Below are 72,089 nucleotides of genomic sequence, written 5' to 3'. Positions count from 1 at the left end.
TATATATATTAGTTTAGATATATGTGTTAGTTTAGATATATATATTAGTTTAGTTAGATGTGTTAGTTTAGATAGATGTGTTAGTTTAGATAGATGTGTCAGTTTAGATATATGTGTCAGTTTAGATAGATGTGTCAGTTTAGATAGATGTGTCAGTTTAGATAGATGAGTTAGTTTAGATAAATGTGTTAGTTTAGATATGTGTTAGTTTAGATAGATGTGTCAGTTTAGATAGATGTGTCAGTTTAGATAGATGTGTCAGTTTAGATAGATGTGTCAGTTTAGATATATGTGTCAGTTTAGATAGATGTGTCAGTTTAGATAGATGTGTCAGTTTAGATGTATGTGTTAGTTTAGATAGATGTGTTAGTTTAGATAGATGTGTTAGTATAGATAGATGTGTTAGTTTAGATATATGTGTCAGTTTAGATAGATGTGTCAGTTAAGATATATGTGTCAGTTTAGATATATGTGTCAGTTTAGATAGATGTGTTAGTTTAGATAGATGTGTTAGTTTAGATAGATGTGTCAGTTTAGATATATGTGTCAGTTTAGATATATATATTAGTTTAGATATATGTGTTAGTTTAGATATATTTGTTAGTTTAGTTAGATGTGTTAGTTTAGATAGATGTGTTAGTTTAGATAGATGTGTCAGTTTAGATAGATGTGTCAGTTTAGATAGATGTGTCAGTTTAGATAGATGTGTTAGTTTAGATAGATGTGTCAGTATAGATAGATGTGTTAGTTTAGATATATGTGTTAGTTTAGATAGATGTGTTAGTTTAGATAGATGTGTTAGTTTAGATAGATGTGTCAGTTTAGATAGATGTGTCAGTTTAGATATATGTGTTAGTTTAGATAGATGTGTTAGTTTAGATAGATGTGTTAGTTTGGATAGATGTGTTAGTTTAGATAGATGTGTCAGTTTAGATATATGTGTTAATTTAGATAGATGTGTTAGTTTAGATATATGTGTTAGTTTAGATATATGTGTTAGTTTAGATAGATGTGTTAGTTTAGATATATGTGTTAGTTTAGACAGATGTGTTAGTTTAGATGTATGTGTTAGTTTGGATGTATGTGTTAGTTGTGATAGATGTGTTAGTTTAGATAGATGTGTTAGTTTAGATATACGTGTTAGTTTAGATATATGTGTTAGTTTAGATAGATGTGTTAGTTTAGATATATGTGTTAGTTTAGACAGATGTGTTAGTTTAGGTGTATGTGTTAGTTTGGATGTATGTGTTAGTTGTGATAGATGTGTTAGTTTAGATAGATGTGTTAGTTTAGATATACGTGTTAGTTGAGATAGATGTGTTAGTTTAGATAGATGTGTCAGTTTAGATAGATGTGTTAGTTTAGATAGATGTGTTAGTTTAGATAGATGTGTTAGTTTAGATAGATGTGTTAGTTTAGATAGATGAGTTAGTTTAGATAGATGTGTCAGTTTAGATAGATGTGTTAGTTTAGATAGATGTGTTAGTTTAGATATATGTGTCAGTTTAGATAGATGTGTCAGTTTAGATATATGTGTTAGTTTAGATAGATGAGTTAGTTTAGATAGATGTGTCAGTTTAGATAGATGTGTTAGTTTAGATAGATGTGTTAGTTTAGATAGATGTGTCAGTATAGATAGATGTGTCAGTTTAGATATATGTGTCAGTTTAGATAGATGCGTCAGTTTAGATAGATGTGTCAGTTTAGATAGATGAGTTAGTTTAGATAAATGTGTTAGTTTAGATATGTGTTAGTTTAGATAGATGTGTCAGTTTAGATAGATGTGTCAGTTTAGATAGATGTGTCAGTTTAGATAGATGTGTCAGTTTAGATAGATGTGTCAGTTTAGATAGATGTGTCAGTTTAGATATATGTGTCAGTTTAGATATATGTGTCAGTTTAGATAGATGTGTCAGTTTAGATATATGTGTTAATTTAGATAGATGTGTTAGTTTAGATATATGTGTTAGTTTAGATAGATGTGTTAGTTTAGATAGATGTGTTAGTTTAGACAGATGTGTTAGTTTAGATGTATGTGTTAGTTGTGATAGATGTGTTAGTTTAGATAGATGTGTCAGTTTAGATAGATGTGTCAGTTTAGATATATGTGTTAGTTTAGATATATGTGTTAGTTTAGATATATGTGTTAGTTTAGATAGATGTGTTAGTTTAGATATATGTGTTAGTTTAGACAGATGTGTTAGTTTAGATATATGTGTTAGTTTAGATATATGTGTTAGTTTAGATAGATGAGTTAGTTTAGATAGATGTGTTAGTTTAGATATGTGTTAGTTTAGATAGATGTGTCAGTTTAGATAGATGTGTCAGTTTAGATAGATGTGTTAGTTTAGATATATGTGTTAGTTTAGATAGATGTGTTAGTTTAGATAGATGTGTTAGTTTAGATATATGTGTTAGTTTAGATAGATGTGTCAGTTTAGATATATGTGTTAATTTAGATAGATGTGTTAGTTTAGATATATGTGTTAGTTTAGATATATGTGTTAGTTTAGATGTATGTGTTAGTTTAGATATATGTGTTAGTTTAGACAGATGTGTTAGTTTAGATGTATGTGTTAGTTTGGATGTATGTGTTAGTTGTGATAGATGTGTTAGTTTAGATAGATGTGTTAGTTTAGATATATGTGTTAGTTTAGATATATGTGTTAGTTTAGATATATGTGTTAGTTTAGATAGATGTGTTAGTTTAGATATGTGTTAGTTTAGATAGATGTGTCAGTTTAGATAGATGTGTCAGTTTAGATAGATGTGTCAGTTTAGATATATGTGTCAGTTTAGATAGATGTGTTAGTTTAGATAGATGTGTTAGTTTAGATATATGTGTTAGTTTAGATAGATGTGTCAGTTTAGATATATGTGTTAATTTAGATAGATGTGTTAGTTTAGATATATGTGTTAGTTTAGATATATGTGTTAGTTTAGATAGATGTGTTAGTTTAGATATATGTGTTAGTTTAGACAGATGTGTTAGTTTAGATGTATGTGTTAGTTTGGATGTATGTGTTAGTTGTGATAGATGTGTTAGTTTAGATAGATGTGTTAGTTTAGATATACGTGTTAGTTTAGATATATGTGTTAGTTTAGATAGATGTGTTAGTTTAGATATATGTGTTAGTTTAGACAGATGTGTTAGTTTAGGTGTATGTGTTAGTTTGGATGTATGTGTTAGTTGTGATAGATGTGTTAGTTTAGATAGATGTGTTAGTTTAGATATACGTGTTAGTTTAGATAGATGTGTTAGTTTAGATAGATGTGTCAGTTTAGATAGATGTGTTAGTTTAGATAGATGTGTTAGTTTAGATAGATGTGTTAGTTTAGATAGATGTGTTAGTTTAGATAGATGAGTTAGTTTAGATAGATGTGTCAGTTTAGATAGATGTGTTAGTTTAGATAGATGTGTCAGTTTAGATAGATGTGTCAGTTTAGATAGATGTGTCAGTTTAGATATATGTGTTAGTTTAGATAGATGAGTTAGTTTAGATAGATGTGTCAGTTTAGATAGATGTGTCAGTTTAGATAGATGTGTTAGTTTAGATAGATGTGTCAGTATAGATAGATGTGTCAGTTTAGATATATGTGTCAGTTTAGATAGATGTGTCAGTTTAGATATATGTGTCAGTTTAGATAGATGAGTTAGTTTAGATAAATGTGTTAGTTTAGATATGTGTTAGTTTAGATAGATGTGTCAGTTTAGATAGATGTGTCAGTTTAGATAGATGTGTCAGTTTAGATAGATGTGTCAGTTTAGATAGATGTGTCAGTTTAGATATATGTGTCAGTTTAGATAGATGTGTTAGTTTAGATAGATGTGTCAGTTTAGATAGATGTGTCAGTTTAGATAGATGTGTTAGTTTAGATAGATGTGTTAGTTTAGATATATGTGTCAGTTTAGATAGATGTGTCAGTTAAGATATATGTCAGTTTAGATATATGTGTCAGTTTAGATAGATGTGTTAGTTTAGATAGATGTGTTAGTTTAGATAGATGTGTCAGTTTAGATAGATGTGTCAGTTTAGATATATGTGTCAGTTTAGATATATATATTAGTTTAGATATATGTGTTAGTTTAGATAGATGTGTTAGTTTAGTTAGATGTGTTAGTTTAGATAGATGTGTTAGTTTAGATAGATGTGTCAGTTTAGATAGATGTGTCAGTTTAGATAGATGAGTTAGTTTAGATAGATGTGTTAGTTTAGATAGATGTGTCAGTATAGATAGATGTGTCAGTTTAGATATATGTGTCAGTTTAGATAGATGTGTTAGTTTAGATATATGTGTTAGTTTAGATATATGTGTTAGTTTAGATAGATGAGTTAGTTTAGATAGATGTGTTAGTTTAGATATGTGTTAGTTTAGATAGATGTGTCAGTTTAGATAGATGTGTCAGTTTAGATAGATGTGTTAGTTTAGATATATCTGTTAGTTTAGATAGATGTGTTAGTTTAGATAGATGTGTTAGTTTAGATATATGTGTTAGTTTAGATAGATGTGTTAGTTTAGATATATGTGTTAGTTTAGACAGATGTGTTAGTTTAGATGTATGTGTTAGTTTGGATGTATGTGTTAGTTGTGATAGATGTGTTAGTTTAGATAGATGTGTCAGTTTAGATATATGTGTTAATTTAGATAGATGTGTTAGTTTAGATATATGTGTTAGTTTAGATATATGTGTTAGTTTAGATAGATGAGTTAGTTTAGATAGATGTGTTAGTTTAGATATGTGTTAGTTTAGATAGATGTGTCAGTTTAGATAGATGTGTCAGTTTAGATAGATGTGTTAGTTTAGATATATCTGTTAGTTTAGATAGATGTGTTAGTTTAGATAGATGTGTTAGTTTAGATATATGTGTTAGTTTAGATAGATGTGTTAGTTTAGATATATGTGTTAGTTTAGACAGATGTGTTAGTTTAGATGTATGTGTTAGTTTGGATGTATGTGTTAGTTGTGATAGATGTGTTAGTTTAGATAGATGTGTCAGTTTAGATATATGTGTTAATTTAGATAGATGTGTTAGTTTAGATATATGTGTTAGTTTAGATATATGTGTTAGTTTAGATAGATGTGTTAGTTTAGATATATGTGTTAGTTTAGACAGATGTGTTAGTTTAGATATATGTGTTAGTTTAGATATATGTGTTAGTTTAGATAGATGAGTTAGTTTAGATAGATGTGTTAGTTTAGATATGTGTTAGTTTAGATAGATGTGTCAGTTTAGATAGATGTGTCAGTTTAGATAGATGTGTTAGTTTAGATATATGTGTTAGTTTAGATAGATGTGTTAGTTTAGATAGATGTGTTAGTTTAGATATATGTGTTAGTTTAGATAGATGTGTCAGTTTAGATATATGTGTTAATTTAGATAGATGTGTTAGTTTAGATATATGTGTTAGTTTAGATATATGTGTTAGTTGTGATAGATGTGTTAGTTTAGATAGATGTGTTAGTTTAGATATATGTGTTAGTTTAGATATATGTGTTAGTTTAGATAGATGTGTTAGTTTAGATATATGTGTTAGTTTAGACAGATGTGTTAGTTTAGATATATGTGTTAGTTTAGATATATGTGTTAGTTTAGATAGATGAGTTAGTTTAGATAGATGTGTTAGTTTAGATATGTGTTAGTTTAGATAGATGTGTCAGTTTAGATAGATGTGTCAGTTTAGATAGATGTGTTAGTTTAGATATATGTGTTAGTTTAGATAGATGTGTTAGTTTAGATAGATGTGTTAGTTTAGATATATGTGTTAGTTTAGATAGATGTGTCAGTTTAGATATATGTGTTAATTTAGATAGATGTGTTAGTTTAGATATATGTGTTAGTTTAGATATATGTGTTAGTTTAGATAGATGTGTTAGTTTAGATATATGTGTTAGTTTAGACAGATGTGTTAGTTTAGATGTATGTGTTAGTTTGGATGTATGTGTTAGTTGTGATAGATGTGTTAGTTTAGATAGATGTGTTAGTTTAGATATACGTGTTAGTTTAGATATATGTGTTAGTTTAGATAGATGTGTTAGTTTAGATATATGTGTTAGTTTAGACAGATGTGTTAGTTTAGGTGTATGTGTTAGTTTGGATGTATGTGTTAGTTGTGATAGATGTGTTAGTTTAGATATACGTGTTAGTTTAGATATACGTGTTAGTTTAGATAGATGTGTTAGTTTAGATAGATGTGTCAGTTTAGATAGATGTGTTAGTTTAGATAGATGTGTTAGTTTAGATAGATGTGTTAGTTTAGATAGATGTGTTAGTTTAGATAGATGTGTTAGTTTAGATAGATGAGTTAGTTTAGATAGATGTGTCAGTTTAGATAGATGTGTTAGTTTAGATAGATGTGTCAGTTTAGATAGATGTGTCAGTTTAGATAGATGTGTCAGTTTAGATAGATGTGTCAGTTTAGATAGATGTGTCAGTTTAGATAGATGAGTTAGTTTAGATATATGTGTTAGTTTAGATATATGTGTTAGTTTAGATAGATGTGTTAGTTTAGATATATGTGTTAGTTTAGATAGATGTGTTAGTTTAGATAGATGTGTTAGTTTAGATAGATGTGTTAGTTTAGATAGATGAGTTAGTTTAGATATATGTGTTAGTTTAGATATATGTGTTAGTTTAGATAGATGTGTTAGTTTAGATAGATGTGTCAGTTTAGATAGATGTGTCAGTTTAGATATATGTGTCAGTTTAGATATATGTGTCAGTTTAGATAGATGTGTCAGTTTAGATAGATGTGTTAGTTTAGATAGATGTGTCAGTTTAGATATATGTGTTAGTTTAGATATATATATTAGTTTAGATATATGTGTTAGTTTAGATATATATATATTAGTTTAGTTAGATGTGTTAGTTTAGATAGATGTGTTAGTTTAGATAGATGTGTTAGTTTAGATAGATGTGTCAGTATAGATAGATGTGTCAGTTTAGATAGATGTGTCAGTTTAGATATATGTGTTAGTTTAGATATATGTGTTAGTTTAGATATATGTGTTAGTTTAGATAGATGAGTTAGTTTAGATAGATGTGTTAGTTTAGATATGTGTTAGTTTAGATAGATGTGTTAGTTTAGATAGATGTGTTAGTTTAGATAGATGTGTCAGTATAGATAGATGTGTCAGTTTAGATATATGTGTCAGTTTAGATAGATGTGTTAGTTTAGATATATGTGTTAGTTTAGATATATGTGTTAGTTTAGATAGATGAGTTAGTTTAGATAGATGTGTTAGTTTAGATATGTGTTAGTTTAGATAGATGTGTCAGTTTAGATAGATGTGTCAGTTTAGATAGATGAGTTAGTTTAGATATATGTGTTAGTTTAGATATATGTGTTAGTTTAGATAGATGTGTTAGTTTAGATAGATGTGTCAGTTTAGATATATGTGTCAGTTTAGATATATGTGTCAGTTTAGATAGATGAGTTAGTTTAGATATATGTGTTAGTTTAGATATATGTGTTAGTTTAGATAGATGTGTTAGTTTAGATAGATGTGTTAGTTTAGACTTATGTGTTAATTTAGATAGATGTGTCAGTTTAGATATATGTGTCAGTTTAGATATATGTGTTAGTTTAGATAGATGTGTTAGTTTAGATAGATGTGTTAGTTTAGATAGATGTGTCAGTTTAGATATATGTGTTAGTTTAGATATATATATATTAGTTTAGATATATGTGTTAGTTTAGATATATATATATTAGTTTAGTTAGATGTGTTAGTTTAGATAGATGTGTTAGTTTAGATAGATGTGTCAGTTTAGATAGATGTGTCAGTATAGATAGATGTGTCAGTTTAGATATATGTGTCAGTTTAGATAGATGTGTTAGTTTAGATATATGTGTTAGTTTAGATAGATCTGTTAGTTTAGATAGATGAGTTAGTTTAGATAGATGTGTTAGTTTAGATATGTGTTAGTTTAGATAGATGTGTTAGTTTAGATAGATGTGTTAGTTTAGATAGATGTGTCAGTATAGATAGATGTGTCAGTTTAGATATATGTGTCAGTTTAGATAGATGTGTTAGTTTAGATATATGTGTTAGTTTAGATATATGTGTTAGTTTAGATAGATGAGTTAGTTTAGATAGATGTGTTAGTTTAGATATGTGTTAGTTTAGATAGATGTGTCAGTTTAGATAGATGTGTCAGTTTAGATAGATGTGTTAGTTTAGATATATCTGTTAGTTTAGATAGATGTGTTAGTTTAGATAGATGTGTTAGTTTAGATATATGTGTTAGTTTAGATAGATGTGTCAGTTTAGATATATGTGTTAATTTAGATAGATGTGTTAGTTTAGATATATGTGTTAGTTTAGATATATGTGTTAGTTTAGATAGATGTGTTAGTTTAGATATATGTGTTAGTTTAGACAGATGTGTTAGTTTAGATGTATGTGTTAGTTTGGATGTATGTGTTAGTTGTGATAGATGTGTTAGTTTAGATAGATGTGTCAGTTTAGATAGATGTGTCAGTTTAGATATATGTGTTAGTTTAGATATATGTGTTAGTTTAGATATATGTGTTAGTTTAGATAGATGTGTTAGTTTAGATATATGTGTTAGTTTAGACAGATGTGTTAGTTTAGATATATGTGTTAGTTTAGATATATGTGTTAGTTTAGATAGATGAGTTAGTTTAGATAGATGTGTTAGTTTAGATATGTGTTAGTTTAGAGAGATGTGTCAGTTTAGATAGATGTGTCAGTTTAGATATATGTGTTAGTTTAGATATATGTGTTAGTTTAGATAGATGTGTTAGTTTAGATAGATGTGTTAGTTTAGATATATGTGTTAGTTTAGATATATGTGTTAGTTTAGATAGATGTGTTAGTTTAGATATATGTGTTAGTTTAGACAGATGTGTTAGTTTAGATGTATGTGTTAGTTTGGATGTATGTGTTAGTTGTGATAGATGTGTTAGTTTAGATAGATGTGTTAGTTTAGATATATGTGTTAGTTTAGATATATGTGTTAGTTTAGATAGATGTGTTAGTTTAGATATATGTGTTAGTTTAGACAGATGTGTTAGTTTAGATATATGTGTTAGTTTAGATATATGTGTTAGTTTAGATAGATGAGTTAGTTTAGATAGATGTGTTAGTTTAGATATGTGTTAGTTTAGATAGATGTGTCAGTTTAGATAGATGTGTCAGTTTAGATAGATGTGTTAGTTTAGATATATGTGTTAGTTTAGATAGATGTGTTAGTTTAGATAGATGTGTTAGTTTAGATAGATGTGTCAGTTTAGATATATGTGTTAATTTAGATAGATGTGTTAGTTTAGATATATGTGTTAGTTTAGATATATGTGTTAGTTTAGATAGATGTGTTAGTTTAGATATATGTGTTAGTTTAGATATATGTGTTAGTTTAGATGTATGTGTTAGTTTGGATGTATGTGTTAGTTGTGATAGATGTGTTAGTTTAGATAGATGTGTTAGTTTAGATATACGTGTTAGTTTAGATATATGTGTTAGTTTAGATAGATGTGTTAGTTTAGATATATGTGTTAGTTTAGACAGATTTGTTAGTTTAGGTGTATGTGTTAGTTTGGATGTATGTGTTAGTTGTGATAGATGTGTTAGTTTAGATAGATGTGTTAGTTTAGATATACGTGTTAGTTTAGATATATGTGTTAGTTTAGATAGATGTGTTAGTTTAGATAGATGTGTCAGTTTAGATAGATGTGTCAGTTTAGATAGATGTGTTAGTTTAGATAGATGTGTTAGTTTAGATATATGTGTTAGTTTAGATAGATGTGTCAGTTTAGATATATGTGTCAGTTTAGATAGATGTGTTAGTTTAGATAGATGTGTTAGTTTAGATAGATGTGTTAGTTTAGATAGATGTGTCAGTTTAGATATATGTGTTAGTTTAGATATATATATTAGTTTAGATATATGTGTTAGTTTAGATATATATATATTAGTTTAGTTAGATGTGTCAGTTTAGATATATGTGTCAGTTTAGATATATATATTAGTTTAGATATATGTGTTAGTTTAGATATATGTGTTAGTTTAGTTAGATGTGTTAGTTTAGATAGATGTGTTAGTTTAGATAGATGTGTCAGTTTAGATAGATGTGTCAGTTTAGATAGATGTGTCAGTTTAGATAGATGTGTCAGTTTAGATATATGTGTTAGTTTAGACAGATGTGTTAGTTTAGATGTATGTGTTAGTTTGGATGTATGTGTTAGTTGTGATAGATGTGTTAGTTTAGATAGATGTGTCAGTTTAGATAGATGTGTCAGTTTAGATATATGTGTTAGTTTAGATATATGTGTTAGTTTAGATTTATGTGTTAGTTTAGATAGATGTGTTAGTTTAGATATATGTGTTAGTTTAGACAGATGTGTTAGTTTAGATATATGTGTTAGTTTAGATATATGTGTTAGTTTAGATAGATGAGTTAGTTTAGATAGATGTGTTAGTTTAGATATGTGTTAGTTTAGAGAGATGTGTCAGTTTAGATAGATGTGTCAGTTTAGATAGATGTGTTAGTTTAGATATATGTGTTAGTTTAGATAGATGTGTTAGTTTAGATAGATGTGTTAGTTTAGATATATGTGTTAGTTTAGATATATGTGTTAGTTTAGATAGATGTGTTAGTTTAGATATATGTGTTAGTTTAGACAGATGTGTTAGTTTAGATGTATGTGTTAGTTTGGATGTATGTGTTAGTTGTGATAGATGTGTTAGTTTAGATAGATGTGTTAGTTTAGATATATGTGTTAGTTTAGATATATGTGTTAGTTTAGATAGATGTGTTAGTTTAGATATATGTGTTAGTTTAGACAGATATGTTAGTTTAGATATATGTGTTAGTTTAGATATATGTGTTAGTTTAGATAGATGAGTTAGTTTAGATAGATGTGTTAGTTTAGATATGTGTTAGTTTAGATAGATGTGTCAGTTTAGATAGATGTTTCAGTTTAGATAGATGTGTTAGTTTAGATATATGTGTTAGTTTAGATAGATGTGTTAGTTTAGATAGATGTGTTAGTTTAGATAGATGTGTCAGTTTAGATATATGTGTTAATTTAGATAGATGTGTTAGTTTAGATATATGTGTTAGTTTAGATATATGTGTTAGTTTAGATAGATGTGTTAGTTTAGATATATGTGTTAGTTTAGATATATGTGTTAGTTTAGATGTATGTGTTAGTTTGGATGTATGTGTTAGTTGTGATAGATGTGTTAGTTTAGATAGATGTGTTAGTTTAGATATACGTGTTAGTTTAGATATATGTGTTAGTTTAGATAGATGTGTTAGTTTAGATATATGTGTTAGTTTAGACAGATTTGTTAGTTTAGGTGTATGTGTTAGTTTGGATGTATGTGTTAGTTGTGATATATGTGTTAGTTTAGATAGATGTGTTAGTTTAGATATACGTGTTAGTTTAGATATATGTGTCAGTTTAGATAGATGTGTCAGTTTAGATAGATGTGTTAGTTTAGATAGATGTGTTAGTTTAGATATATGTGTTAGTTTAGATAGATGTGTCAGTTTAGATAGATGTGTCAGTTTAGATAGATGTGTCAGTTTAGATATATGTGTTAGTTTAGACAGATGTGTTAGTTTAGATGTATGTGTTAGTTTGGATGTATGTGTTAGTTGTGATAGATGTGTTAGTTTAGATAGATGTGTCAGTTTAGATAGATGTGTCAGTTTAGATATATGTGTTAGTTTAGATATATGTGTTAGTTTAGATATATGTGTTAGTTTAGATAGATGTGTTAGTTTAGATATATGTGTTAGTTTAGACAGATGTGTTAGTTTAGATATATGTGTTAGTTTAGATATATGTGTTAGTTTAGATAGATGAGTTAGTTTAGATAGATGTGTTAGTTTAGATATGTGTTAGTTTAGAGAGATGTGTCAGTTTAGATAGATGTGTCAGTTTAGATAGATGTGTTAGTTTAGATATATGTGTTAGTTTAGATAGATGTGTTAGTTTAGATAGATGTGTTAGTTTAGATATATGTGTTAGTTTAGATATATGTGTTAGTTTAGATAGATGTGTTAGTTTAGATATATGTGTTAGTTTAGACAGATGTGTTAGTTTAGATGTATGTGTTAGTTTGGATGTATGTGTTAGTTGTGATAGATGTGTTAGTTTAGATAGATGTGTTAGTTTAGATATATGTGTTAGTTTAGATATATGTGTTAGTTTAGATAGATGTGTTAGTTTAGATATATGTGTTAGTTTAGACAGATGTGTTAGTTTAGATATATGTGTTAGTTTAGATATATGTGTTAGTTTAGATAGATGAGTTAGTTTAGATAGATGTGTTAGTTTAGATATGTGTTAGTTTAGATAGATGTGTCAGTTTAGATAGATGTGTCAGTTTAGATAGATGTGTTAGTTTAGATATATGTGTTAGTTTAGATAGATGTGTTAGTTTAGATAGATGTGTTAGTTTAGATAGATGTGTCAGTTTAGATATATGTGTTAATTTAGATAGATGTGTTAGTTTAGATATATGTGTTAGTTTAGATATATGTGTTAGTTTAGATAGATGTGTTAGTTTAGATATATGTGTTAGTTTAGATATATGTGTTAGTTTAGATGTATGTGTTAGTTTGGATGTATGTGTTAGTTGTGATAGATGTGTTAGTTTAGATAGATGTGTTAGTTTAGATATACGTGTTAGTTTAGATATATGTGTTAGTTTAGATAGATGTGTTAGTTTAGATATATGTGTTAGTTTAGACAGATTTGTTAGTTTAGGTGTATGTGTTAGTTTGGATGTATGTGTTAGTTGTGATAGATGTGTTAGTTTAGATAGATGTGTTAGTTTAGATATACGTGTTAGTTTAGATATATGTGTCAGTTTAGATAGATGTGTCAGTTTAGATAGATGTGTTAGTTTAGATAGATGTGTTAGTTTAGATATATGTGTTAGTTTAGATAGATGTGTCAGTTTAGATATATGTGTCAGTTTAGATAGATGTGTTAGTTTAGATAGATGTGTTAGTTTAGATAGATGTGTTAGTTTAGATAGATGTGTCAGTTTAGATATATGTGTTAGTTTAGATATATATATTAGTTTAGATATATGTGTTAGTTTAGATATATATATATTAGTTTAGTTAGATGTGTCAGTTTAGATATATGTGTCAGTTTAGATATATATATTAGTTTAGATATATGTGTTAGTTTAGATATATGTGTTAGTTTAGTTAGATGTGTTAGTTTAGATAGATGTGTTAGTTTAGATAGATATGTCAGTTTAGATAGATGTGTCAGTTTAGATAGATGTGTCAGTTTAGATAGATGTGTCAGTTTAGATAGATGTGTCAGTTTAGATAGATGTGTTAGTTTAGATAGATGTGTCAGTATAGATAGATGTGTCAGTTTAGATATATGTGTCAGTTTAGATAGATGTGTTAGTTTAGATAGATGTGTTAGTTTAGATATATGTGTTAGTTTAGACAGATGTGTTAGTTTAGATGTATGTGTTAGTTTGGATGTATGTGTTAGTTGTGATAGATGTGTTAGTTTAGATAGATGTGTCAGTTTAGATATATGTGTTAATTTAGATAGATGTGTTAGTTTAGATATATGTGTTAGTTTAGATATATGTGTTAGTTTAGATAGATGTGTTAGTTTAGATATATGTGTTAGTTTAGACAGATGTGTTAGTTTAGATATATGTGTTAGTTTAGATATATGTGTTAGTTTAGATAGATGAGTTAGTTTAGATAGATGTGTTAGTTTAGATATGTGTTAGTTTAGATAGATGTGTCAGTTTAGATAGATGTGTCAGTTTAGATAGATGTGTTAGTTTAGATATATGTGTTAGTTTAGATAGATGTGTTAGTTTAGATAGATGTGTTAGTTTAGATATATGTGTTAGTTTAGATAGATGTGTCAGTTTAGATATATGTGTTAATTTAGATAGATGTGTTAGTTTAGATATATGTGTTAGTTTAGATAGATGTGTTAGTTTAGATATATGTGTTAGTTTAGACAGATGTGTTAGTTTAGATGTATGTGTTAGTTTGGATGTATGTGTTAGTTGTGATAGATGTGTTAGTTTAGATAGATGTGTTAGTTTAGATATATGTGTTAGTTTAGATATATGTGTTAGTTTAGATAGATGTGTTAGTTTAGATATATGTGTTAGTTTAGACAGATGTGTTAGTTTAGATATATGTGTTAGTTTAGATATATGTGTTAGTTTAGATAGATGAGTTAGTTTAGATAGATGTGTTAGTTTAGATATGTGTTAGTTTAGATAGATGTGTCAGTTTAGATAGATGTGTCAGTTTAGATAGATGTGTTAGTTTAGATATATGTGTTAGTTTAGATAGATGTGTTAGTTTAGATAGATGTGTTAGTTTAGATATATGTGTTAGTTTAGATAGATGTGTCAGTTTAGATATATGTGTTAATTTAGATAGATGTGTTAGTTTAGATATATGTGTTAGTTTAGATATATGTGTTAGTTTAGATAGATGTGTTAGTTTAGATATATGTGTTAGTTTAGACAGATGTGTTAGTTTAGATGTATGTGTTAGTTTGGATGTATGTGTTAGTTGTGATAGATGTGTTAGTTTAGATAGATGTGTTAGTTTAGATATACGTGTTAGTTTAGATATATGTGTTAGTTTAGATAGATGTGTTAGTTTAGATATATGTGTTAGTTTAGACAGATGTCTTAGTTTAGGTGTATGTGTTAGTTTGGATGTATGTGTTAGTTGTGATAGATGTGTTAGTTTAGATAGATGTGTTAGTTTAGATATACGTGTTAGTTTAGATATATGTGTTAGTTTAGATAGATGTGTTAGTTTAGATATATGTGTTAGTTTAGACAGATGTGTTAGTTTAGGTGTATGTGTTAGTTTGGATGTATGTGTTAGTTTGGATATGTGTGTTAGTTTAGATAGATGTGTTAGTTTGGATGTATGTGTTAGTTTGGATGTATGAGTTAGTTTAGATAGATGTGTTAGTTTAGATATGTGTTAGTTTAGATAGATGTGTCAGTTTAGATAGATGTGTCAGTTTAGATAGATGTGTTAGTTTAGATATATCTGTTAGTTTAGATAGATGTGTTAGTTTAGATAGATGTGTTAGTTTAGATATATGTGTTAGTTTAGATAGATGTGTCAGTTTAGATATATGTGTTAATTTAGATAGATGTGTTAGTTTAGATATATGTGTTAGTTTAGATATATGTGTTAGTTTAGATAGATGTGTTAGTTTAGATATATGTGTTAGTTTAGACAGATGTGTTAGTTTAGATGTATGTGTTAGTTTGGATGTATGTGTTAGTTGTGATAGATGTGTTAGTTTAGATAGATGTGTCAGTTTAGATAGCTGTGTCAGTTTAGATATATGTGTTAGTTTAGATATATGTGTTAGTTTAGATATATGTGTTAGTTTAGATAGATGTGTTAGTTTAGATATATGTGTTAGTTTAGACAGATGTGTTAGTTTAGATATATGTGTTAGTTTAGATATATGTGTTAGTTTAGATAGATGAGTTAGTTTAGATAGATGTGTTAGTTTAGATATGTGTTAGTTTAGATAGATGTGTCAGTTTAGATAGATGTGTCAGTTTAGATAGATGTGTTAGTTTAGATATATGTGTTAGTTTAGATAGATGTGTTAGTTTAGATAGATGTGTTAGTTTAGATATATGTGTTAGTTTAGATAGATGTGTCAGTTTAGATATATGTGTTAATTTAGATAGATGTGTTAGTTTAGATATATGTGTTAGTTTAGATATATGTGTTAGTTTAGATAGATGTGTTAGTTTAGATATATGTGTTAGTTTAGACAGATGTGTTAGTTTAGATGTATGTGTTAGTTTGGATGTATGTGTTAGTTGTGATAGATGTGTTAGTTTAGATAGATGTGTTAGTTTAGATATATGTGTTAGTTTAGATATATGTGTTAGTTTAGATAGATGTGTTAGTTTAGATATATGTGTTAGTTTAGACAGATGTGTTAGTTTAGATATATGTGTTAGTTTAGATATATGTGTTAGTTTAGATAGATGAGTTAGTTTAGATAGATGTGTTAGTTTAGATATGTGTTAGTTTAGATAGATGTGTCAGTTTAGATAGATGTGTCAGTTTAGATAGATGTGTTAGTTTAGATATATGTGTTAGTTTAGATAGATGTGTTAGTTTAGATAGATGTGTTAGTTTAGATATATGTGTTAGTTTAGATAGATGTGTCAGTTTAGATATATGTGTTAATTTAGATAGATGTGTTAGTTTAGATATATGTGTTAGTTTAGATATATGTGTTAGTTTAGATAGATGTGTTAGTTTAGATATATGTGTTAGTTTAGACAGATGTGTTAGTTTAGATGTATGTGTTAGTTTGGATGTATGTGTTAGTTGTGATAGATGTGTTAGTTTAGATATACGTGTTAGTTTAGATATATGTGTTAGTTTAGATAGATGTGTTAGTTTAGATATATGTGTTAGTTTAGACAGATGTGTTAGTTTAGGTGTATGTGTTAGTTTGGATGTATGTGTTAGTTGTGATAGATGTGTTAGTTTAGATAGATGTGTTAGTTTAGATATACGTGTTAGTTTAGATATATGTGTTAGTTTAGATAGATGTGTTAGTTTAGATATATGTGTTAGTTTAGACAGATGTGTTAGTTTAGGTGTATGTGTTAGTTTGGATGTATGTGTTAGTTTGGATATGTGTGTTAGTTTAGATAGATGTGTTAGTTTGGATGTATGTGTTAGTTTGGATGTATGAGTTAGTTTAGATAGATGTGTTAGTTTAGATATGTGTTAGTTTAGATAGATGTGTCAGTTTAGATAGATGTGTCAGTTTAGATAGATGTGTTAGTTTAGATATATCTGTTAGTTTAGATAGATGTGTTAGTTTAGATAGATGTGTTAGTTTAGATATATGTGTTAGTTTAGATAGATGTGTCAGTTTAGATATATGTGTTAATTTAGATAGATGTGTTAGTTTAGATATATGTGTTAGTTTAGATATATGTGTTAGTTTAGATAGATGTGTTAGTTTAGATATATGTGTTAGTTTAGACAGATGTGTTAGTTTAGATGTATGTGTTAGTTTGGATGTATGTGTTAGTTGTGATAGATGTGTTAGTTTAGATAGATGTGTCAGTTTAGATAGATGTGTCAGTTTAGATATATGTGTTAGTTTAGATATATGTGTTAGTTTAGATATATGTGTTAGTTTAGATAGATGTGTTAGTTTAGATATATGTGTTAGTTTAGACAGATGTGTTAGTTTAGATATATGTGTTAGTTTAGATATATGTGTTAGTTTAGATAGATGAGTTAGTTTAGATAGATGTGTTAGTTTAGATATGTGTTAGTTTAGAGAGATGTGTCAGTTTAGATAGATGTGTCAGTTTAGATAGATGTGTTAGTTTAGATATATGTGTTAGTTTAGATAGATGTGTTAGTTTAGATAGATGTGTTAGTTTAGATATATGTGTTAGTTTAGATATATGTGTTAGTTTAGATAGATGTGTTAGTTTAGATATATGTGTTAGTTTAGACAGATGTGTTAGTTTAGATGTATGTGTTAGTTTGGATGTATGTGTTAGTTGTGATAGATGTGTTAGTTTAGATAGATGTGTTAGTTTAGATATATGTGTTAGTTTAGATATATGTGTTAGTTTAGATAGATGTGTTAGTTTAGATATATGTGTTAGTTTAGACAGATGTGTTAGTTTAGATATATGTGTTAGTTTAGATATATGTGTTAGTTTAGATAGATGAGTTAGTTTAGATAGATGTGTTAGTTTAGATATGTGTTAGTTTAGATAGATGTGTCAGTTTAGATAGATGTGTCAGTTTAGATAGATGTGTTAGTTTAGATATATGTGTTAGTTTAGATAGATGTGTTAGTTTAGATAGATGTGTTAGTTTAGATAGATGTGTCAGTTTAGATATATGTGTTAATTTAGATAGATGTGTTAGTTTAGATATATGTGTTAGTTTAGATATATGTGTTAGTTTAGATAGATGTGTTAGTTTAGATATATGTGTTAGTTTAGATATATGTGTTAGTTTAGATGTATGTGTTAGTTTGGATGTATGTGTTAGTTGTGATAGATGTGTTAGTTTAGATAGATGTGTTAGTTTAGATATACGTGTTAGTTTAGATATATGTGTTAGTTTAGATAGATGTGTTAGTTTAGATATATGTGTTAGTTTAGACAGATTTGTTAGTTTAGGTGTATGTGTTAGTTTGGATGTATGTGTTAGTTGTGATAGATGTGTTAGTTTAGATAGATGTGTTAGTTTAGATATACGTGTTAGTTTAGATATATGTGTTAGTTTAGATAGATGTGTTAGTTTAGATAGATGTGTCAGTTTAGATAGATGTGTTAGTTTAGATAGATGTGTTAGTTTAGATAGATGTGTTAGTTTAGATATATGTGTTAGTTTAGATAGATGTGTCAGTTTAGATATATGTGTCAGTTTAGATATATGTGTTAGTTTAGATAGATGTGTTAGTTTAGATAGATGTGTTAGTTTAGATAGATGTGTCAGTTTAGATATATGTGTTAGTTTAGATATATATATTAGTTTAGATATATGTGTTAGTTTAGATATATATATATTAGTTTAGTTAGATGTGTCAGTTTAGATATATGTGTCAGTTTAGATATATATATTAGTTTAGATATATGTGTTAGTTTAGATATATGTGTTAGTTTAGTTAGATGTGTTAGTTTAGATAGATGTGTTAGTTTAGATAGATGTGTCAGTTTAGATAGATGTGTCAGTTTAGATAGATGTGTCAGTTTAGATAGATGTGTCAGTTTAGATAGATGTGTCAGTTTAGATAGATGTGTCAGTATAGATAGATGTGTCAGTTTAGATATATGTGTCAGTTTAGATAGATGTGTTAGTTTAGATAGATGTGTTAGTTTAGATATATGTGTTAGTTTAGACAGATGTGTTAGTTTAGATGTATGTGTTAGTTTGGATGTATGTGTTAGTTGTGATAGATGTGTTAGTTTAGATAGATGTGTCAGTTTAGATATATGTGTTAATTTAGATAGATGTGTTAGTTTAGATATATGTGTTAGTTTAGATATATGTGTTAGTTTAGATAGATGTGTTAGTTTAGATATATGTGTTAGTTTAGACAGATGTGTTAGTTTAGATATATGTGTTAGTTTAGATATATGTGTTAGTTTAGATAGATGAGTTAGTTTAGATAGATGTGTTAGTTTAGATATGTGTTAGTTTAGATAGATGTGTCAGTTTAGATAGATGTGTCAGTTTAGATAGATGTGTTAGTTTAGATATATGTGTTAGTTTAGATAGATGTGTTAGTTTAGATAGATGTGTTAGTTTAGATATATGTGTTAGTTTAGATAGATGTGTCAGTTTAGATATATGTGTTAATTTAGATAGATGTGTTAGTTTAGATATATGTGTTAGTTTAGATATATGTGTTAGTTTAGATAGATGTGTTAGTTTAGATATATGTGTTAGTTTAGACAGATGTGTTAGTTTAGATGTATGTGTTAGTTTGGATGTATGTGTTAGTTTAGACAGATGTGTTAGTTTAGATATATGTGTTAGTTTAGATATATGTGTTAGTTTAGATAGATGAGTTAGTTTAGATAGATGTGTTAGTTTAGATATGTGTTAGTTTAGAGAGATGTGTCAGTTTAGATAGATGTGTCAGTTTAGATAGATGTGTTAGTTTAGATATATGTGTTAGTTTAGATAGATGTGTTAGTTTAGATAGATGTGTTAGTTTAGATATATGTGTTAGTTTAGATATATGTGTTAGTTTAGATAGATGTGTTAGTTTAGATATATGTGTTAGTTTAGACAGATGTGTTAGTTTAGATGTATGTGTTAGTTTGGATGTATGTGTTAGTTGTGATAGATGTGTTAGTTTAGATAGATGTGTTAGTTTAGATATATGTGTTAGTTTAGATATATGTGTTAGTTTAGATAGATGTGTTAGTTTAGATATATGTGTTAGTTTAGACAGATGTGTTAGTTTAGATATATGTGTTAGTTTAGATATATGTGTTAGTTTAGATAGATGAGTTAGTTTAGATAGATGTGTTAGTTTAGATATGTGTTAGTTTAGATAGATGTGTCAGTTTAGATAGATGTGTCAGTTTAGATAGATGTGTTAGTTTAGATATATGTGTTAGTTTAGATAGATGTGTTAGTTTAGATAGATGTGTTAGTTTAGATAGATGTGTCAGTTTAGATATATGTGTTAATTTAGATAGATGTGTTAGTTTAGATATATGTGTTAGTTTAGATATATGTGTTAGTTTAGATAGATGTGTTAGTTTAGATATATGTGTTAGTTTAGATATATGTGTTAGTTTAGATGTATGTGTTAGTTTGGATGTATGTGTTAGTTGTGATAGATGTGTTAGTTTAGATAGATGTGTTAGTTTAGATATACGTGTTAGTTTAGATATATGTGTTAGTTTAGATAGATGTGTTAGTTTAGATATATGTGTTAGTTTAGACAGATTTGTTAGTTTAGGTGTATGTGTTAGTTTGGATGTATGTGTTAGTTGTGATAGATGTGTTAGTTTAGATAGATGTGTTAGTTTAGATATACGTGTTAGTTTAGATATATGTGTTAGTTTAGATAGATGTGTTAGTTTAGATAGATGTGTCAGTTTAGATAGATGTGTTAGTTTAGATAGATGTGTTAGTTTAGATAGATGTGTTAGTTTAGATATATGTGTTAGTTTAGATAGATGTGTCAGTTTAGATATATGTGTCAGTTTAGATATATGTGTTAGTTTAGATAGATGTGTTAGTTTAGATAGATGTGTTAGTTTAGATAGATGTGTCAGTTTAGATATATGTGTTAGTTTAGATATATATATTAGTTTAGATATATGTGTTAGTTTAGATATATATATATTAGTTTAGTTAGATGTGTCAGTTTAGATATATGTGTCAGTTTAGATATATATATTAGTTTAGATATATGTGTTAGTTTAGATATATGTGTTAGTTTAGTTAGATGTGTTAGTTTAGATAGATGTGTTAGTTTAGATAGATGTGTCAGTTTAGATAGATGTGTCAGTTTAGATAGATGTGTCAGTTTAGATAGATGTGTTAGTTTAGATAGATGTGTCAGTATAGATAGATGTGTCAGTTTAGATATATGTGTCAGTTTAGATAGATGTGTTAGTTTAGATAGATGTGTTAGTTTAGATATATGTGTTAGTTTAGACAGATGTGTTAGTTTAGATGTATGTGTTAGTTTGGATGTATGTGTTAGTTGTGATAGATGTGTTAGTTTAGATAGATGTGTCAGTTTAGATATATGTGTTAATTTAGATAGATGTGTTAGTTTAGATATATGTGTTAGTTTAGATATATGTGTTAGTTTAGATAGATGTGTTAGTTTAGATATATGTGTTAGTTTAGACAGATGTGTTAGTTTAGATATATGTGTTAGTTTAGATATATGTGTTAGTTTAGATAGATGAGTTAGTTTAGATAGATGTGTTAGTTTAGATATGTGTTAGTTTAGATAGATGTGTCAGTTTAGATAGATGTGTCAGTTTAGATAGATGTGTTAGTTTAGATATATGTGTTAGTTTAGATAGATGTGTTAGTTTAGATAGATGTGTTAGTTTAGATATATGTGTTAGTTTAGATAGATGTGTCAGTTTAGATATATGTGTTAATTTAGATAGATGTGTTAGTTTAGATATATGTGTTAGTTTAGATATATGTGTTAGTTTAGATAGATGTGTTAGTTTAGATATATGTGTTAGTTTAGACAGATGTGTTAGTTTAGATGTATGTGTTAGTTTGGATGTATGTGTTAGTTGTGATAGATGTGTTAGTTTAGATAGATGTGTTAGTTTAGATATATGTGTTAGTTTAGATATATGTGTTAGTTTAGATAGATGTGTTAGTTTAGATATATGTGTTAGTTTAGACAGATGTGTTAGTTTAGATATATGTGTTAGTTTAGATATATGTGTTAGTTTAGATAGATGAGTTAGTTTAGATAGATGTGTTAGTTTAGATATGTGTTAGTTTAGATAGATGTGTCAGTTTAGATAGATGTGTCAGTTTAGATAGATGTGTTAGTTTAGATATATGTGTTAGTTTAGATAGATGTGTTAGTTTAGATAGATGTGTTAGTTTAGATATATGTGTTAGTTTAGATAGATGTGTCAGTTTAGATATATGTGTTAATTTAGATAGATGTGTTAGTTTAGATATATGTGTTAGTTTAGATATATGTGTTAGTTTAGATAGATGTGTTAGTTTAGATATATGTGTTAGTTTAGACAGATGTGTTAGTTTAGATGTATGTGTTAGTTTGGATGTATGTGTTAGTTGTGATAGATGTGTTAGTTTAGATAGATGTGTTAGTTTAGATATACGTGTTAGTTTAGATATATGTGTTAGTTTAGATAGATGTGTTAGTTTAGATATATGTGTTAGTTTAGACAGATGTGTTAGTTTAGGTGTATGTGTTAGTTTGGATGTATGTGTTAGTTGTGATAGATGTGTTAGTTTAGATAGATGTGTTAGTTTAGATATACGTGTTAGTTTAGATATATGTGTTAGTTTAGATAGATGTGTTAGTTTAGATATATGTGTTAGTTTAGACAGATGTGTTAGTTTAGGTGTATGTGTTAGTTTGGATGTATGTGTTAGTTTGGATATGTGTGTTAGTTTAGATAGATGTGTTAGTTTGGATGTATGTGTTAGTTTGGATGTATGAGTTAGTTTGGATGTATGAGTTTTTGTAGTTTCTGGATATGTGTTTTTGTCTTTGTGTTGCACTGCTGTTGGCTGAGGGAAAGGATGTTTCGTCATTTCATGTATACAAATGAAATGACAAAGTGTTTCTGATTCTGAGAACAGAACAGAACAGAACAGAACAGAACAGAACAGAACAGAATAGAATAAAATAGAGATGTGAGAACTGCTCTTGCTGCTAACACATGGCTGGTTTCAGATTATAAATCTTCATAGTTTGACAAAAACCCATAGCTATACTTGGCATCTGAGAGATTTGTGTTGGGGTACAACCAGGTAAACCCACAGCAATTGCGCCAAGCTCTCTTAGCACTCCATTTCATTCCTACATTAAGGGTATGACAGGTTTTCCCCTGAAAAGTGCAGATTAAACCTTGTGTATCGAATGTTGTATCATCGGTGAAGTGTAATTATAGCAATACTACAGTGGTTTTGTTGCTGGCCTCCATCACACAACCACACAACTCAATCGATAAGCCAGCAGGGGCTATTTGAATAAGAGGAAACCTGCCCATTGGGGAGTGGTCCTGTTTTTAGGCCCTCGGTCAACTGTCAAAGCTGCCCTGACTAATGAGATGTGAAGTGTGTGTTTTTAGCCCTTAGTTCAGCCGGCTTTTCGGAGCCGGAGAGCTTTAACATGACCGCGTCCGATGGCGAGCCTGTCTTACTGTTGTTGCCAGGTCAGCGGTCAGCGTGGCAGGGCCTGCTACCTCTGCAGATCTCTATCGAGGGTCTCTGGTCGCTTTATGCGTTGGAGCGCAGGGGCAGCCCCCATCCGCCTGTCATTCAGAGACCGGCGGCCCGGCTCTGACCGGCTCCCTTTCACACGCCGCTTCATTCACAACCGCCATTCAGCTAACGCAGAGGCCGAGCAGACGGGCATCCTGGGAAATACCGTGGGCGAGCATAAACACACCCCTCTTATGATGTCAACAGAGAATATTGAATGGTTTCAGCCTTTGCCCAGTGGAATCCATTCTAATATGCTATGGATAGAGCCATGTGCCTCATTCTGCTTTATAGATGCAAAGCAACCAAGGGGCCTGCAGGGGAACTCACTCACTCACTGACTCAAACAAATACAAACCAAATTAAATCAACTTGCCTCAGTTCAAACCTGTTCAGTGAGGTTTGAACGAGTTTAAAATCTTTAGAAATCCTGTAACGTTTAACAGTTTCAAGCGTGACATGAAAATGAAGAACTCGGTGTTGAACCCGGTGCCCGCTGAGCCGCGTCACGTGGCTCTTCCTGTTTTATGCCTACTTTGAGCTGCTCGCCCCTCGTCACGCCCGCTAAATACATACACAGCAACTCCAGCAGTACTTTGCTGCTAGCATGTTGATGTGTGTCCTTGTTATAGTGTCAACCCCAAAACGGCCAGTTTGCTGCTGGACAGACACAGCGGTTGTGACTGTGATTACTGTGTTTACTGTGTTTATTGTATTTACTGTGTTTCATGCTGCTCAGTTGCCTGAGATCAAATACTAAAACTGTGATGTTTTTAGTGGTGTGTTTGTATGTATTTGTGTTTGTTGCATATCAGAGTCAGAAACACGTTGTCATTTCATTTCATGTGCGCAGCTGCATGAAATGAAATGGCAAATAAAGACATGGTTTCCCCCAGCCCACAGCAGTGCAACACAAAGACAAAAACACATATCCACAACTACAAGAACTACAAGAACACACATATCAAAAAAAATAAAATAAAATAAAATCACTGTCCAGGAGAACGAACGCCAGCCAGGATGACTGTCGGAACTGCCGGTCTGCATGGGCTAGCAGTTAGCTTAGCCTGCCCCGCTTCCGCATCCTGTCAGACTGCCCTTGGTGTTTCCTCTTGGGCACAGCTCCAGGCAAGGCCATTGTCCCTGGGCCTACAGGACACGGCAGATCAAGCTCCCTCAGCCAATCCAACGCCAGCTCTCCCAGTCAGACACACCTCCCCGCACTCCACACGATGACACTAAAAACACAGTCAAGGCTAGGCGAGACCGATGACAGACCACCCTCGGTGTTATTGGAACTGCCGGTCTGCATGGGCTAGCAGTTAGCTTAACCCGCCCCGCGTCCTGTCAGACCGCCCTCTGTGTTTCCTCACAGCTCCAGGCAGAGTCGTGGTCCCTTGGCCCACAGGACGCAGCAGACCAAGCTCTTCCAGCCGATCCAGCGCCAGCTCTCCCAGCCATCAAACGAAAGACACAAATTTAGATGCAGACGTGGACAAAGACGGTACTGGGTGAGGCCGCCGCAAACGTGAAATTGCGCCGCCATCTTCCCACACCGGAAGGGGAATACATATGTATATTGTAGCGAATTCGGGGGGCAGTCCGGGAAACGCCACAGCCGAGACGCGAACCCGTATCTCCCTCTCCGCCAGCGACAACGTTAACCAGTCGACTAAAGGGTCCGAGCCATTAGTCAAGGACCAACGTGTCTACTTATCCATGCACGTTACAATATATTAGTGTGTGCGTGTGTGTGTATGTGTGTGTGTGTGTGTGTGTGTGTGTGTATATATATGTAGAGCCGAAGGAACGGAGAAGACCGTAGGTTCACACTTTAGCCGTGTAGGCAACTTTCTTTAATCCACGGTAAATCAGAGAGACAACAAAACCACAGCTCAACTGAGCGGAGGCGGCAAGAATAATCAGAAAACTGGCTGGACAACCATAACTTAACCCTGCGTTAACCTGCCAGGGCAACCCTGACTTAACCCTTAGTTCCTGGGGTGAATTCTATCCCCAATACATGTCCACCACATGAGCCCCCCCAGAATTCGCCCTAGTTATCGAAGTCAGGCAGGCGCGGGGGGACGCGGCGGCTCCAGGTAACAGGGACCGGAGTGTCTCTGGGAGGCATTGACGCGGGCCTGTGGAGGTCGGCCTGAGGAGCAGAAGAGGCAGCGCGGGCCTCCACGGGGGGAGGAGGCGGAGCCGGGGGACGACCGCGACGAGGAGGTTGGGCTAACTTCAACGGCTGCGTCAAGTCCAGGTGTGCGGGTTTAACTCGGTCCACTGAAACATGCTCGGCCGTGCCCCCAAAATCCACCACCAGGTGCTTAGTTCCCCGTTCCAGGACGCGGAAGGGGCCGTCATAAGGGGGTTGCAGAGGGGGGCGGTGTGCATCGTGACGGATAAACACGTAGTCCGCTGACTGCAGACCTGGGGGCACCTGGGACACCGGAGCGCCGTGTTGGACGGTAGGGACGGGTGTGAAAGCTCTGACCCCGTCCAGCAAGGAGGCTCGTTGGTCCACAGCTGACCAGGGATGCGTTGCGTTGGGAATGAAATCGCCTGGGACTCGCAGCGGCGTGCCGTACACCAGCTCCGCAGAGGAGGCTTGTAGGTCTTCTTTCGGGGCGGTCCGCAGGCCCAGCATGACCCATGGGAGCTTGTCGACCCAGTTGCAGTCCTTGAGAGTAGCCCGAAGCGCAGCCTTCATGGACCGGTGGAAGCGCTCACATAGGCCGTTCGCCTGAGGGTGGTAGGCGGTAGTGCGGTGAAGCTTGACGCCCAGAGCCTCACCCACAGCATTCCATAGCTCTGAGGTAAACTGTGGCCCGCGGTCAGATGAAAGGTCGGAAGGCGTACCAAAACGTGAGACCCACGACTCAATAAAAGCCCGGGCCACATCAGCAGACGTCGTGGATGCCAGGGGAACAGCTTCAGGCCAGCGCGTAGTCCTGTCCACCACAGTGAAGAGGTAGGTGAACCCATGGGAGGGGGGTAGGGGACCAACCAGGTCGACGTGGACATGGTCAAATCGTCTCTCCGGCACTGCGAAGCGTTCCAGGGGCGCCTTAATGTGGCGGTGTATCTTAGCCCGCTGACAGGCAACACACGGGTCGGCCCACGCTCTCACGTCTCTCTTAAGTCCCTCCCACACAAACTTAGCAGAGGTCAGGCGCACGGATGGCTTACTGCCTGGATGAGAGAGGCCGTGCACAGCTTCAAACACGGGTGTCTCCAGCCTGGGCTGTCCTGTGGAGACGTCACACAGGAGGGTGACACCCGTGTCGCTGAAAGGAACGTCCTGCAGGCGGAGCCCCGTGTCGGAGGTACGGAGACTGAGGATGCTCGGGTCCGTGGCCTGGTCAGCGGCCATCTGTGCATAGTCCAGGCCTAGGTGGATCGCTCCAATCACTGCCCTAGAGAGGCAGTCAGCTACCTGGTTAGACTTACCAGCGACGTGCTGGATGTCGGTAGTGAATTCCGAAATGTAGGAGAGTTGTCGCTGCTGGCGAGCGGACCATGGCTCGGCCGTCTTGGACATGGCAAACGTGAGGGGTTTGTGGTCCACGTACGCAGTAAACTCACGGCCCTCTAGCAGGAACCGGAAATGCCGGACGGCGAGCCAGAGACCGAGGAGTTCTCTGTCAAAAGTACTATACTTGCGCTCTCGGGGTGTAAGCTGGCGACTGAAAAAGGCCAAAGGCTGCCAAGCCCCCCCCCACCCACTGCTCGTGAACCGCACCAACAGCATAGTCCGATGCATCCGTGGTTATGGAAATAGGCGCTGTAGGTGAAGGATGCGCTAGCAGGGTAGCCTGGGAGAGCGCAGCTTTAGTCTCGGTGAACGCACGGTCCCGCTCTGCTGTCCAGTCGACCGCCTGGTTGGGGGACTTGCCTTTCAGCGCCTCGTACAGTGGCCAGATGATAAAGGCGGCTCGGGGAATGAAGCAGTGGTAGAATGTCACCATCCCGATGAACTCCCTGAGCGCACGAGCTGTTTGGGGGCGCGGAAAGGCCGCCACCGCTTCCACCTTTGAGGGCAGGGGGACCGCCCCGTCCCCAGTGATGCGGTGCCCGAGGAAATCAATGGCCATCAGCCCGAACCGGCACTTCGCCGTGTTGACGATCAACCCATGCTGGCTGAGGCGTGTGAAGAGGGCGTGAAAATGGGACAGGTGTTCTTCCTCGGAGGCGCTGGCGATGAGTATGTCGTCCAAATAGACGAAGATGAAAGGAAGGCCACGGAGCACTGAATCCATCAGCCGGTGAAAGGACTGGGCCGCGTTCTTGAGTCCAAATGGCATTCGTAGGAATTCAAATAGGCCGAATGGGGTAGTCACCGCTTTCTTGGGGATGTCCGAGGGGTGCACGGGAACTTGATGATAACCACGGACCAGGTCGACTTTTGAGAAGATGCGTTTGCCAGACAGGTTTGCAGAAAAGTCCTGGATATGCGGGACAGGATAGCGGTCGGGCGTGGTGACGTCATTTAGTCGGCGGTAGTCCCCGCATGGGCGCCAACCTCCATCAGGCTTAGTGACGATGTGGAGTGGGGACGCCCACGGGCTGTCAGAGCAGCGGATGATCCCCATGCATTCCAGGTGCTCGAACTCAGACCTGGCAATGGCGAGTTTGGCGGGGTCGAGACGCCTGGCTCTGGCGTAGACCGGGGGCCCCTTCGTAGCAATGTGATGCTCCACCCCATGCTTAGCGGTGGGTGCAGAGAAGGTAGGCTGGGTGAGGTCAGGGAACTCAGCGAGGAGGCGGTTGAACTTGTCTGCCTCTGAGAGAGAGTTGGCTAGACCTGCATAGGCCGCTTCCCCCCGCGTACATGCGAAGGAGGAGAAGGTTAAGGCGTCGACCAGACGGCTGTTGTGAATGTCCACTAGCAAACCATAAGCGCACAAAAAATCAGCTCCGAGGAGGGGAAGCGTTACATTGGCCATGACGAACTCCCACGTGAAACGTTGTCCACCAAAACACAGTTCTACAGACCGCACGCCGTAGGTGTGGATAGGGCTGCCGTCAGCCGTCGCCAACTGGGGGCCCTGCTCCCCGCCCATGATGTCGACGTCAGTAGCAGGGAGCACGCTTCTCTGTGCTCCCGTGTCGCAGAGAAATCGCCGACCGGAGATGGTGTCGAGGATGAAAAGTAGCCTGCTCGTATCGCCAACACTCATGGCCACTACTGAGTGTTGGCCCTCTCGTTTCCCGTCGGCCTGTAGTTGCAGGGGGAACGGCACCGTTTAGCTTTCGCACCAAATCGAGCGTGATACATACAGAGTCCAGAGGGCTTGTAGCGGTCTGATGCTGTGGCGCCACCGTCGGGCCACGCCCGCGATGTCGGCGGGGGGCCAGTGAAGGTAGGAGCCAGCACCCCGGCATGGGAGGAACGTTGTGTAGCGACGAAGAATCGGTCAGCCTCCTTTGCCAGCTCACGGGGACCAGTGATGGTGGAGTTAGCGAGCGCAGTCTGGACGTGGGGCGGCATGATGCGCAGAAACAGCTCCATAAACAGGAAACATGGCTTTTCTTGACCCAGTAGGTTTAACATCCTGCTCATTAGCTCCGATGGTTTGCCATCTCCCAAACCCTGAATTGCGAAGAGGCGACGTGCTCTCTCCGTTGTTGACAGTTCAAAAGTTTCAAGGAGGAGATTCTTAAGTGCGGCGTATTTACCATCGGCCGGTGGGTTGGTTATGAAACCGCTTATCCTGGAAGCCGTAGCGCACCCCAGCGCTGCCACTACGTAGTAGTACCTGGTCTCGTCTGCTGTTATGTCTCTGAGCGCGAACTGTGCCTCAGCCTGCGCGAACCATGTAGCCGCGGAAGACTCCCAAAACTCCGGCAGTTTAATTGCAACGGCGTCCGTAGCCATAATGTGTGTGGTTTCAGAAAACTTATCCGAAAACCGACGTCGGGGTCACCAGTGTAGAGCCGAAGGAACGGAGAAGACCGTAGGTTCACACTTTAGCCGTGTAGGCAACTTTCTTTAATCCACGGCAAATCAGAGAGACAGCAAAACCACAGCTCGACTGAGCGGAGGCGGCAAGAATAATCAGAAAACTGGCTGGACAACCATAACTTAACCCTGCGTTAACCTGCCAGGGCAACCCTGACTTAACCCTCAGTTCCTGGGGTGAATTCTATCCCCAATACGTGTCCACCACACACACACACACACACACACACACACACACACACACACACACACACACACACACACACACATATATATATATATATATGATATTCCGCTTCTCATTTGTCGAGCACTCGGAACACCATCGACGGTTTCGTGAAAAAACGCTATATACAGATATATATATATATATACATATCCATCCATCCATCATCCAAACCGTTTATCCTTCTCTCAGGGTGGCGGGGATGCTGGAGCTTGTCATTGGCCTATACACAGCATTCTATATACAGCAACACTAAAGGCAAAATCAAAGACAATCACACAGGTAACCATCAAATGTGAATACCAAGGTGATGCACCGTCCCCGCTGCTGTTCTGCATAGGCCAGAACCCCCTCGGTCATATCATCACAAAGAGTGGCTGGATACAGGTTCAGAAGTGGAGTTAGCATCGGCCACCGCCTATACATGGATGACCTCAAGCTGTATGCCAGGAATGAGCGAATCACTGACTCACTGATCCACCTCACCAGGATCTACAGCGACAACATCTCGTTCAGACGTTACCTGCATTTATTAGAAATTATTGTTAAAGTTAAAGCTAATACAAATGAAAACAAAAAGCAGAAGTTATTTGATGAGAAAAAGCAATTCAAATATGCATAAGACTGATGTATAAAACTGTCAAAAAGTGGATCATAACATGTGCAAGACATTTGTGCAAAACTGTTATGTGCCGTGTGATGAACATGTACTTTAAAACTTTAAAGTTGGGGTAGGCATTCTTTTTTCTTTTCTTTTCTTTTTTTTGATATACTTTAAAAAATCAGTGTTATTTGTGAAAAAAATCATCTCCCTCTTTCAGCTGTGAGGAAATTAAATGATCTGAGGGAAAATCAAGCCTCGATGTTTAACCCTGCATCTGCAAAAATCTCACCTGTGCTCCCCTGATTGGTTGAATGCTTTACCGCGGAAGATCACAACCAATCAGGAGAGCTCTCTGCGAAGGGGCGGTACTACTGCCTGTCAATCATTCATGTGCCGCTCCTTTCTACCCCACCCCCACGATGGACCTTTTTGACTAAAACAGCGTTCATCTTAATAAATACTCCACCAATAGGTAAAACAGTGCTTCCCGACATAAGTCTTGGGTAACTTATAAGTCTGCTGAACTTTTATACGCATAGATTAACAGCATACCAGCTCCCTCGCGCCTCTGGGCGCACGCGCTTCCCACGGCCTCACCATCCCACTTTTGTCACCAAAGCAGCGAATTCGGGGAGCAGCCGGGACGCGAACCCGGGTCTCCCGCACCACGGGCGACTACGTTAACCAGTCGACTAAAGGGTCCAACTCTTTAAGCCAATCGGCAAGCGAGTCTACTCATTCGAGCTCGTATTGGGCTAGTCATGAGTCCCTTCGGTCAAGTGACTTTAGCGGTGCCGCCATGTTGGATCAAAACCTAGCTTGTGGATACGTATAGCAGCCGTTTGTGTTCTCGCCGCTTTGCTTTTGCTCGAACCTGCGTTTAAAAGTTCAAAGTTCATGCTTACTTCGTAAAATTATTGTCTGCTGCCATTTGTTATCTAGGGAACAGTTTTGTTTTTGGAACTTGATAACACCTTGCTGGCTCTGACTTACTAAAAGAAGTTTTGCTCTTTGCTTGCTATTGGGGATTCAATCATTTAGGCCTATAATGGCATGTCTAAATAACTATTTTGATTCGCTCGAGCCAAAAGCAAAAATACCGACATGGAGAGAAGATAAGCTTAGTGGATGGCATGGATCCATACGTTGTTCCTAAAAAGAACTGGGCCACAAGCCTGGCTGAATATCCTACAAAAACTTGTGAACTACCTGCTATTTACAAAGAGTGCCTACACTCATGAAGAACTTCAGAACTTCAGGAGTCTAGAGGCCTACAATCCATTTCTGTGAGGATGGGTCAAAGAAATATCGTCATTTAAAGCCTCTGATGGGAACAGCCTTGTTAATTGCAGGGCAAGATAACTTGAGGAAGTGTCTCATTCTTCTGTGCTATGCATTCATTTGAAATGGACCCTGTCCAATAAAGCATTGCTTATTTTGCTTTAATTATTAACAAGGAATGTGCAATTCATTTGATACTTTAGATGCCTACTTTAAATGCTATTCAGTTATAATTTCTTATCTTACTTCTTTCCAGGTACGCCACTCACAAAGAATGAACGAAACAGCCCTCCACCCCTCGATAATTTCAAAAAAGGATGGGCAGATATTAGCTGGACATTGTAATTGCATGGCAGGCCTCGGTGAGTCGTGTACTCGTGTTGCAGCTCTTCTCTTTGCCATAGAGGTGACAGTAAGAATCAGGGATTTGAACACATGCACAGAGAAGAAGGCATACTGGATGCTTCCTCCGTCTTTGGAAAAGGTGCCCTACAGCACGGTGTCTGAAATAGACCTAACTGCCCCTAAACCTAAGAAGAGAAACTTGGGCCTTACAGTTGATCAGAGGGAAGAAATACCCAGCCATCTCCCACTACTTCAGTACCTCCTCCAACACATGACGAAACTACAAAGTTTTACTAAAGTCTCGGTGGACACAAACAGAAACCTGTTATTCTTTCACTGGTTGAGCTGTATTCAGATAGCTACATCCCAGCATCATTGTATGGGTCGAGGCCAAAGGTTTTATCAGAACTAAATGATGGAGAAACATATGCAATGACATACGAACAAGACTGGCCTGAGTGTAACTGATGAGCAAATGAAATGTGTTGACGAACTAACTCGGGAACAGGCAAAAGCTAAGCTTTGGCTACAGTTCAAGGCGGGACATATTTCCTCATCAACATTAAAATCTTGCTGTAGGACAAATATCAAGTGCCCTTCTCCAAGCCTCATCAAGAGAATTTGTTACCCTCACTTACATAGTTTCACTACTGCCTCCATCTTGGTTTTCCTGTTGTTGCGTCCGTTTTTTACCTCTAACGATTCTTTTCAGTGGTGAAACTGCAGGAGGCCTGAATCTGTTGTGTCCCGAGTTTAAAGTAGGCTCCCAGTCTGTGTTCGCCTTGTGGAAAAGAGCAGCTGGTTTCCCTGAGACGAAGTGATCTGAACAAACCCTGGTGTTGGTTTGCTTCCCCGTGGTCAAATCTGATCTGCTAATCCGAGCCAACCAGACAGCTCGTCTCTCTTCTGAAATTAATGTTGCATCTTCACCTTGGTGTGTGGTAACGTTTGGTGAGCTGAAAAAAAAATTTTTTTTTGTCCCTTCCAATTCTGTTTGAACACCCAACGACTGCACAAAAGTTAACCATGGTTGATGAACTCCTCCTTTTGGCCTAAAACGGTAGGCACTAACGCGAAGAGTAGGCTCATGGCCTAAAACGGTAGGCACTAACGCGAAGAATTTGTCCTACGTCTGCCAGAGCCAGGTACTTATCAAGTTTAAAAAAAAACAACAACTGGGGGTCCGCGGTGGTGTAGCGGTCTAAGCATCGGCTTTGTGTCGATGCAGTTGCCCACTGGGGACTGGGGTTCGCGCCCCGGTCTCGTCAGATCCGACTATGGCCGGACTCGATGAAGCAGCAATAATTGGCAACGCTGTCTTCGGGAGGGGGCGGAGTCGGCTTGTGTTCGTCACATGAATGCGTCTCGGTGTGGTGTGGTGTGGTGTGGTGTGGTGTGGTGTGGTGTGGTGTGGTGTGGTGTGGTGTGGCGTCTCGTTCGAGACTGCCGGCCACTGCCGTCGGCGAGCACATGCAGTACGAGGGTGGTGTAAATGACCCAGCTGCAGTCGTCTCAGTGAAAACCAGCAATGTGATGAAAGAAGATGATCTGCCTAGAAATGAATGGAGGTTGGGTAGAGTTTTAGAGACTGTAGTAGATAGAGATGGACTGGTTAGGAGGGTGAAGATCTGTCTAGGGGATAGAAACCTAGGCAAAAAAGGTGAACAGCTCACCAAGCAGACAGTGCTTGAACGGCCAGCTCAAAAACTGGTCTTGTTACTAGATAGTGACTAGTTAGTTACTAACTAACACATGCCTTGCATCTCTTGAGATGCGTTTTTTTTATTTTGTTTTAAAATACTTGACGCTCCTTTCCCACGATACTTATGATTTATGGTCATTTTGAGTTGAGAAATCATTTGTTTTTGCTTATGCTTGATTTTCTATATTCAAAACATTAATGATTTGGCGGGAGTGTAAATGACCCATATAATTTTGTCATAATATTTTTTATTATTATTGATTTGTATGGTGCTCATTATTGATTTGTATTTGGTGCCTAAAGTACAGTCCTGATTGATATATTAACAGCGAATTACACTTCCTTTTGTTATGTGACCTTTATTTTGAAAAACTCTGGTCTCCCATGATGCCGTGCGCTGCTGCGAGAAAACGGCAGAACTAAACTGAAAGTTGGAGATGATGGTCATGTTCGCTATGCACAGAACGAATTCACAACTTATAGTTCATTGATCATCATCATTTATTTAGCACCTAGCTGGAAGGCGAACAGGTATGAGTGCCGATTGACTGTTTAATTCCAATTGCGTTATGTTTTTATTTACAATGTGTTCTTTGTGATTTGGAGATCGCTAATGATAAGCTAATGCTAGCTAGTGCTATGCACCCCGTACTGGTGGCTAGCTATGGGGAAACGTGGTCGCACATATAATTTAATGATTGTTTTATGTATATGCTTTCAGCTCTTACGGTGGTTCTATGGTGTGTCTACGGTGTGACTAGTAAATGCTGCAATAAATAGTCTGATACCGCACCATGGACCCATCAGTCGTTATTGGAGTGCATCGTCTGAATAAAGTCCGGCTGGAATGCTACAGGTGGGTCTTTGAACTAAAATAGGGATCGATGCGTCTGTCCGGCCGGGTCCGAACCACTGCTTTTACACACACACACCGACTCCGCCCCCCTCCCGAAGACAGCGTTGCCAATTATTGCTGCTTCATCGAGTCCGGCCATGGTCGGATCTGACGAGACCGGGGCGCGAACCCCGGTCCCCAGTGGGCAACTGCATCGACACAAAGCCGATGCTTAGACCGCTACACCACCGCGGACCCAATCGGAAATTATTTAAGAAAAAAAAACTGTTCCCTAGATGACAAATGACAGCAGGCAATAATTTTAAGGAATAATTACCTTTGCTTAACTTATAAACGCACTTCCGAGCAAAAACAAGAGAACACACGTTGCATGGACTAAACAAACGGTTGCTACACGTGTCCGCAGCTAGGCGGTGAGCTGATCGGGAAGTCACGTGACCGACGGGACCAATGACTACAAATAACGTTGACTTGACTTGCTCGTAAGTCAGCAGTGGAGCAGGGCGCTGGGAGTCGTCTAGTCGGTTCTTCTCAGGCCATGGCTGCCTTTTCCTGGGAGGCCTGGCTGGTCCAGCTAAGGGTACGGGGGAGGGGGGTGAGATGACGTGCGTGTGTGTGTGTGTGTGTGTTTGTGCGTGCATGTGTGTGTGTTTGTGTGTGTGGGTGTATGGTGGATTGCGTTCAATTAGGGGTCAGTAGAACATGTCAGGAGCAACACGCTGAAACAATTGAGCATTCCTCCGCATCTCAAGTGGGCTTGCAGCCTCTGACCTCCAACAGAGAGGCAGCCTCCGGACACGGCACGGACTGCCAACATATAAACATCCCAAAACTGGACGCATAATTCCTTCAAAAGGACGCGAATGTTTTGATCTGTCTTTCTGATAAGGCTTTTTTTTAATCCTAAAATATAATCGTTTGTGTATTTCGAAATAAAGAGACGTGATTTCAGTTTAATGAAGAGGTCATGGCGGAGCGTGCAAGCACACACGTGCACACACGCGCGCGCGCGTGCGTTTTCTCATCCGCGTGTTTCCCAGCCATCCGCGCGGCAGGGCTGAGAAAGCTGGGCAGCTTTAAAGGGCACGATTGTTTGGATAAACTGAGGTCCGAGTTATATTTAACATATTCTGGCAAAGCGGGGACTCCAGCTCTATTCCGAGTCTCAGGCATCGCTTGTAAAGGAAATAAACCATGCTTTTAAGATGGACGTGCTGAAATGTCCGCATGACTCCCGGGCGGAGTAAGAGCCAAGATGAAGACATATGGATGAGAACGTAATGAAACATGGCCTCGATACTGTGTCGTTTTTTCAAATGTTCCACATGGATGTGAGTTACAGGGATTTTTTACTGTGTCGTTACTGCACTGTCGAAATTGAAAACCTCTCAGAAAAAAAAAACCATTAGAATTTGGGTTCTTAAAACCGACCACGATTATGTAGCCTCGTGCCATAAATTCTGCAAGCTAGCATTTGCTGTCTTGCATTTTGACAGTGGCTCCCCACATGTAACCAAATACTCCATCGCTGCATCCTTCCCTGCTGCTTACTCTTTGCATGACACGACAATTCACAATTTGAACTCAAAAGCTGCCCTGGGTTTGTGTTAGATAAACTGTACACATAAAGATTATTTACTCGGTTTAACAGACACGAAACAACGTGTACTTTTCTATTGCCTTCCTTGTTCATAATTTTCCACACCGGTTCCGCTTCCGGTGTGGGAAGATAACGGCGCGAATTCACGTTTGCGGTGGCCTCACCCAGTACCGTCCATGCAGTGTCTTTGTTCACGTCTGCGTCTAAGTTCTGTCTTCGTTTGATGGCTGGGAGAGCTGGCGCTGGATCGGCTGGGAGGGCTTGGTCTGCTGCATCCTGTGGGCCCAGGGACCACGGCCCTGCCTGGAGCTGCACCCGAGGAGGTAACCCCGAGGGCGGTCTGACAGGACGCAGAAGCGGGGCTGGCTAAGCTAACTGCTAGCCCATGCAGACCGGCAGTTACGATAACACCGAGGGCAATCAGGCGGCGGCTTCCCCTGGCGTTGACTGTGGTGTTTTTGACGTCGTCGTGTGGCGTGCGGGGAGGTGTGTCGAGGGTGTCTCGCTGGGAGAGCTGGCGCTGGATTGACTGGGGGTGCCTGGTCTGCTGCGTCCAGTGGGCCCAAGGACCACGGACCCTGCCTGGAGCTGTGCCCGAGGAGGTAACACCGAGGGTGGTCTGACAGGACGCGGAAGCGGGGCAGGTTAAGCTGACTGCTAGCCCATGCAGACCGGCAGTTCCGACAGTCATCCTGGCTGGCGTTCGTTCACTTGGACAGTGATTTTTTGTTTAGTTTAGACATACTATGTGTTAGTTTGGGCATATGTGTCCTTGTAGTTCTTGTAGTTTTCTGATGTGTTTTTGTCTTTGTGTTGCACTGCTGTGGGCTGGGGGAAACAGCATATGAAATTACAAATAAAGGTTTCCTGAGTGCTCTTCGGCTTCTTGCTGTAATGGTGTGTGCAAATAAGAGTTGTGCTGGCTTTACTGGCTCTGATGCCTGACCTGCAGAGCACACGCTGCTGATTACTTCTGTGGCTGTGAGGAAAAACCAACGCTGATTCGTCAAGGCGAGCATGAAAAAGATACCTCTGACAAAAATGTAATGTTTCCTTGAGTGAAGCGTCAGCACAGTATACTTACTTACCCCGGTGCGGTGCAGTTACTGAACACACATCATTAGGAATTACAACACGTCCTTGCAGATGAAGTCCTAAGACAGAATCTACATCTAGTTCTTTTGGTTTCTTTCAGCTCTGCCTGCCTAATCTTCACAGACCTGCTTTTGAAAGAAAAGAGAGATTGAAGTCTTAACAAAGGGGGAAAAATGGCCGACTTACAATGTAAGAACAATGTGCATTCAACAGTCCGTCCATCCATCAATCAATCCATCCATACAACCAGCCCCCCATCCATCCATACAGCCATACAGACTGGAAAACAGGGCAGGTAATTTCATGGGGAAAGACTTGTGCAAAGAACTGTTTCCCACCCTCTCAACCTTTCCTGCCTGAGCTTCAACCTCCTAACACCTCCCAGAACTCCCCCAGCCTGGATCCAGAGTTTCCCGGGTTCCCGTCTGCTACCATGACCTTAAGGAGGTTTTTAGCAAGGCCCATGCCATGTCCTTGCTTCTGCACCGGGCCTATGACTGCGCTATTGACCTGCTCCCCAAAACTTCACCACCCAAGGGTCGCCTGTATTCCCTGTCAGCTCCTGAAACCCAAGCCATGAGAAAGTACGTTGAGGAATCCCGGGCTGCAGGGATTATTCGGCCTTCCTCCTCTCCCGCTGGCACTGGATTCTTCTTCGTTGACAAGAAGGATAAAACCCTGCGGCCTGGCATTAACTACAGAGGACTCAACGAGATCACCGTTCGCAACAGGTACCCCCTCCCTTTAATTTCCACTGCTTTTGAACTACTAACTGGTGCTAAGATTTTCACTAAACTGGACTTAAGGAATGCTTATCACCTAGTTAGAATAAGGGAGGGGGATGAATGGAAGACAGCATTTAACACTCCCAGTGGTCATTACGAGTACGTGGTCATGCTGTTTGGACTTACCAATGCCCCAGCTGTCTTTCAGGCCCTGGTGAACGACGTCCTCCGGGATTTGCTCAATGAGTTTGTTTGTGTTTACCTGGATGACATCTTAATCTTCTCCCCTGATGAGCAAACTCACATTCAGCACGTCCGGCGGGTCCTCCGGCGCCTCCTCCACCACCAACTCTTTGTCAAAGCTGAGAAGTGTGAGTTTCACGTGCCCTCCATGTCCTTCCTGGGGTTCATCGTGTCTGAGGGGGAGGTCAGGATGGACCCAGAAAAGGTTAGCGCTGTTGTTGATCGGCCCACTCCCACTAGCCATAAGGAGGTTCAACGATTCCTGGGGTTTGCTAATTTTTACAGGAAGTTCATCAGACATTTTAGTTCTGTTGCTGCCCCCCTTCATGCACTGACCTCTTCTAAGCCTAGCTTCCAGTGGAACCCCTGGGCTGAGCTCACTTTCCAGAGACTGAAGATAAGCTTCACCTCAGCTCCTGTCCTCACGTTGCCTGACCCCAACTTGCAGTTTGTGGTGGAGGTGGATGCCTCCGATGTGGGGGTGGGAGCTGCTCTCTCTCAGAGGTTGGCTAAGGACAATAAGCTACACTCTTGTACCTTTCCTTCCCGCAAGCTGTTGGCCTCTGAGAGAAACTATGATGTTGGCAACTGTGAGCTGCTTGCCATCAAAGTGGCATTGGAGGAGTGGAGGCACTTGTTGGAGGGGGCCAAACAGCCTTTTCTCGTCTGGACAGATCATAAAAACCTTGAGTACTTGAGGACGGCAAAGAGGCCTAACTCTCGGCAGGAAAGGTGGACTCTCTTTTTCAAACGGTTCCATTTCACCCTGTCCTATCGCCCAGCTCCAAGAACTTAAAGCCTGATGCTCTCTCCCGTTTGTTTCCCTCTGAGAACTCTTGCGAAGAGCCCACTCCCATTCTTCCTCCCTCGTGGGTTCTGTCACTTGGGACATTGAGAGAAAGGATCAACGAGGCCAATGTGAACTGTCAACCTCCGGCCGGCTGCCCACCGAACCGGCTGTTTGTGCCTCCTGTCTTGTGTTCACAGGTCATCCACTGGGCCCACTCTTCCCGGTTATCCTGTCACCTTGGAGTACGCAGGACCTTGTTCGTCATACAACAGCGGTTCTGGTGGCCGGTCATGGAGAAGGAGGTGACAGAGTACGTGGCAGCCTGTCCTGTGTGTGCTCGCAGTAAGGTCTCCCAACGCCCAGCTTCTGGTCAGCTTCGCCCACTCCCTGTGCCACATCGACCCTGGTCAGACATCTCCGTGGACTTTGTGACTGGTCTCCCCCCTTCCAAAGGTAACGCCACCATCCTCACGGTGGTGGATAGATTTTCGAAAATGGTCCATTTTGTTCCCTTGCCCAAGTTGCCCTCGGCCAAGGAGACAGCCGAGGTGATGCTGCATCATGTTTTTCACCTCCATGGCTTCCCCAATGTGGCACAGTTCTGGCGGGCTTTCTATTCACTCCTGGGAGCATCCGTCAGCCTCTCATTTGACCACCACCAGACGGAGTGGCTGAACCAGGAGCTGGAGACCAGCCTGCGTTGCCTCGCCTCCCAGAGCCCCAACACATGGAGCAGTTGTAGCACTGTAGATGTTGACAGTTGACTAGGACCAGTTCTAGATTCGTAGGAGCAGTTTATAACTAGCATCAAGTGATTGCAGACCACAGACCAGGGAATAACGTTTGAACTGCCGGCTTGTTTTTATATAAAGAATTGTAAACATAAGACAGAGAAACATACACAATTACACAATAACACAATGAGAATGGATAAATTCCTTGAAACCTCTTGTTTTATGATTTAACCCTTATTAAACCACTATTTTGAGTTTCAGATATTTTAGATATTTTAGTTCTAATTTAGGTACCTTTTAATTCTAGTTTGAAGTTATCTCTTGTTTGAGTTGACAAGTTATGTTAATTTGTTTTATGTTCTATTTTGTTCTATTAGGCCTTTAAGTTTCAGTTCTAATTTCCATTAACCTAAGTTACCAAACCAGTAAATCAGAATGCCAAAAGTAACACACAATTGCATTACCCCATGAACAGTATGAATGAGTAATAAACTCAGCCGATACCGCAATTAACAATACAATATCAGATCAACAATCAAAATCAATAACCAATGTAGGCTATAATCAGTCCTTTTTGGAAAGTCCATTGTTGCTCCACTGAGTCCAACTGTGTTTTGCAGTAACAAACTGGAAATTTCAGGCCTACCACAATCCAGGTGCTCAAATCTGTAGGCCGCTGTCCTGAGAATGAGCTGTCTGCAGCCGCAGACAGACCACGTGGATCCAGCAGGTCTCCTATGGGTGGCTCACCATCTTGTTTCCAGCTTGGGGTATGAAACACCAAGCGCGATCTTCCCAATCCAAAAAAAAAACCTGGCCAAGTCCTGGATGATACTCGGACACAATACAAAACCCAGGGTCCGGAGGATGATTAAACCAAACAAAATACTCAATTTGGATGAAGAACGAAACAATTGTAGCTCACTGCTATTTCAAAGTAGAATCTTTTATCTTCAGCTCTCGTTCTAGTGGCTTCTCTCAAGCTTTTGCCTGGCGTTCTGAAACCTAGCTAGTTCTGGAACTTTCTCCCTCTCGAGCAAGGCAGCTGATTAGCTAATCAGCACTGCACGCGCTGCGTTTTAACAAATAGCAATCTGAACCAACAATGTGAATATGAATTTATTGATACCATGAATTACTTATCTACTGTTTACTATTTATTTGCGAAATGAATAATTATGATTATGTATTTATTTATTATGATTCAACTGTAATATGTAGGTTATTTTAAATTGTTATTTTGACCTGGGTTACACTGTCAGCTCACCTGGGTTGAGTATGCACAAAATTCCCTCCCATCTTCCTCATCTGGTCTCCCCCTTTCATTGTGCCTATGGATATCAACCTCCTCTCTCCCCTGCCCTGGAGAGGGAGGTCAGTGTGCCCTCTGCGCTGGCTCTGGTTCGCCGCCATCGCCACACCCGGGCCCGACGCACCCTGCTCCGCAATTCCGAGCGTTACAAGAAGGCGGCTGACCGACGGCGGATCCCTGCCCCCACTTACAGGAGCGGCCAGAGGGTATGGCTATCCACTAAAGACCTGCCTCTCAGAGTGGAGTCCCGGAAACTCGCTCCCAGGTTTGTGGGGCCATTCCCTATTTCCAGAGTCATTAACCCAGTTGCTGTCAAGCTCAAACTCCCCAGAGCCAAGAGAGTCCACCCATCCTTCCACGTGAGTCAGGTCAAACTGGCCATAGAAAGCCCTCTGGTCCCTGCCTCCAGCCCCCCCCGGTTCGTCGATGGTGGCCCTGTTTACACTGTCCGCAAGCTCCTGGCGGTCCGGCGTCGGGGCCGGGGCTCCCAATACCTGGTCAACTGGGAGGGATACGGCCGGAGGAACGTTGCTGGGTGTCGGCCAGCAACATCCTGGACCCCTCCCTCATCCAAGACTTCCATCGGGCCCACCCTGGGCCGTCTGGAGCGGGCCGTGGGGGGGGGGGTACTGTCACGTCCCGTCTGGATAGTTAAGTTATCTTTTGTTTCTCCCAGTGTTCTTTGTCTTGTACTTCCTATTTTATTTTGTTACTCATCTCTTGTCTCGTTTCAGGTCCTTTACTTCCTGCCCTCACGTGTCTCCCTCCTGTGTGATTACCTGCCCTGCTCTAATGTGTTGCACCTGTGTCTCATTGGCTCCCCACCTCCAGAGTATATAGCCTTAGTGTTTTCTTCTTTCTGTGCCAGTTCGTCTTGTTCCTTGTGACAGCGTTCCAGCATTTTTCCCTTGTGTGAGTTTCTTCAGCCCTATAGTTTCCTGACCTGTTTTTGCCTTTTCGACCTCACCTTTTGCCTGCCGATTTGGACGCTGTTGCCTTGTTATCTGATCACCTGTGTACCGACCTCTTTCCGATTAAAAGGACTGATTTTTGTGAACTGAGACTGAGTCTGCGTTTTGAGTCCACGCCTGTGGTTCAGTACTGACAATACATACATCCATACATACAGCCATCAATTCATCCACATCACCTCCATCCATCCACCTCACCTCCATTCCTCTGTTGTGGCTATTTCTAGCTGGGCCGTGATAAAAGAGTTATCTCAGGGCAGCAGAGCTATCTAGCAGGACTGTTTCTCAGACTGGCTGCTACCTGGAACCCTTAAAGACCTCCCAGTCTACTGATACCCACCCCACCCCACCCCCGCCCCCACCTCCCAACTGCCGCCCAAACTTCACTGACCCAGACACTAACCCTATCAGCTCTTGAAGCTCCCCTCCTCCACCGTGATCTGAGAATGTCTGAAACCAGATGAATGGCTGACTCCATTGTATTGTGTTCTTTAAGCCTTGTGACAAATGATGATTTGCAAACCTTGACATGTCCATGAACATTCTGCGGGAGCAACATGTGCCGTGTACAGGTTCTCTTTTGACCCAGGTCATGTGCTGTGCAGCCAAACTAGTGCAAACCGACTAACGCAATCATGTTGTGTGGAAGGAAGTTTGGATCCGCTGAAATTCCATTAGATCAGAAACTGTTGTTTTTATGGTGGTGGTGGTGGTGGTGGTGGTGTGTGTGTGTGTGTGTGTGTGTGTGAGGGCAACTGCAGGAGTAAGGGGCAGCAGGAAGAAGACCCAAGAGGCCCTCCCCCTTTTTCCAGCACCACAGCACTCCCCTGGTTCCCACTAAACGTTACATTCCTAACAGGCTAACTCACCGCCGGAGCCTACGTCAGATAGCCTTGACTCATAACAATGCTGTACACTCACACACACACACACACACACACACACACACACACATACACTCACTGTGATGGAAATGTATGCTATGCTGTGTTACGACAGGGGCTTTTTTCTCAGTATTTGTTCTGACCAATGGTGACAGTTTTTTTTTCAACAGAACAAAATATCCAGGAAATCTGTATCCCTGCAGCAACACTGAGCCGAGGCCTCGTGGATTGTTTTGATAAGGTTATAAATGGTTCCCAGAGTGTCGGAAGGGTCTGCACATCTCTCGTAGTTCAGGGTAAAGTCAACAGCTCTGGGGGCCCATTCATTAATCTGCGAGGCCTCGGCTGACATGAGCGAGAGGGCCAGGGCGCCTGCTGCCCCTCACAATCAGTGACACCCTTAAAAGAGAGTTAGATGGAGAAAGGAGAGAATGAGGAGGAAGGGGGAGTAGTGGAACATGGGGGGGGGGCCAGCTCTCACAGCCCCCTCCCACAACCTCTGACTGTTCCCCCCTCTTTGGCTCTCTGCTTTCTTTATCCACGTTTCCCCCACTCCATCATGCATATCCATCATTTGTTACGGTGGGCCGCTCCTTGTTATCCCGAATCCCCCCCATGTATTAGTTTTAGCTCCCAGCCCCTGTTGCACCCCCCCCCACCCCTACTCCAAGCTCTGCTTCTTTTTAGATGCGAAGCCCCTAATTGACTAACTGACTCCTAAGGGCCTGGATATACTCTAGAGCGGACGCGTAGTACTTCTGCTTATACTACTTACTGGAGTCCGCTTGGCAAAATGGCGACATACATGCAAGAAGAAGAAGAGCTGCTTTGTTTGTTGTGTTTTAGCACAATGGTGGGAACACAAACATTCCCGCTTCGTGCACCGCTTCTTCCCTTCAGCTTCTTTCTTGCCTTCACGAATCGGTCTCTCAAATACTTCCGTTTCTGTCGGCACGCACCTTCTTCTTTCCCCAAAGTCCTGGCAATTTCCTTCCATGAATTTGTGCACATCTGGTTATCCTTAATGACGAATTATAAAGATGAGGGTGACGACGGACCTCTTCACACAGCCTCTCTTCCAAGTCGGCGTCCATTTTTGTTTACCAGCGCATGCGCAGTTGCGCCCTTGTCCCCCCCAACAAAAAAAGAAGGTACGCGGATGTCCGCGCGGACCCTACGGGTACACCCTCTAATGACGAAATTTACGTCACGAGTACTCGCGGACGCGGAAAGTATAACTTGCGCTTATCTCACCCACTCACAAACTGACATTTAGTCTCACGTTTAGCTGTACCATTTGTACAGATTCAACGGGCGGAGGTGGGGGGGGCGCGACTACTCCAAAAATGTTTGTTAGTGTATTGTATCAAAAATATAGACGCTGTTGTAATACAGTGGATCTGATATCGCTGTGTTGGTATTGCTCCTATGACGTCATCATAAATGTTGCTCCAGGACCATCATTGCAACTGCGCTATCATGTTGTTGTGGTCACTTATAATTGTGAGGTCACCTTTAAGGAGCAAAACCAAATGGCAGAATAACCTCGTCTCAGTGCAAAACGAGGTCATTGCTACAATCCTTTCCATTCGATTTGTTTGTTCGATTTGCGCGTAACAGCATATCAGCTCCCTCACGCCTCTGGGCACACGCGCTTCCGATGGCCTCGCGGTCTCACCATCCCACTTCTGACACCAATGTGGTGAATTCAGGGGGCAGCCGGGAACCGCTGCAGAGCACTGCAGGCTATACAAATAAAACCGACTTGACTTGACTTGTGCTGTCGCGCCTTTGCAGCTCTGGGAAAAGGATGGTCGTGGTTTAGCTTGGGTTAGCTATAAGTTAAGGGTAGGGTAAGTGTTATTTTAAGGTTAGGGTTAGGTTGAGGTTGAGGTTATCTTAGGGTAGCTTTGGTATTTACCGGTTTTTCCCCGAGTCACGAAGGCACGACGTCACAAAAGCGTGATTGCTCTGTTGCGATGATGGTCCTGGAGCAACATGAATTATGATGTCATGGGAACGACACCAACACGACGACATCAGATCGTGCGTTGTAATACGTTGAGATTTTGCATTGTTTTTAATTAACATTATAATCCGCATTGGACCCCGTGAACCCACCACCCGCGGGGATGAGCAGTGGGGTAGGACGCAATGCAGGCCGGGCAGCAGGCAAAGGCGGGGACCGGGGTGTGCCGACTTCCAGGCATCGCAGACTGGTCCAGGGAGATCAACTGGGAGGAGACCCCGGGGTGGACCCAGAACTCGCTGGAGGGACTACATGTCCATTCTGGCCTGGGAACGCCTTGGGGTCCCCCAAGAGGAGCTGGAGGGTGCTGCTGGGGAGAGGGGCGTCTGGAGTGCCCTACTTAGCTTGCTGCCACCTCGACCCCGGAGAAGCAGCTGATGATGATGAGAGAGAGAGAGAGAGAGACAGAGAGACAGAGAGAGGGGGGGAGAGAGAGAGAGAGAGAGAGAGAGAGAGAGAGAGAGAGAGAGAGAGAGAGAGAGAGAGAGAGAGAGAGAGAGAGAGAGAGAGAGAGAGAGAGAGAGAGAGAGAGAGAGATCCTCATTGGTAACAAAATTGGCAAAATATTTTTTTCTGCCCCCTCCACCACTATTTTCTCCTAGCCTCTCCCTCATATTCAATCACTTGGTATTGTCCATGTGGCTTCATTCGAGGTAGGATTTCACAGAAACGCCATCGACAGAGATGTAAGTAAAACGTTCTCTATCACCTTTAACATGCTCAAACAAATCAATATTTCGATAAAAGTCTTGAAGTGTTTCTGATGTGTGAGCTTTTTTTTCTGGGTTAGCCTAAAATCATGATTCAGACAAGGTAACTTTAGCTCTGTTGAATCATCTGCTTTACAATGTCAGTGTAAAGCGTCCAGACAGGATGATTTAAATAATATGTAATGCTAGATACTCAGTTGACAACGTGCAGTCAATACTAAACCTACTTCCAGTTACAAACGTACGACGACGATCCCAGATTGTTCTGTTCACGTCACATAATAGTTGTGTTTTGCATCACTGATGTTCTTGTTTCTATTTCATTACAATAACAGACACTGAAAGAAAAGTTAAACAATGTAGCAGGGCTGAATGGGCCAAATGGCAAAATAAGAAAATAAAAAAACAGCCCCACACGCGCACGCGCACGCGCACGCGCACACCGTCGTCATCATCATCATCATCATCATCATCATCATCATCATCATCAGTGGTCAATCAAAGCAAGCATGACTGTCCTCTCCGTTGGGTTGTCGACTTGCGGGTCTCCAGATGGCTGTAGCGGCCGATCCGCGATCTACATACTTTGGTGCAGTGTGGTCAGGGTAAAGTGGTGGTGGTTGGTGGTGGTGGTGGTTGAGCCCTTTTGTCTCTCTGCCTCCTCGCGGTGCTGTCGCTTTTTCTCCACGGCACAGTGGAGTTCCATTTCATGATGTGCAGGTCCTTCCTGCACGGACTTATTCCAAGAGTGCCTAGCCAGTGCAATGTGTTCCCAGTTGCTTGATGTGATGTTGAATTTCTTTCTCTTGTTTCCCTCCTTTTACTCCCAATTGTACTTGGCCAATTACCATTTTTTTCCGAGCTGTCCCGGTCGCTGCTCCACCCCTCTGCCGATCCGGGGAGGGCTGCAGACTACCACATGTCTCCTCCGATACAGTCGCCAGCCTCTTCTTTTCACCTGACAGTGAGGAGTTTCGCCAGGGGGACGTAGCGCGTGGGAGGATCACGCTATTCCCCGCAGTTCCCCGTCCTCCCCGAAGAGGCGCTCTGACCAACCAGAGGAGGCGCTAGTGCAGCGACCAGGGCATATACCCACATCCGGCTTCCCACCCGCAGACACGGCCAATTGTGTCTCTAGGGACGCCCGACCAAGCCGAAGGTAACGGTCGGTAACGGAAGGTTCGAATCGGACAATCCCCCTGTTGGTAGGCAATGGAATCTTGATATTGTCCCCAAACAGATCCTGTTTGGGGAGACATATGTTGGACATGCGGATGACATAGCCTGTCCATTGGAGTGGGTGCTGCATTATTGAGGTCGTGATAACATGTTGTCTTCTTCCAGAATACTGATGTTGACGCGTCTGTCCTTCCAACTGATCCTCAGGCTCTTTTGTAAGGATCTTTGATGGTGTTGTTCCAGGGCTCTCAGGTGCCTGCTGTAGGTAGTCCATGACTCTGCTCCATACAGCAGGGTGGGGAGAACAACAGCTCTGTAGATCAGGAGTTTTTGTTTGGGCCTTTAGGTCTCAGTCTTCAAAGAATTTTCCTGAGTCTGGCGTAAGCGCCACTGGCACAACTCAGGTGATGGTTGACCTCAGAGTCAATGTCAGCTTTTGAGGAAAGATGGCTGCCAAGGTAGGGGAAGTGATCACGTTTTCAAGAATTTTGTTGCCCACTTTTATGGTAGGCTGCGTGGAGGGCTGGTTGGGCGGAGGTTGATATAGGACCTGGGTCTTCTTGATGTTTAATGCCAGATCCAGGGCTCTGTATACCATTGATAATGTCCTGGATGTCTTCTGTGGAGTGTGCTGCAATGGTGTTGTCGTCTGCATACTGAAGCTCCATGATGGTGGTGTTGCAGACTTTGCTCTTGGTCTTGAACCTATCAAGGTTGAATAGCCTGCCATCAGTTCTGTATAAGATTGGGATCCCCCGTGGCAGCTTTTCTTCAATGAGGTGGAGTATAGCAACAATAAAGATGGCAAACAGGATGGGTGTGATGATGTGTCCCGTTTTGACTTTCACTCTTGTTTGCACAGCGAAGGGCTCTGACTCAGAGCTTCTATTACTGAGCACTGTGACTGACATACCGTCATGTAGAAGCCTCAATATTCTGATGCATTTGTCAGGGCTGCCATATCTTGATTGTATGCTCCACAGAGCCTGGCGGTCTACTGAGTCAGAGGCCTTTGTTAGGTCTATAAAAGCCATGTACAAAGGCTGCCTTTGTTCACAGCATCTTTCCTGGAGTTGGCGTGCTGTAAATATGATGTCTGCTGTACCTCTGGATGGGCAGAAGCCTTGCTGAGATTCTGAGAATACTTTCTCAGCCAGTGGTAGCAGTTGGTTTGCGAGGATATGAGCGAGGACTTTGCCTGTTGTTGCCAGGAGTGAGATGGCCCTTAGTTTCCACATTCTGCCTTGTCCCCTTTCTTGAATATGACTACTATTTGAGCATCCCTGAGCTCTGAGGGAAGTTTTTCTTTTTCCCGGACCTTGATGAGGAGGGCATAGATGTGATACAGGAGCTCTGGTCCACCTTCCTTTAAGAACTCAGCTGAGATCCCATCTGGACCAGCGGTCTTGTTGTTCTTAGGGCTCCTGATGGCATCTTGAACCTCTGTCATGGTGGGAGGTTCCCAAATGTCTTCTCTGATGGGACTCTGGAGAACGTGGCTGGCGATGTCTGTCTGGTTCAGTTGTGCTGTTGAGTTTCTGGAAGTGCTCTTTCCATCAGGTGTTAATGGACTCATCCTTCAGCAGCTCCTGCCCATCCTTTGAGCACAGAGGGATTGAGCCGTGGTTGCTTGGACCATAGATGGCCTTAGTAGTGCTGAAAAGGCCTCTGGTGTCACCCGAGTCTACCAGTCACTGGATTTACAGAGCCTTTTCTGTCCACCAGGTGTTCTTAAACTCCCTAAACCGTTCCTGGACATCTGCCTTGGCTCTAGAGAGAGCCACTCTTTTATCTGCCTTGTGGCTTGTAACTCGGGTGTCACTACTAGTAAGTTGGGTTACTACTACTCGAGTAACCGCTAACTACTAAGCACTAGGAACTTCCAGATCTCACAATCCTGCCCCCGTTGTCACTTGCCGGTTGCCAAAGAACTTAATCCGGGATGTTAGGGTGGGTTCCCTTTATTGAGGATGCCTGTGCATGACTTTGTTTCACGTGGGAAGACTGGTGCACAGATAGCCACCACACGTTCCTTGATAGATCTGGGTCAGGATCCAGTGGCATAGAGTGCAAGACGACTGGGGGCCCATCCCGGCCATTGTGATGCTTCCCTAAAGTCAGCCATCATCCTCCACCTGTTCGACCGTTGAGGTCTTGGTTGGATTGCTCTTTGTCAGGGACCCCCCACCCCCTTGAATTTACTGCCATGGGTGACCCTACAAAGAGTAAAGCTCCAGACGGCATTGCTCTTGAGATCTCGGGACAACGCAGGCTTCTCCACCACGACAAGGTGATAATCCGCAGAGAACACAAACACAAACACACACACACACACACACACACACACACACACACACACACACACACACACACACACACACACACACACACACACACACACACATCATTTCATTTCATTTTAATCATACCTTTCAAATATTCTCAGTGGGAGCCATCTACTTTCACACAGATACTCTGTTATCTCTCTGTGCTCATTCTATATTTCAGAAACGTTGTATGGTTACATTTTTCTTTCTTTTCTTTTTTTCATGAAGTCACATTTATTGCCACCAAAGCCAGACGAATCTTGGTCAAAGAACAAATTCCCAACCATGTCATTAAAAAATCTAGGCTCTGTCCCCTAGTTTGAAATGAGGCTCCCGTCCCTTTGGAGTTGTGGGTTCAAATCGTTCCGTGTGAATACAAATGTACTTTATTTTTCCACTGCAGTTGGTTTATTCCCAGTTCAGTAATCTTTTTGCGACTATTTTCAGAATCTTTCTATGTGGTACTTCGTACAGAAAGTACAGATTGTTACCTAAACTCCTTTACTCCCTTTCCAGCTTCAGATATCCAGAGATTAGATGTAGACATTCTTAGATACTCAGGTATTTCAGATTTTCTTCTTCTAATGACAATGTTGTTTTATGGGTCAAAATGACCCATAACAGTGTTTAACAGCAGAGAAAAGACTCTAAATGATGTTTTTTCCCCACCTGAAATGTGATGACTATAGTGACCCCCAACATTAGAAAAAGTGAAACGTTGTTTTTGTTCATATTTCCATGAAAGCTGTACACCACAAGGGTACTAAGATTGTCTTAGGGCCATTTTTTTTAACCCTAAAACATGTTTGGGTCATGTTTGACCTTGCAAGTCCTCCAACCCATACGATCACATATAGGTCGTATACCCTCTAATACGACCCACCGGAGCGTTACCTAAAGTAGCGCTCCTACCGGCGGCAGGAGGTATGCCTCAGATACTTTTCGCCTCTGTGCATTGTGGGTTTTTATCTACTTGTTGACATCCTTTTTACAACGCCTCATAGACAGGCTGATAAAGGTAAGTCGTCAGTAAATAGGGCTAAAAATTATTTTACAACAATAGAACATGTAGTCAGTGCGTTTTTGTGTTGTTCCGCCGTCTTATATAGTAACTAAGATTGCTACTAGCAGCACGACAGCTAGAGGTCGCTTAACTTTAAAACGTAACTACAGGTCACAATGAGCGAGCTACAACATAGGTCGTATAACACGGCCTATGTTATCGGTTTATAACCCCCTTGAAAGATCCGTCTGTCTGTGCTACGACTGGCTGAGCGTGAATAATGTCGTCCCTTCTGTCGACCCTCCGTGTCTTCTGTGTGTGTGTGTGTGTGTGTGTGTGTGTGTGTGTGTGTGTGTGTGTGTGTGTGTGTGTGTGTGTGTGTGTGTGTGTGTGTGTGTGAGTAGGATTATGGGGTTTATGAAACAGATTTTCCTGTTTACACACCAGCATTACGAGGCCATTCGGGTTAGGGGACCAATTTTGATAGTCTCGTAATTCATGGATTTCAAATCGTTATAATTATTGAATGATAATCATTTAAAGCATTATCAATGTAATGTCCGTAGACGCCTTGTCTTACTGACATAAGAATAATTCAAGAACGAGCCGACTTCGTAGGTTCTTAACTGTGTAGCTTTTACTAGCGTTCATCCGACATACAACCTTCATAACATGCGCTTCTAACTTCCTGTATACGTCACGCGCACTGCACGTACACCCGTGAGTAGGTCAAGTTAAACACGTGACCTTTCATTCATTACATCTCCCCCTCTAAGATGATTTTCTAACCTGTATATCACCCCCCTTTTCACAAAAAAAAATAAAAAATCCCCCACAGTACACAAGTCCATACGCCTCACAAATCCAGCCGGATTGCAGGCTTGCTCACCCTGCCAGAGCGAGTAACATATGGTGTGGAAGTTGGCCTTTCTGCTGCTCGGGACTCATCCATGTTTCCATTCTCCCCTGGAGTGACATGGTCAGGATCCCTAATGACAAAGGTGAGTGTTTTAGGTGTGGCCAACAGGTGGCGCCTGTTCCTTCTGTAATGTTCACCTTGAGCTGTCTCCACTATGTAGGATCTGGGAGTGGAGCTCTGACTGTGAACAACTGCTGGCATTGTCCATGTTTTCTGTCCATCAGGTTTGGTGAGTACTGCGTCACCCGAGTTCAGTGGGCGCAGTGTCCGCACGCCGTTCCTGCGGTTGTAGTAGAAAGCCTGCCTCGATTTGGCTGCGGTGTCAGCGGTTTTGATCAGTTCCTCTTTAGGCCAGGCCGGTTTCAGGTTATGCTGCAATGTGGGTAAGGTGGTTCTGAGTCTCCTACCCATGAGCAATTCCGCTGGACTGGCTCCAGTGGAAGAAGAGGGTGTAGCTCTGTATGTCAACAGGGCGAGGAGAGGGTCTTCCTGCCTTAATATGCTTTTGGCTATCTGAACAGCCCTCTCTGCCTGTCCATTACTCTGGGGGTAGTGTGGGCTTGAAGTCACATGGATGAAATCATAATCCTCACTGAACCTCCTCATCTCTTCTGAAACTAGCTGTGGCCCATTATCACTAACTACAATTTCAGGGATACCAAAACGTGCAAATGTAGCCTTCAGCCTAGCTACAACCTGACTGCTAGTAGTTGTTGGTAGATTTAGGATCTCCAAAAACCTGGAATAATAGTCAGACACTATCAAGTAGTTTTGCTTTTTGTACTCACACAGGTCTATGCCAACTTTCTGCCATGGTCTGGATGGGAGCTCACTTGACATTAAAGGCTCTTTTCTCTGTGTGTTCTTGTGTTCTCTGCAGAATTGACATTGCTGTATCTTTGTTGTAATGTGCTCTGTCATTTTGGGCCACCACACTGACTGGCTAGCTCTCTCTCTGCACTTAACTATCCCCTGGTGCCCGTCGTGTATTCTGTCTAAGATCACCTCCCTCATCTCTGTGGGAATGACGATACGACTGCCTCTGATGACTAAACCATCTACCGCAGATAACTCCCCTCTCACCTGATAAAAGTCTCTGACTGTCTCCGGCACTTTATCGACATACTCAGGCCAGCCGTGTCTGATGAAGCCCAACACTGTCTGGAGCTGCAGATCCCCATCCGTGCTCTGTTTTATCTCCTGCATCCTTTGAGGTGTGGCAGGCACCTGGCACACGATGGCATCAATGTGCGCTGCAACATCATCATGAGAAGCACCATCTCCGTAGCACTGCTCTGGGCCTCTGGAGAGTGCATCAGCCACAGCTAAAGTTTTGCCTGGTGCGTATTCAGCCACTGCGTTGAAACGCATCAGCCTCATTAACAGTCTCTGGCACCTAATGGGCACATTATCCAAGTCTTTGCTGTTCGTGAGAGGCACTAGTGGTTTATGATCGGTGACAAGTCTGAAATTGTCAAGCCCAAACAAGTACTTCTCGAACCTTTCACATGCCCAGACGCTGGCTAAGCACTCTTTCTCGATCTGTGCGTACCTTGTCTCTGCGTCACTCAGCCGTCGGGAGCAGTAGGCCACGGGCTTCCAGTGTTCCCCGTGCTGCTGGAGCAGAACGCCTCCCAGCCCGTAGCTGCTGGCATCTGCTGACACCACCGTAGCCTTAGTGACGTCATAAAAGGTGAGTACCGGGGCGGTGGCGAATGCTGCTTTAAGGTCTTGGAATGCTGTGTTCTGTGCAGGTCCCCACAGCCACTCTGTCGTTGCTTTAAGCAGTCCATAAAGCGGCTGACCTACAGTGGACAGCTCTGGGACGTATTTTGCCAAATAGTTCACCATCCCGAGGAACCTCTTGAGTTCCGTCACGTTCTGGGGCTGAGGAAAGTTCTCTATTCCGGCCACTTTGTCCGGGTCAGGTCTGATGCCTGCCTCGTTGATGATATGACCAAGGAAGCGGACTTGTTTCTGTTTGAACTTGCATTTCGCTTGGTTCAGTTTGAGACCTGCTGTTTCAATGACCCCCAGCGCCTCTGCTAGGCGCCGGTCATGGATTTCCTCAGTCTCTCCATGTATAAGGATGTCATCCATGTACACCTCTGTGCCCTCTAGCCCGGTCAGAGTTTCCGCCATCTTTCTCTGGAAAATCTCTGGAGCACTCGTTATACCAAATGGAAGGCGGCAGAAAGCATACCTCCCAAATGGGGTGATGAAAGTGGTGAGCCCCCTGCTGTCTTCATGCAAGGGGATCTGGTAAAACCCACTTGCTGCATCCAACGTTGTGAAGAACTTTGACCCTGCGAGCCTTGGCATTATTTCCTCCATAGTGGGCAGCACGTATTTCTCACGTTTCACCGCTCGATTCAGCCTCCTGAGGTCAGCGCAGCAGCGAACCTCTTTCTTGTTCGGTTTCAGCACCGGCACCATAGCGGCGCACCATTCTGTGGGCTGAGTCACTTTTTCAATAATGCCCTCATTTTCCATGCGCTGCAGTTCTTTCTTAACCAGTGGTACAAGTGGCAGCGGTATCCGTCTGGCTGTATGCACCGCGTATGGCTGGGCACCCTCCACCAGAGCTATTTTCACTGGGTCTGTTTTCAGCAGTCCACTTGAACCGAAAACTCCACTGACCTCATTCATCCGCTTCACTAGACCCATCTCCACTGCCTCTGGACGACTCAGCAGACAGCTGCCTCTCCCCTTGATCACATACACTGGAAAGGAGTATTGTTTCTCCTTGTAGTTGGTTGTGGCTTGAAACTGTCCTATGCAGCTGATGTTTCCACCTGGGCTTATGAAGCATGTGTCAGGAGGTCCCAGTTTTATGTTTGGCTTCAGCTTTTTAAATGTCCCTTGGTTGATAACAGTAGCGTCAGCCCCCGTGTCAATTTTAAAGGTTGTTGGTACATCACTTATTGTTAAACTAACAGTCCAATCTTCCTGACTGCTCTCTTTGCCAACTTCTCCCAGAAAGTACAGCTGTTTAACCTCTTCAGTGACTTCTCTCACCGCTTTAGAGTGACATACACGCTCCCAATGTCCCTTTTTATGACACTTGTTGCACTTACTGTTCGTTGCAGGACACTTCCGCTCATCGGTGTGCTGCGTCTTGCCGCACCTCCCGCATTCATCTACTTTGTTGGTTGCCGGACTGCCGCCACCATGACGCTGTCCGCCCTTTTTGTTTTGGCGTTCGTCCCGCCATCGGACAACATTGACGTTAGCCAGCAGGGCCTCTGGTTGGTTAGCTTGGAGGCTGAGCTGCTTTGTTATTGCCTCCGCCTGGCGCACTTGTTCAATGACTTTCACCAGAGTAAGGTCCGCTGTGAGCTGGAACTGACGGGAGAGCACCTTATCTTTTGTGCCCACTACCAGACGATCTCTGATATGTTCATCCCTCTTGTCCCCAAACTCACAGTGTTCAGACAGCTCATACAATGTCCGGATGTACATCTCCGCTGTCTCTCCTGGCTGCTGGCTACGTTGATAGAAGCACGCCCTCTCATGTATGATGTTACGGCGGGGAATAAAGTAGCCGTCGAACTTTTTCAGTACGATATCATAGTCCACTTTATCACCCTCCGCCGCGAAGTCAAACGAGCTGAATATCTTTTCAGCCTCGCTTCCCATTGCATAAATCAGCGAACTCACTTGAATCTCCCCGTCGTCTTTATCCAGCTTTGTCGCGAGCCTGAAGCGCGAAAACCGTTGTCTCCACTCCGGCCATTCAACGGGGCAGTCAAACTTGAATTCACTCGGCGGATTAAACTTCGGCATGACCGCTCGTGTTCCGATACACAGACTATTCTGACACCATGTAATGTCCGTAGACGCCTTGTCTTACTGACATAAGAATAATTCAAGAACGAGCCGACTTCGTAGGTTCTTAACTGTGTAGCTTTTACTAGCGTTCATCCGACATACAACCTTCATAACATGCGCTTCTAACTTCCTGTATACGTCACGCGCACTGCACGTACACCCGTGAGTAGGTCAAGTTAAACACGTGACCTTTCATTCATTACAATCAATACATGGATGATTACTACATTACTGGTATTATTAATTTATATTGCTATTTGACTGTTATACCCCTCCCCACGTCTTTTGTGACCTTTACAAACATGGACCTTATAAACCGAGTTTTGTATGTGGGAACTTCGAACAGCGCCCTGTAGGTGAGAATTGGTAATTGCAACATACACACACAGCGGGAAAATGCACACAAATTCCCGGGAAATTACACACAAAGTCGCGGTAAAACGTCACGGCCAGTGGAGCTGCTGCACGCATGCGAGGTTCACTCATCCAGAGCCTGCAGATGACCACGTAAGTCATGACTGTTGTAAAAAGAGACATTATTTATTAGCAGTTCAATTTGATTATGCTTGTACTTATATGAAGCTGACACGCTAATAAACGTGCATTTGAGAGTGCTTGTTAACCCCAAATGTCTATGTGTTAACCGGCCATAACAAACCTACTTTTCTGTTGTTAGCTAGCTAGCTGGCTACTGTGTTAGGCTAGCATACAGGGTGCTAGCTAGTGCTGGTGGTTTTACTTTTACAGAATTGCCATTGATTAATGGGCTAGCTGTAAAATGCTTGTGAAATTCGCGTTTGTAGGCTAAAATCTATCCATGGATACATATTTTTCCAGCAGATAGCAGTTAGCTATAACAAGATTGAGCTAGCTAGCAAGGCATGGGCAAATTAGTAGTGCTAGATGGCTGCGCCCGGTCAAAACTAACTGTAGGCCTAACGTTAGACCAATGCTGGAGAAGTTAAGAAAATGCATCTGATTTTCTACTTATTTAGGCTAAGCGTTATCTTGCACCTTTTAACCCTCCAGTCCCGTTTCTGACTTGTCATAAGATTAAGATAGCTAGCAGTCGGCAAGAGACATCTCTCCGTCTCTCACGTGCTCCATCGGAACCGGTGCCTGTCACACACGTGCGCGTGGAGACCCGGCTCGGTGGAGCGAATGAAACGCTCAGAGGTTTGTGTTGTGTGTAAACAGACCTCATAAACCCAGTTGTCCCCATAAACCAGCAAGTGGCTAGTTTTGTGTGTTGTATGTAAACAGACCTCATAAATCCAGTTGTCCCCATAAACCACACTTTTATTGACCCCATAAGCCTGTGAAATGTCAGTCTATGCTCTGAAAGTGGAATGGTGTTTTTGACATGAGATTTGTCTTCTGCAGATCAAATGAACATTTTAGGCATAACTTTTAAGTTGACAAGATGGTTGGAAAGGTGGGTCTCCGTAAACCACCGAAAAATCAGGTTGACCTTATAAACCACATAATCATGTGTGTGTGTGTGTGTGTGTGTGTGTGTGTGTGTGTGTGTGTGTGTGTGTGTGAGAGAGAGAGAGAGAGAGAGAGAGAGAGAGAGAGAGAGAGAGAGAGAGAGAGAGAGAGAGAGAGAGAGAGAGAGAGAGACCCTAACCCTAACCCACAACGAACAATCACCCTCCGTCTCTTCTGTATGACGACAGTATTCGTACTTAACCAATCATAGCACAGACAGAAGAATATTAATTAGCTCTTCCAAGGAGGTCATAAACCTATAACATGGCCTGCGTTATGCCTGCAATGGGCTGCTTGTTCAGACGACCTATGGGGTCGTTTTTTTTTGGTGGAGGACAGTGTCCACTGGTTAAATGCAGTCTTTCTGCACCGTGCAGAGGGAAAACCCAGATGGTCACACAGTTTGTGATGAATGACAGCTTGTTTCTTCGTGCAAAATAGATTTGGGGTTTAAAATTAAATTAAGTTGCTTTAATTTAGGGGTTTAATGAAGGCGGCTGATGAACGACCCTTAAGACAAGGGCGGTACACAGAATGTGTGGACAACACGAGGGTTAAGTCAGTATCCCTGCAAAACAGCTCTCTGGCACATGCGGACTTACTTTCTTCTAAAAAGACGTCAGGAGTACTGAGTCTTCTCTCCCTCTCTCTCTCCATCTCTCTTTTCCTCTCTCTCTCTCTCTCTCTCTCTCTCTCTCTCTCTCTCTCTCTCTCTCTCTCTCTCTCTCTCTCTCTCCATCTCTCAGAGCCTGGATGTGGAACCGACGTCTCTCCAGGGTGTTATACACTGGCTAGCGTCACCAGCCATAATGTGGGAACAGCATAACAAGCTGCATTGCGTAAACACACAATGAGAGGTAATGGCCCCCGAACCCTCCATTTCCAGCCACCGCACCATCCAGTGGTCGGAATAATGGATTTGTACCCTTTTGGGTCTTTTGGGAATTTTATGGGAATGCGTGCTGGGTTCTGTAAACACAATGTGAGGCCAACTCAGAGCGGAGCGCCGCAGACTGAAGAGGGGACGGCGGGCGGGGGGGGGGTGAATTAACATTGCTGATGGGGTGGGTTGGGGGCCTTTAGGGTCAGACACAGTCCTCAGCCTGTCTGCACCAAATCCCACATCATCTCCGTCCAGCTGTGGTTTCTCCTCCTCCTCCTCCTCCCTCAGCTGGCCGGCCATTCTGCTCACGTCACCTCATTGCCTCCTCCAGTGTTCCCGAGAAAAGGCTGCAGTACAAGGAAAAAGACAGTTTGGTGCGCCCACGGCATGGAATCTCAGGTCGAAGACGCGACCATAAAACACAAGGCTTTATTTGAACAGGAGAGACCGGCGGAGCACATCTGCTCTTTTCCAGCTTCCTGCACAGTCATACGGTCACCCACATTCCCAGCCCAGAACAAAGGCCGTCAACTACCACTGCTAGCGAGGGAGAAAGTGGGGGTGCAGCGTCTCGATGGTAGTTACCCACTTATGTTGCTTTCGCTGAAGGGAGGGAGAACTTAAAGATGCACTTGGTGCCATGTATAAAGCAGACGACACAGGTCGAAAAATATCAAGTCTATAGCACAAGTTGATGTTTATGTAAATCTATATATAGTCTTCGTATATAGCTGGGCTGCCCAAAGTGGGGCCAAAATTGGCCCGCCACGGGGTTATATTTGGCCCGTCAGATGTTTCTATTAAATAAATAAATAAGTGTATTGACGAGCGAGACGCTTGTTTTGGGTGATGGTGCTTCTTTACACAACCGAACATACAAATAAGCGTTAGTCCAGGAGCTAAGTGCGACTGTCTCCGTGCATTAACATAACATTCACTTCCGCATTGAGTGAGTGACGTCACGGGTGAGGGTGCCGTGCAAGACCAATCAATCCCAGATAGATCAGGATGATAACCACTAGACATCACCCCAATACTAATAAAAACTAAAAAGAAGATAAATTTGTCAAAGGTCAGAATAGAAATCACCCTTTCTGCCATAGGTAAATATATGCTTCATATGTTGGATCCCTAATTATTATATATATGCAGACACAGACACACCAAAATGTGTGTGCGTGTGTGTGTGTGAGAGAGGGATTCAACAGGAGAGCGGGGGAGCCAGGAAAAATGTGATAATGCTCTGGATGTTGCGTTACGGTCATCAAAAAATGACTCATTCCGAGCTGTGGCCTCAGCATCTGAAAAGGGAATTGATAGAAACTGCGGCGTGAAAGGGAAACTTGGATTTGTTAAATGTGTCTTAAGTGCTGTTGTGTTTAATAAAGTCGTGTCACACTGATGCAGACTACACCCGCATTCATCAGCCCTTGTTCAATGAATTTGTCAGTGAATCTCCTAGTTTTTAAAATCCGGATGTGTTGTTTTTCTCACTTCTATTACGCGTACCTGCAATGCCCCGAGCTACTGAAAGGACAGAATAATATACTCCTTAAGGCCAACTGCACCCTTTGGCCCCTCACAATGAGCCCACTGGGCCCAGGTTGAAAGGCCTACCCCACCCCAGTTCTATATTCAGCCGCCCATAGTCTCGTCCCCCTCCTTAGCCATGACCCCCCCTCTCCTGATTAGAGTGAACAAAAGTGCATAAAAGGAGAAGGATAGAAGGACTCCTCCATCCTGCTTTGACCCGGGTAGCCCTAGTGGGAGAGGTCTGACCTATCTCACACACTTGCAGGGGTGGAGGGACCAGGCCCAGCTCATTCTTGACATCAACAACAATGTGCAATCGGAGCGCGGATATATGAGGGTTGTAGCTCGGCTCCTGACCCGTCAGCAGAGCGGCCACATACCGAAGAAACTCAAATAAATAGAGTGTGATATGAACGCATCAGCTGGCGCGTTGTCATGGACATTCTGGACTGTGGACTGTGGACTGGATGACTGAATCTGACAGATGGTTTTATCACGTTTTGTTCTCCGCTCAGGACCGACTGCATGTCGACTACATCCATTTAACCATTTTTTGATTCCAACCCCCTAAAACATTGGTCTTATTCGATTTAAATCAAACGTTAACAGGTTTGGGAAACGTGAATTGAAATGAGTCACTCAGGAGCAGAGGCAACATGTTAGGGGAATACAGAACTACTTCAAGATGACATATGAAAGAATGCATGTCTAGAAAACCGGGTGGGACATAAAGGGGAGTCAGCATGACACACTGGAACAGGAAATTCGGTGCTTGTACTGTAGTCACACACCAGTGATGGGACTGTGAGGAAAACCAAACCACTTGGCCTGTCTGTGGGAGGAAAAGCATGCCAACTAGTCAGAATCAGAATCAGAATCAGAAACACTTTATTCGTCGTCTCATTTCATGCACTTGGGCACATGAAATGAAACGGAACATGGTTTCCCTCAGCCCACAAGAGTGCAACACAAAGACAACAACACATCCAAAAACTACAAGAACTACAAGAACACATATATCCATAATAATACATCTAAACTAAACAAAAAAATCACTGTCCAGGAGAACGATCGCCAGCCAGGATGACTGTCGGAACTGCCGGTTTGCATGGGCTAGCAGTTAGCTTAGCCTGCCCCGCTTCCGCATCCTGTCAGACCGCCCTCGGTGTTTCCTCTTCGGGCACAGCTCCGGTCAGGGCCGTGGTCCCTGGGCCTGCAGGACGCAGCAGACCAGGCTCTCCCAGCCGATCCAATGCCAGCTCTCCCAGCCAGACACCCTCGACACACCTCCCCGCACTCCACATGTCGACACTAAAAACACAATCAAGGCTAAGCGAGGCCGCCGCCAGACCGCCCTCGGTGTTATCGGAACTGCCGGTCTGCATGGGCTAGCAGTTAGCTTAGCCTGCCCCGCTTCCGCATCCTGTCAGACCGCCCACGGTGTTTCCTCTTCAGGCACAGCTCCAGGCAAGGCCATGGTCCCTGGGCCCACAGGTTGCAGCAGACCAATCTCTCCCAGCCGATCCAGCACCAGCTCTCCCAGCCATTAAACGCAGACAAACTTAGATGCAGATGTGAACAAAGACACTACATGGACGGTGCTGGGTGAGGCTGCTGCAGACGTGAGTTTGCGCCGCCGTCTTTGGTCTTAGACTTGTGTAGAGCTAGTTGTTTGAAACTGCAGGTGATGACTGTGGGATTCATCATGCACATGTAGACCATTTAAATCTGACCAGGTATCCAGACACTTACAGGGGTGTTCAGCAGGTTTAGCCTTTAAGTTTATCAAGATTTCCTAAGGCTGGGGAAAAAAAGAGATCAATGACAGCAATGTCCTGTCATCTAACTGTGAATTGTGGAAGAGTCCATCTGTCATTCAGTCCCCCTTTCACAGGCTTCCATTGAATGGTTCAGATTGGACCTCTGGATCTGTTAACCAATTGCCCTGGTGATTAGAAAAGCCCAACATGGATAGGCTAAGGCCATGCTAACTCTATGCAAAATTTGCAAGGCCGATTTGTTGCTGGGCCACGCCCATCGTCAAATCCAGTGGTTAATGGCAGCCATGTTGCTCGCCCGACTGGGTTGATTTATGGGTTTTCTGTCAGTCTAGGTAACCTACTCCTGTGGAGCGAATTTGGTGCAGATTGGTCCTCAAACAAAAAAGCCTGAGGGAGAATAGTGGGGGTGGGGGTTAAAATCCAAAATGGCGGAAAATCAGGTAGGTGGACTTTAGTGGATCATCAAATGTATGGAGTCACGGGGGCCTTGATACCTACAGCGTGTTGCACATCAATGGGGCACATATAGTCCATATATACCCACATATATCTCCCCTCGGGGATGAAGAAAGTATTCTGATTCTGATTCTGATTCTGGTTCTGATAAGTACAGCCGCTACGGTGAACGAGCTGGGGCCCTTTCAGACTTCAAGTCATGCTCTTTAGCTGCAGCGCCATATCAGGCCGATATCTGCATCATTTTGTTGCACGTAAATGTCCATGCCTTTGTGAAATCCAACGTCTCTCTCATATACCATCTCAAGAGATTTCTGAATAATAATAATAATAATAATAATATTAATGACAATATAACAACAACAACAACAATAATAGTATTAATAATAATAACAATAACCATAATAATGATATAATAGCAACAACAACAATAATAATAATGAGGATGAGGATGATAATAATAATAATAATGATGATGATGAGGATGATAATAATAATAACAATATTAATGACAACATAATAATAATAACAACAACAACAACAGTAGTAATAGCAATAATAACAATAACCATAATAATGATATAATAGCAACAACAACAACAACAACAGTAGTAATAACAATAATAACAATAACCATAATAATGATATAATAGCAACAATAATAATAATAATAATAATAATAATAGGCAGACAGCCTGAAAACATCAAAGCACAAACAACAAATCGTGTTACAACCTTTAGTCAAAACATTTGCACAACATTTAAGCATCTGTCTGATGACCCGGTGTGAGTCCTGCCCTGACCGGCAGTAAACACTCAGTGGAGGGGGGGGAGGAGGAGGAGGAGAGGGGGAGGAGGAGAAGGAGCGGGAGGAGGGGGGGGAGGATCCTGGTTGGGTGGTGTGGGAGCGGGACCGTTCAGAGTTTAGAAAAAGTCACGGCGTGAAGTTGAACGTGAAAAGTAAAAGACTCGCAGCACCGACCGTTTGTCTGACTACTGGGAATTCTAGGAAGTTCCCCCCCCCTCCCTTTTTTTTTTTTACAGACAAGACAGGAGATGGGACTTGAACGGAACGCTGGATTTTTTGTATGACTTTTTAACCAGAGCGTATTTACAGTCATTACGTGTGCGTGAACACACAGGAGAAGGGGAATAGTGTAAAAGAGCCTGAAGCTGACTGGACCGCAGGGATGTAAGTTGAGCTGGAGTCCAGGAAGCAGACAGGTAGGGCAGACCTGACATTCTGCACCGGTGCGGTTATTTGCTTTACATCTTGAAACATGGCATCATCGTTATTAAGGTCACACAGTTTCAAGGGATACAAGAAACCTTGTGCAAGCTTTCAACCCGTTTTTCCCAAATGGAAAAACTCTTTTCCATTTGGGAAAAGTTGACTTTACTTACTGAGAAGGCACAACTTTATCCTCAGAAACACAAGTATTGAACTCAAGATAGATAGATAGATAGATAGATAGATAGATAGATAGATAGATAGATAGATAGATAGATAGATAGATAGATAGATAGATAGATAGATAGATAGATAGATAGATAGATAGATAGATAGATAGATAGATAGATAGATAGATAGATAGATAGATAGATAGATAGTGCGTGTGCCCAGTTTGAGGTGTAAAAAAAGCAGGACGTTAACTCCTGAATCTTGTTCCTTCTTTCACAATTCTTTTCTACACAGTAAAAGTGTAAAAGAGTGTAAAACTGAACCCAAAAGGATCCATTTGTACACTCTCAGAGTCCAATTAACACTCGGGTTTTTTTTACTGTGTACGTTCGCAATAAGTGGCATTTCAGGGCTGGACTTGACTAGAAGTAGAGCCAACCAGTCGTGCTGCCGCTGGTGAAGCTGCCCCAACAACATAAAGCCACAACACGAGAACGGCACAACTTCCGACTTACAAGTTGTTCTGGAGAGTAGACGTGGTTTAAAGGTCCCTCGCTGCAGTACGCTCCGTTATTCGAGTGTACAGAAATGTGACGAACTGCCATTTTAGGGAGTTGAACGTAGTAAATAAAGCGTTTTCCATGTGCGTGTTTACTTTTACTGGCAGGTCCCTGAAGAAGATGTGAGGCGCCAGCAGCTTCACTGCCAGTCCCAGTAGCCTTGCCTCCCTCTGCTGTGTCCGGTGTTGTGGCTCCCTCTGCTGTTGGACTGTGGAAGGTCACGAAGGGCAGACAGGATGGGAAACATACTGGAGGAAGGGATGAACGCCGTCATCGTGCGCCACTACAACCACTCGGGGAAGTGGGACCGACCCCGCAGCGGCGGGGCCTGCAAGATGGCCGTGCTGCTCCTCATCTGCGTGATGATAGTCCTGGAGAACGTTACGGTCCTTCTGGCTCTCTGGAGGAACAAGCGCTTCCACAACCGCATGTACTTCCTCATCGGCAACCTGGCCCTGTCTGACATGCTGGCCGGGGTGGCCTACGTAGTGAACATCTTCACCTCGGGGCGCAACACCTTCTTCCTGACCCCGGCCCAGTGGCTGGCCCGTGAGGGCAGCATGTTTGTGGCCCTCAGCGCTTCCACATTCAGCTTGCTGGCCATCGGGATCGAGAGACACATGACTATGGTGCGTCTGCGTCCATGTGAGGCAGCGGGCCGTGGGAGACTCTTGGGCCTGCTGGGGGCCTGCTGGGCTGTGTCGGTGCTGCTCAGCGCCCTTCCTAGCCTGGGCTGGAACTGCCTCAATGACCTGAGCTCCTGCTCAACAGTGCTGCCGCTCTACGCCAAGAGCTACGTGGCCTTCTGCATCAGCATCTTCAGCGCCCTTTTAGTGGCCATCATCATCCTCTACATCAGGATCTACCGCCTGGTGACCTCCAGCGGGCGCAGGGTAAGCAGCAGGCCCTCGGAGCGCTCTCTGGCCTTGCTGCGGACAGTGGTGATCGTGCTCGGGGTGTTTGTTATGTGCTGGGCACCTTTGTTCCTCCTCCTGCTGCTTGACGTGGGCTGCAGCCCGGACCACTGCCCCATTCTCTACCATGTGGACTGGTTCATTGCCCTGGCTGTGCTCAACTCAGCCCTAAACCCCCTCATATACACCCTCTCCAGCAGGGAGATGAGAGCGGCATTCTTCCGGCTGCTGTGCTGCTGTCAGGCCCACATGGAGTCCACGGGGACCACCATGGTGGGCAATCCCCACCTGGGCACTGTCATCCCCACAGCGGAGAACAGCAAGTCCAGCCTGGGTGGAGGTGGAGGAGGGAGCACTATCGCATGCAAGTCGACTCTGAATAGAGGAAAGCTTCCTTCACCTCTGACCTCTGACAACAAGCACGGGGACCCCACTGCCCCCACCATGGCCCACCCCTCAGGGCCAGCCGACCTCCTCTCGGCCGTACTGGTCAAGGCCGGGGCGCTGCCCTCCCTCAGCAAGTTCTGACTGGGCAGAAGTCACCGGGACTTTACAGTCACGTGGAACCGAGTAAGCAGAACTGTTGTGGTCACTGCTACGAGACACTTTCTGTTGGTGCAACGTGGTCAGTGTAGCACGGATGAAGTATCGACTGAGTAGCAAGGACTTTTGGTTTGAGCCCACCAAATCCATTAAAGCTGACCGCTTTAAGCGGGCGGTATAGATTAGAGTGAAACCAGGATACTGTGACGCCACTATTAACAGAAATTAATAATATTCACAGTGACTTTCCAAGTGAAACTGTCGACCTGACCTGATTCACGTCTACACGTTCTGCGAGACGCGTTGGGCCGTCTGTTTCACAGCCGGGCGGAGAAGAACCGAGCGCCAAGTTGAGAGACGAAATGAATCTCGGCTTCAAAGCTGGGTCCGGGCTACAGGCCGCACCCGTGAAACCAGGCCTCGGCTGTGCTTCGGAGAAGTCGTAGCGGAGCATCGTTTAGCTTTATCACACTGTTTTTGTCAGTAATGTCACGCTGTTGTCGGCTTATTAACGGGGCGCAGATAAAGTTACTCAGCACTGCTTGTTGTCGCACGTGCTGCGGTTTGCACGGTAGGTGTGCTCGAATCCCACTCCTCACCGCACGTGTCTGTAAACTATATTTATTTCCATGTGAACCTCGGACCTGGCGGGACTACGAGCTGTGTGGCACCAGTACTTCTTTGCTTTGTGTGCATGGGGAGTGTCACGGTACGGGGAGGGAGCTACTGACGGGAGGCGTACTGTGTGTGTGTGTGTGTGTCAGTGCGTGTCAGTGTGTGTGAAAATGAATGAGACGCTCCCCCAGACGGGCGGGCGGGCCTTCAGAGGCCTCTCACAGCTCTGCTAACCACTAGTGAGTAGGCGCGCAGGCCTGGCTGCAGCCTGGGCGCAGCAGGTCAGCCATGGGTGGTGCAGTGCCTAATACCATAACATGCCAACCGAATAAAGAGCAACTTCCTTTTCATCACATCACCCACGTGTCATCGTTTTCCTCTGAACACACACACACACACACACACACACACACACACACACACACACACACACACACACACACACACACACACACACACACACACACACACACACACACACACACACACGCACACTCCCCCTCTTCTGCCATCGGAGCTTTTGGTTTTCATCTCTGCTTCCCTAAAACAATAAAAGGGAGGGTTAAACCAGATCCTGGTTATTGGTAGATATTTAAAAAAAGGTAGAGAAAAAAGTAAAGGTAAGAAAAGGAGTAGCGGTCTATTCCGCTGCCTGCCAACACGGGGATCGCCGGTTCGAATCCCCGTGTTGCCTCCGGCTTGGTCGGGCGTCCCTACAGACACAACCGGCCGTGTCTGCGGGTGGGAAACCGGATGTGGGTGTGTGTCCTGGTCGCTGCACTGGGGCCTCCTCTGGTCGATCGGGGCGCCTGTCCGGGGGGGGGGGTTGGGGGGAATAGCGTGATCCTCCCACGCGCTACGTCCCCCTGGTGAAACTCCTCACTGTCAGGTGAAAAGAAGCGTCTGGTGACTCCACATGTATCGGAGGAGGCGTGTGGTAGTCTGCAGCCCTCCCCGGGTCAGCAGAGGGGGGCGGAGCAGAGACCGGGACGGCTCGGAAGAGTGGGGTGATTGGCCAAGTACAACTGGGGAGAAAAAGGGCGGGAATAAAAAAAAGATTAGAACTTTAGTTTTCCTTGTGTGGAAATTCAGTTGTGAAACAACAAAAGACACACAACATCATCATCATCATCAACAACAACAACAACAACAATAACAACAACAACAACAACAGAGAATAAAGCAAAACTATCAAACAATGCACAGAAATAAAGATAGGCTTTAAATACGGTTAGCATATTAATGGACAATAACGGTAAAGGTAAAGTTGGTGTGACGGTACCGAGACAGTGTGGGCTGACACTGCAGTGGTAGTGTGTCGGTACCAGATGCTCCTCTGGGCAGGAGGTTTCCAAGGCTCGGGTCCATTATCTGTCTGCAGTCCAGAGACGGCAGATACTGTCTGCCTTTTCAGCCTGGTAAGGTTGAGGGCCATATTAACGCGTAGGCTGTAATTAATGCAAATCAGTGTAATTAATTCATATCAGTCTAATTAATTCATATCAATGTGCACATTTTCCAGTCGGTTGCTGCCACGTACTAGTCACACAGCAGGGAAGGAGTCTCACCTCATACGTCTGCATTTGCAGCCACGTTACTCCCGTTACTCCTGTTACTCCCGTCGCTCCCATTCATTGGCAGAAGTGAAGTGAGGACTGGTGTGCTTGCAGGTCGCTGTGAGGAAGCTTCTTCTCTCAGTACCACATTGTGGATGGACTGTTTCATCTGAAGACTTCATTTTAAACGCCAAACGCTGCGGCCTCAAACAGCTTTGGCGTCTTCCAAGATGAGGTGCAGGGCAGGAGCGGAGCTGCAGCGGTCCATCGTGGACTCCAGGGGGGTTCAGACATATCACTGACAGGTAAAGGACTGGAGCTACATGGTTAAGTAGATGAAAAGTAGAAGTGGAAATAGAGCCATGCCTCCAAGTTTCCAAAAAAAACAAAACAGCTCTTTAACCAAAGATGGTTGAGTTTAACAACAGAACCCCACTTGAGTCCTGCACACACCGGGATTTAAGAGTTATTCTATATATATATATATATATATATATATATTTTGTCCATACAAGTTCAGATGTATCAACTAAAAACTAGTAGGGGGGTTATTTATCAGACCCGGGGTCTAAGAGGTCTAACAGAACGTGGTTTACTGATGTAAAGAGCTTAATAGAATGTTTAATATGAATATAAATAGTTTAAGAAAATATTTTATTTAAAAAAATAAAAAAATAAAATATAAAAACAAAATAAATAATAGAATAAAATAAAATATAAGATAAAAGTAAAATATGAATAGTTTAAAAATATTGTATAAGATATTTTATCTAAAAAAACATTTTCTAAATAAATAATGAAATAAAATATAAGATAAGATAAAAATAAAATATAAATAGTTTAAAAATATTTTATAAAATGTTTTATTCAAAATAAAAATAAAATATAAATAATAAAATAAAATATAAATAGATTAATAAAATGTTTTATAAAATATAAATAGTTTAATGATGCAAAGAGTCGACTAGAATGTGGTTTACTGGCGTAAAGAGGAGCTACACACACACACAGTGGCCAGCCAGCCGAATATCATCACAACCACTCAATACTCAGATATAGAGTTGTGTTATAATTACTTCAGATATAAAGTTGTGTTATAATTACTTCACATAACTGTGTCATAAAGTTGTGTTATAATTACTTCAGATATAAAGTTGTGTTATAATTACTTCAGATAACTGTGTCATAAAGTTGTGTTATAATTACTTCAGATAACTGTGTTGTAGAGTTGTGTTATAATTACTTCAGATAACTGTGTTGTAGAGTTGTGTTATAATTACTTCAGATAACTGTGTTATAAAGTTGTGTTATAATTACTTCAGATAACTGTGTTATAAAGTTGTGTTATAGTTACTTCAGATCACTGTGTTATAAAGTTGTGTTATAATTACTTCAGATAACTGTGTTATAGAGTTGTGTTATAACTACTTCAGATAGCTGTGTTGTAGAGTTGTGTTGTAATTACTTCAGATAACTGTGTTGTAGAGTTGTGTTATAGTAATTACTTCAGATAACTGTGGTCTAGCATCTTCAGTGCCCTTTTAGTGTCCATCATCATCCTCTACATCAGGATCTACCGCCTGGTGACCTCCAGCGGGCGCAGGGTAAGCAGCAGGCCCTCAGAGTGCTCTCTAGCCTTGCTGCGGACAGTGGTGATCGTGCTTGGGGTGTTTGTTATGTGCTGGGCACCTTTGTTCCTCCTCCTGCTGCTTGACGTGGGCTGCAGCCCGGACCACTGCCCCATTCTCTACCATGTGGACTGGTTCATTGCCCTGGCTGTGCTCAACTCAGCCCTAAACCCCCTCATATACACCCTCTACCGCAGGGAGATGAGAGCGGCCTTCTTCCGGCTGCTCTGCTGCTGTCAGGCCCACATGGAGTCCACGGGGACCACCATGGCGGGCAATCCCCAGCTGGGCACCGTCATCCCCACAGCGGAGAACAGCAAGTCCAGCCTGGGTGGAGGTGGAGGAGGGAGCACTATCGCATGCAAGTCGACTCTGAATAGAGGCAAGCTTCCTTCACCTCTGACCTCTGACAACAAGCACGGGGACCCCACTGCCCCCACCATGGCCCAATATCATCACAACCACTCAATACTCAGATATAGAGTTGTGTTATAATTACTTCAGATATAAAGTTGTGTCATAATTACTTCAGATAACTGTGTTATAAAGTTGTGTTATAATTACTTCAGATAACTGTGTTGTAGAGTTGTGTTATAATTACTTCAGATAACTGTGTTGTAGAGTTGTGTTATAATTACTTCAGATAACTGTGTTATAGAGTTTTGTTATAACTACTTCAGATAACTGTGTTGTAGAGTTGTGTTATAGTAATTACTTCAGATAACTGTGTTGTAGAGTTGTGTTATAATTACTTCAAATAACTGTTCTAGAGTTATGTTATAATTACTTCAGATAACTGTGTTATAGAGTTGTGTTATAACTACTTCAGATAACTGTGTTGTAGAGTTTTGTTATAGTAATTACTTCAGATAACTGTGTTGTAGAGTTGTGTTATAATTACTTCAAATAACTGTGTTCTAGAGTTGTGTTATAATTACTTCAGATAACTGTGTTGTAGAGTTGTGTTATAACTACTTCAGATAACTGTGTTGTAGAGTTGTGTTATAGTAATTACTTCAGATAACTGTGTTGTAGAGTTGTGTTATAATTACTTCCGATAACTGTGTTGTAGAGTTGTGTTATAGTAATTACTTCAGATAACTGTGTTGTAGAGTTGTGTTATAATTACTTCAGATAACTGTGTTGTAGAGTTGTGTTATAGTAATTACTTCAGATAACTGTGTTGTAGAGTTGTGTTATAATTACTTCAGATAACTGTGTTGTAGAGTTGTTATAACTACTTCAGATAACTGTGTTGTAGAGTTGTGTTATAATTACTTCAGATAACTGTTATAAAGTTGTGTTATAATTACTTCCGATAACTCTGTTATAAAGTTGTGTTATAATTACTTCAGATAACTGTGTTATAAAGTTGTGTTATAATCACTTCAGATAACTTTGTTATAAAGTTGTGTTATAATTACTTCTGATAACTGTGTTATAAAGTTGTGTTATAGTAATTACTTCAGATAACTGTGTTATAGAGTTGTGTTATAATTACTTCAGATAACTGTGCTATAAAGTTGTGTTATAATTACTTCAGATAACTGTGTTATAAAGTTGTGTTATAGTAATTACTTCAGATAACTTAGTTGTAGAGTTGTGTTATAGTAATTACTTCAGATAACTGTGTTATAAAGTTGTGTTATAGTAATTACTTCAGATAACTGTGTTATAAAGTTGTTTTATAGTAATTACTTCAGATAACTGTGTTGTAGAGTTCTGTTATAGTAATTACTTCAGATAACTGTGTTGTAGAGTTGTGTTATAGTAATTACTTCAGATAACCGAGTTGCAGAGTCATCGGTAAAAACACTGGAATGTTTTGTCCACTGGGCCGCTTGGTGAAGAGATTTTTAACAGAAACTGGTGTGTGCAGACACATGTCTGATATCCATCAGGAGTGTGTAACTGCTTTCTTTCCATGCGCAGCTTCCTCTAGCAGCCAAGAGGGCCACTCTTCCAGCAGCTTCTTCCCCAAACACACAGTATGTTGATAAAACAGACAAGACAACTCAGATTCACATTCAACTTACACATGAGTGGTATCCATCCTGAAGGTCCGGCCCCCGGTCTTCTACTGCCAGACATTTGATGACAGAGCAATGGCCATCTGTCGTCTTCTGTCATTCAGTGTGACTCTAGATGTGGTTTCTATCTCCAAACATGTGGTTTAGATGAGGAAGTAAACATAGCATGGTGATGGTCTCATTTCCTCCCATGTGTGTCCTCCCTCTCCATGGTACTGTGATAGTGTGTGCCCAGACACTGTAAAAATATGATCCTGTTTCCTGTTGTATTCAGTTGCATTTCTCTAAAAATGACGAGACTTTTTACCTAATTTCTTAAATCTCAGCGCGCGAGGTCACGAGGGTGGTTTATTTCCATGAAACGTGCTAACGACAGAGACCACTACGGTAATACTGCAGTACTACCATTAAATACAACTCATTTAATGGCAACCTGGAAATACAGCTCATTTACTGGCAACCTGGGACAGCAAATTAAAGGTCGTTTAGACCTTTGCAGCCCACTGCGGCCAGTGGGCTGCAGTGGAGTTTGCTCATAAATGCGGACAGGAAGCAGCAGATAGCTGCTGACACGGAGGCGTTTCTGACTGGGCTCTGCTAACGGATGTGCCTCCATGTCCACCTTTACAGTAAAGACACGGCGAGGACTCAAACGCAGGCCCACCATTTCCAGCTTAAAGGTCAAAGTCAAGGTTTCTGGGAAAACAGAGTTGAATTCCCTCGCTCAGAGTGGCTGCGGGCCAGCCGCAGCGTTGGACGGCAACATCTGAAGGGGACAGAGTATTTACAGTCAGCGATACAGCTGTTCAGACCTGACACATCACACATCTGTTCCTCCTCATCCTCTGCCTCAGGAATCAGGAACACTTTGTCATTTCTGTCGAAACGAAATGTCGTTTCCCCCAGCACACAGCAGTGCAACACAGAGATAAAGACACATGCCCAAAAACTGCAAGAACTTCAAGAGCACACATACTAACTAGCACATATATCTAAACTAACCAACCAACCAAACAAACAACCAAACAATCAAACAAACAACCAAACAAACAAATTCACTGTCCAAGGGAATGAACGCCAGCCAGGATGACTGTCAGACCGCCCTCGGTGCTTCCTCCTCGGTCACAGCTCCAGGCAGGGCCGTGGTCCTTGGGCCCACCGGATGCAGCAGACCAAGCTCTCCCAGACAGTCCAGCGCCAGCTCTCCCAGCCATCAAAGGAAGACAACATTTAAACACAGACATGGACAAAGACACTGCATGGACGGTACTGGGTGAGGTTGTACTGGGTGAGGCCGTACTGGGTGGGGCCACCGCAAACGTGAATTTGCACCGCCATCCATCCTCTCCCTTCTCTTCATCAGCCCCTGCTCCCTACTAAATTGCATTGGATTTCTTTGAGTGTTTGTTTCCAGATTTTAGTCTTGAGTACAAAGACAAAGTGTAACACAAACACATAACTGAAGCAATGAAAACATTAAGTGTAATGAGACATTCTACCTTTTTTTTTATTGATATTTTTCTGGATGGATCAACAATTGCATCCACAAATACAATGCATCATAACACAAGTATCAAACAAACTCAACTGTCCTCTTTTCCTGTTTTTAAACAACATACACCCAAACAAATTCACAAAAAAACAAACAAAGTAAACATACACAAATTAAAAACAAAACAATCAGACAAGACACATAGCCATAGAGTCCATATGAATATTCATCCAGAGTAGTCATCTATTTCAATGTCCACATTCCATTTCTGTGAAGAATAAGCCCCAGACCTCCTTAAACATGTTCTCTCTACCTGCCACTCTCTAAGTGATTCGTTCATATGTTGCCATCTTATACATTGTTTCCATCCATTCATTGT

The 72,089-nt window shown here is 41.5% G+C and overlaps 1 protein-coding gene across 3 annotated transcripts; it reads left to right on the top strand.

Moving 5' to 3' along the window:
* The first annotated feature begins 45,378 nt into the window (after window positions 1-45,378).
* On the top strand, window positions 45,379-65,362 carry s1pr3a (sphingosine-1-phosphate receptor 3a). Of its 3 annotated transcripts, XM_056277184.1 has the most exons (3): window positions 45,379-45,543; window positions 57,064-57,174; window positions 63,040-65,362. In XM_056277184.1, the coding sequence occupies exon 3, from the start codon at window positions 63,169-63,171 to the stop codon at window positions 64,372-64,374; it is 1,206 nt and encodes a 401-aa protein (XP_056133159.1). In that variant the 5' UTR covers window positions 45,379-45,543; window positions 57,064-57,174; window positions 63,040-63,168; the 3' UTR covers window positions 64,375-65,362. The 3 variants fall into 3 exon arrangements, with proteins under 3 accessions (XP_056133159.1, XP_056133160.1, XP_056133158.1); XM_056277185.1 differs by lacking the exon at window positions 57,064-57,174; XM_056277183.1 differs by lacking the exons at window positions 45,379-45,543; window positions 57,064-57,174 and adding an exon at window positions 61,937-62,194.
* Window positions 65,363-72,089: the final 6,727 nt, after the last annotated feature.

This window comes from Lampris incognitus, chromosome 3 (assembly GCF_029633865.1).
Source record: "Lampris incognitus isolate fLamInc1 chromosome 3, fLamInc1.hap2, whole genome shotgun sequence".
NCBI classification, from domain to species: Eukaryota; Metazoa; Chordata; class Actinopteri; order Lampriformes; family Lampridae; genus Lampris; species Lampris incognitus.
This window is presented reverse-complemented; position numbering and strand designations above follow the sequence as displayed.

Coding starts and splice junctions, on each gene's coding strand:
- s1pr3a (XM_056277185.1), top strand. CDS start 63,169: ATGGGAAACATACTGGAGGAAGGGATGAACGCCGTCATCGTGCGCCAC.